This window comes from Ischnura elegans, chromosome 11, assembly GCF_921293095.1.
Source record: "Ischnura elegans chromosome 11, ioIscEleg1.1, whole genome shotgun sequence".
Lineage (NCBI taxonomy): Eukaryota > Metazoa > Arthropoda > Insecta > Odonata > Coenagrionidae > Ischnura > Ischnura elegans.
The window spans coordinates 6498734-6570822 of record NC_060256.1 but is presented as its reverse complement, the minus strand read 5'-3'; positions in this window follow the sequence as shown (position 1 = coordinate 6570822).

Sequence of the window (72089 nt, the reverse complement as noted above, 5' to 3'; positions counted from 1 at the left end):
TCCGTTTTTTGTTTTTTGAATCGACATGTCATTTAAACACTTTCAGTTCAAATGTGAGATTTTGCTACCAGACGAAGACGTGGAGCTTGCTGTTATCACAAACACGCAAGTTTTACCTTCACCAGCCCTAAAAAGAGAGGAAGGGAACTAATTTTTTGGCGTAAGTACGAAGTTTAACTTTCCATTGATTTTGATGAGTCGTTCAATTGATCCGAAATTTTCGTTAACTCTAAAATCTGTATTTAACTAACTTTAGCCATGACAACGATTTGCATTGGTCTTAATCAATGTACGGTTTTGTTTTATAAATGCCGTGTCTGTTTTTTGTTTTTTGAATCGACATGTCATTTAAACAATTTCAGTTCAAATGTGAGATTTTGCTACCAGACGAAGACGTGGAGATCGCTGTTATCACAAACACGCAAGTTTTACCTTCACCAGCCCTAAAACGACCGGAATGGACCTGGATTCTATGCCTTTTGAAAAACAGTATGCCTATACTCAGAATTTTTTGGCGTAAGTACGAAGTTTAACTTTCCATTGATATTGATGAGTCGTTCAATTGATCCGAAATTTTAGTTAACTCCAAAATCTGTATTTAACTTACTTTAGCCATGACAACGATTTGCATTGGTCTTAATCAATGTACCAGTTTTTTTTTATAAATGCAGTGTCGTGTTTTGTTTTTTGAATGGACATGTCATTTAAACAATTTCAGTTCAAATTGGATATTTTGTTACCAGACGAAGACGTTGTGATCGCTGTTATCACAAACACGCAAGTTTTACCTTAACCAGCCCTAAAAGGACCGGAGTGGACCTGGATGCTATGCCTTTCGAAAAACAGTATGCCTATACTCAGAATTTTTTGGGGTAAGTACGAAGTTTAACTTTCCATTGATATTGATGAGTCGTTCAATTGATCCGAAATTTTCGTTAACTCAAAAATCTGTATTTAACTAACTTTAGCCATGACAACGATTTGCATTGGTCTTAATCAATGTACGGTTTTGTTTTATAAATACCGTGTCTGTTTTTTGTTTTTTGAATCGACATGTCATTTAAACAATTTCAGTTCAAATGTGAGATTTTGCTACCACACGAAGACGTTGAGATCGCTGTTATCACAAACACGCAAGTTTTACCTTCACCAGCCCTAAAACGACCGGAATGGACCTAGATTCTATGCCTTTTGAAAAACAGAAGTCCTATACTCAGACAATTGCACCGTAAGTACGAAGTTTAACTTTCTATTCATATTGATTAGTCGTTCAATTGATCCGAAATTTTAGTTAACTCCAAAATCTGTATTTAACTATTTTTAGCCATGACAAAGATTCGCATTGGTCTTTATCAATGTACCAGTTTTGTTTTATACATGCCGTGTCCGTTTTTTGTTTTTTGAATCGACATGTCATTTAAACAATTTCAGTTCAAATGTGAGATTTTGCTACCACACGAAGACGTTGAGATCGCTGTTATCACAAACACGCTAGTTTTACCTTCACCAGCCCTAAAAGGACCGGAGTGGACCTAGATTCTATGCCTTTTCAAAAACAGTATGACTATATTCAGACAATTATACCGTAAGTACGAAGTTTATTTTTCATTTCATATTGATTAATCGTTCAATTGATCCGAAATTTTCGTTAACTCCAAAATCTGTATTTATCTAACTTTAGCCATGACAAAGATTTGCATTGGTCTTAATCAATGTACCAGTTTTGTTTAATACATGCCGTGTCCGTTTTTTGTTTTTTGAATCGACATGTCATTTAAACACTTTCAGTTCAAATGTGAGATATTGCTACCAGACGAAGACGTGGAGCTTGCTGTTATCACAAACACGCAAGTTTTACCTTCACCAGCCCTAAAAGGAGAGGAACGGAACTAATTTTTTGGCGTAAGTACGAAGTTTAACTTTCCATTGATTTTGATGAGTCGTTCAATTGATCCGAAATTTTCGTTAACTCCAAAATATGTATTTAACTAACTTTAGCCATGACAAATATTTGCATTGGTCTTAATCAATGTACCAGTTTTGTCTTATAAATGCCTTGTCCGTTTTATTTTGAATCGACATGTCATTTAAACAATTTCAGTTCAAATGTGAGATTTTGCTACCAGACGAAGACGTGGAGATCGCTGGTATCACAAACACGCAAGTTTTACCTTCACCAGCCCTAAAAGGACCGGAGTGGACCTGGATTCTATGCCTTTTGAAAAACAGTATGCCTATATTTACACAATTGTACCGTAAGTACGAAGTTTATCTTTGAATTCATATTGATTAGTCGTTCAACTGATCCGAAATATTCGTTTACTCCAAAATCTGTATTTAACTAACTTTAGCCATGTCATGGATTCACATTGGTTTTAATCAATGCAACAGTTTTGTTTTATACATGCCGTGTCCGTTATTTTATTTTTGAATCGACATGTCATTTAAAAAATTTCAATACAATCAGGAGATTTTGCTACCAGACGAAGACGAGGAGATCACTGCTATCACAAACACGCTAGTTTTACCTTCACCAGCCCTAAAAGGACCGGACTGGACCAGGATTCTATGATTTTTGAAAAACAGTATGCCTATACTCAGACAATTGTACCGTAAGTACGAAGTTTATCTTTCAATTCATATTGTTTAGTCGTTCAATTGATCCGAAATTTTCGTTAACTCCAAAATCTGTATTTAACTAAATTTAGCCATGACAAAGATTTGCATTGGTCTTAATCAATGTACCAGTTTTGTTTTATAAATGCCTTGTCCGTTTTTTTTTTGAATCGACATGTCATTTAAACAATTTCAGTTCAAATGTGAGATTTTGATACCAGACGAAGACGTGGAGATCGCTTTTATCACAAACACGCAAGTTTTACCTTCACCAGCCCTAAAAGGACCGGAGTGGACCTGGATTTTATGCCTTTTGAAAAACAGTATGCCTATACTCAGACGATTGTACCGTAAGTACGAAGTTTATCTTTCATTTCATATTGATTAGTCGTTTAATTGATCCGAAATTTTCGTTAACTCCAAAATCTGTATTTAACTAACTTTAGCCATGACAACGATTTGCATTGGTCTTAATCAATGTCCAGTTTTGTTTTATAAATGCCGTGTCCGTTTTTTGTTTTTTGAATCGACATGTCATTTAAACAATATCAGTTCAAATTGGAGATTTTGCAATCATACGAAGACATGGAGATCGCTTTTATCACAAACACGCTTGTCTTACCTTAACCAGCCCTAAAAGGACCCGAGTGGACCTGGATTCTATGCCTTTTGAAAAACAGTGTGCCTATACTCAGACAATTGTACCGTAAGTACGAAGTTTATCTTTCAATTCATATTGATTAGTCGTTCAATTGTTCCGAAATTTTCGTTAACTCCAAAATCTGTATTTAACTAACTTTAGCCATGACAACGATTTGCATTGGTCTTAATCAATGTACCAGTTTTATTTTACAAATGCCGTGTCTGTTTTTTGTTTTTTGAATCGACATGTCATTTAATCAATTTCATTTCAAATGGGAGATTTTGCTACCAGACGAAGACGAGGAGATCGCTCTTATCACAAACACGCTTGTTTTACCTTAACCAGCCCTAAAAGGACCGGAGTGGACCTGGATTCTATGCCTTCTGAAAAACAGTATGCCTATACTCAGACAATTGTACCGGAAGTACAAAGGTTATCTTTCGATTCATATTGATTAGTCGTTTAATTAATCCGAAATTTTCGTTAACTCCAAAATCTCTATTTAACTAACTTTAGCCATGACAACGATTTGCATTGGTCTTAATCAATGTACCAGTTTTGTTTTATAAATGCCGTGTCCGTTTTTTTTTTTTTTGAATCGACATGTCATTTAAATATTTTCAGTTCAAATGGGAGATTTTGCAAACAGACGAAGACGTTGGGATTGCTGTTATCACAAACACGCATGTTTTACCTTCACCAGCCCTAAAAAGACCGGAGTTGACCTGGATTCTATGATTTTTGAGTAACAGTATGCCTATACACAGACAAATACCGTAAGTACGAAGTTTATCTTTCAATTCCTATTGATAAGTCGTTCAATTGATCCGAAATTTTCGTTAACTCCAAAATCTGTATTTAACTAATTTAAGCCATGACAACGATTTGCCTTGGTTTTAATCAATGTACCAGTTTTGTTTTATAAATGCCGTGTCCGTTTTTTGTTTTTTGAATAGACATGTCATTTAAACAATTTCAGTTCAAATGGGAGATTTTGCAATCATACGAAGACGTGGAGATTGCTGTTATCACAAACACGCAAGTTTAACCTTCACCAGCCCTAAAAGGACCGAAGTGGACCTGGATTCTATGCCTATTGAGGAACAAAATGCCTATACTTAGACAATCACCGTATGTACGAAGTTTATCTTTCAAATCATATTGATTAGTCGTTCAATTGATCCGAAATTTTCGTTAACTCCAAAATCTGTATTTAATTACTTTAGCCATGACAACGATTTGCATTGGTCTTAATCAATATACGGTTTTGTTTTATAAATTCCGTGTCTGTTTTTTGTTTTTTGAATCGACATGTCATTTAAACAATTTCAGTTCAAATGTGAGATTTTGCTACCAGACGAAGACGTGGAGATCGCCGTTATCACAAACACGCAAGTTTTACCTTCACCAGCCCTAAAACGACCGGACTGGACCCTGATTCTATGCCTTTTGAAAAACAGTATGCCTATACTCAGACAATTGCACCGTAAGTACGAAGTTTATCTTTCTATTCATATTGATTAGTCGTTCAATTGATCCGAAATTTTTGTTAACTCCAAAATCTGTATTTAACTTACTTTAGCCATGACAACGATTTGCATTGGTCTTAATCAATGTACCAGTTATTTTTTATAAATGCCGTGTCGTGTTTAGTTTTTTGAATGGACATGTCATTTAAACAATTTCAGTTCAAATGGGAGATTTTGTTACCAGACGAAGACGTGGAGATTTATGTTATCACAAACACGCAAGTTTTACCTTCACCAGCCCTAAAAGGACCGGAGTGTACCAGGATTCTATGCCATTTGAAAAACAAGTTGCCTATACTCAGAATTTTTTGGCGGAAGTACGAAGTTTAACTTTCCATTGATATTAATGAGTCGTTCAATTGATCCGAAATATTCGTTAACTCCAAAATCTGTATTTAACTAACTTTAGCCATGACAAAAATTTGCATTGGTCTTAATCAATGTACCGGTTTTGTTTTATAAATGATTTGTCCGTTTTTTTTTAATCGACATGTCATTTAAACAATCTCAGTTCAAATGTGGGATTTTGCTACCAGACGAAGACGTGGAGATCGCTGTTATCACAAGCACGCAAGTTTTACCTTAACCAGCCCTAAAAGATCCGGGGTGGACCTAGATGCTATGCCTTTTGAAAAACAGTATGCCAATACTCAGACAATTGCACCGTAAATACGAAGTTTATCTTTCTATTCATATTGATTAGTAGTTCAATTGATCCGAAATTTTAGTTAACCCCAAAATCTGTATTTATCATACTTTAGCCATGACAACGATTTGCATTGGTCTTAATCAATGAACCATAGTTTTTTTATGCATGCCGTGTCCGTTTTTTGTTTTTTGAATCGACATGTCATCTAAACAATTTCAGTTCAAATGTTAGATTTTGCTACCAGACGAAGACGTGGAGATCGCTGTTATCACAAACACGCAAATTTTACCTTCACCAGCCCTTAAAGGACCGGAGTGGACCTGGATGCTATGCCTTTTGAAAAACATTATGCCTATACTCAGACAATTGTACCGTAAGTACGAAGTTTATCTTTCAATTCATATTGATTAGTCGTTCAATTGAGCCGAAATATTCGTTAACTCCAAAATCTGTATTTAACTATTTTTAGCCATGACAAAGATTCGCATTGGTCTTTCTCAATGTACCAGTTTTGTTTTATACATGCCGTGTCCGTTTTTTGTTTTTTGAATCGACATGTCATTTAAACAATTTCAGTTCGAATGGGAGATTTTGCCACCAGACAAAGACGAGGAGATCACTGTTATCACAAACACGCTAGTTTTACCTTCACCAGCCCTAAAAGGACCGGAGTGGACCTGGATTCTATGCCTTTTCAAAAACAGTATGCCTATATTCAGACAATTGTACCGTAAGAACGAAGTTTATTTTTCATTTCATATTGATTAGTAGTTCAATTGATCCGAGATTTTCGTTAACTCCAAAATCTGTATTTAACTAACTTTAGACATGACAAAGATTTGCATTGGTCTTAATCAATGTACCAGTTTTGTTAAACACATGCCGTGTCCGTTTTTTGTTTTTTGAATCGACATGTCATTTAAACAATTTCAGTTCAAATGCGAGACATTGCTACCAGACGAAGACGTGGAGATTGCTGTTATCACAAACACCCAAGTTTAACCTTCACCAGCCCTAAAAGGACCGGAGTGGACCTGGATTCTATGCCTTTTGAGGAACAGTATGCCTATACTCAGACAATTACCGTATGTACGAAGTTTATCTTTCAATTCATATTGATTAGTCGTTCAATTGATCCGAGATTTTCGTTAACTCCAAAATCTGTATTTAACTAACTTTAGACATGACAACGATTTGCATTGGTCTTAATCAATGTACCAGTTTTGTTTTATAAATGCCGTGTCCGTTTTTTTTTTTTTTGAATCCACATGTCATTTAAACAATTTCAGTTCAAATGTGTAATTTTGCTACCAGACGAAGACGTGGAGCTTGCTGTTATCACAAACACGCAAGTTTTACCTTCACCAGCCCTAAAAGGAGAGGAACGGAACTAATTTTTTGGCGTAAGTACGAAGTTTAACTTTCCATTCATTTTGATGAGTCGTTCAATTGATCCGAAATTTTCGTTAACTCCAAAATCTGTATTTAACTAACTTTAGCCATGACAAATATTTGCATTGGTCTTAATCAATGTACCAGTTTTGTCTTATAAATGCCTTGTCCGTTTTATATTGAATGAACATGTCATTTAAACAATTTCAGTTCAAATGTGAGATTTTGCTACCAGACGAAGACGTGGAGATCGCTGTTATCACAAACACGCAAGTTTTACCTTCACCAGCCCTAAAAGGACCGGAGTGGACCTGGATTCTATGCCTTTTGAAAAACAGTATGCCTATATTCAGACAATTGTACCGTAAGTACGAAGTTTATCTTTCAATTCATATTGATTAGTCGTTCAATTGATCCGAAATTTTCGTTAACTCCAAAATCTGTATTTAACTAACTTTAGCCATGTCATGGATTCACATTGGTCTTAATCAATGCACCAGTTTTGTTTTATACATGCCGTGTCCGTTTTTTGTTTTTTGAATCGACATGTCATTTAAATAATTTCAATACAATTAGGAGATTTTGCTACCAGACGAAGACGAGGAGATCACTGCTATCACAAACACGCTAGTTTTACCTTCACCAGCCCTAAAAGGACCGGACTGGACCTGGATTCTATGCCTTTTGAAAAACAGTATGCCTATACTCAGACAATTGTACCGTAAGTACGAAGTTTATCTTTCAATTCATATTGTTTAGTCGTTCAATTGATCCGAAATTTTCGTTAACTCCAAAATCTGTATTTAACTATTTTTAGCCATGACAAAGATTTGCATTGGTCTTAATCAATGTACCAGTTTTGTTTTATAAATGCCTTGTGCGTTTCTTTTTTGAATCGACATGTCATTTTAATAATTTCAGTTCAAATGTGAGATTTTGATACCAGACGAAGACGTGGAGATCGCTTTTATCACAAACACGCAAGTTTTACCTTCACCAGCCCTAAAAGGACCGGAGTGGACCTGGATTTTATGCCTTTTGAAAAACAGTATGCCTATACTCAGACAATTGTACCGTAAGTACGAAGTTTATCTTTCATTTCATATTGATTAGTCGTTTAATTGATCCGAAATTTTCGTTAACTCCAAAATCTGTATTTAACTAACTTTAGCCATGACAACGATTTGCATTGGTCTTAATCAATGTCCAGTTTTGTTTTATAAATGCCGTGTCCGTTTTTTGTTTTTTGAATCGACATGTCATTTAAACAATATCAGTTCAAATTGGAGATTTTGCAATCATACGAAGACATGGAGATCGCTTTTATCACAAACACGCTTGTTTTACCTTAACCAGCCCTAAAAGGACCCGAGTGGACCTGGATTCTATGCCTTTTGAAAAACAGTGTGCCTATATTCAGACAATTGTACCGTAAGTACGAAGTTTATCTTTCAATTCATATTGATTAGTCGTTCAATTGTTCCGAAATTTTCGTTAACTCCAAAATCTGTATTTAACTAACTTTAGCCATGACAACGATTTGCATTGGTCTTAATCAATGTACCAGTTTTATTTTACAAATGCCGTGTCTGTTTTTTGTTTTTTGAATCGACATGTCATTTAATCAATTTCAGTTCAAATGGGAGATTTTGCTACCAGACGAAGACGAGGAGATCGCTCTTATCACAAACACGCTTGTTTTACCTTAACCAGCCCTAAAAGGACCGGAGTGGACCTGGATTCTATGCCTTCTGAAAAACAGTATGCCTATACTCAGACAATTGTACCGGAAGTACGAAGGTTATCTTTCGATTCATATTGATTAGTCGTTTAATTAATCCGAAATTTTCGTTAACTCCAAAATCTGTATTTAACTAACTTTAGCCATGACAACGATTTGCATTGGTCTTAATCAATGTACCAGTTTTGTTTTATAAATGCCGTGTCCGTTTTTTGTTTTTTGAATCGACATGTCATTTAAATATTTTCAGTTCAAATGGGAGATTTTGCAAACAGACGAAGACGTTGGGATTGCTGTTATCACAAACACGCATGTTTTACCTTCACCAGCCCTAAAAAGACCGGAGTTGACCTGGATTCTATGATTTTTGAGTAACAGTATGCCTATACACAGACAAATACCGTAAGTACGAAGTTTATCTTTCAATTCCTATTGATAAGTCGTTCAATTGATCCGAAATTTTCGTTAACTCCAAAATCTGTATTTAACTAATTTAAGCCATGACAACGATTTGCCTTGGTTTTAATCAATGTACCAGTTTTGTTTTATAAATGCCGTGTCCGTTTTTTGTTTTTTGAATAGACATGTCATTTAAACAATTTCAGTTCAAATGGGAGATTTTGCAATCATACGAAGACGTGGAGATTGCTGTTATCACAAACACGCAAGTTTAACCTTCACCAGCCCTAAAAGGACCGGAGTGGACCTGGATTCTATGCCTATTGAGGAACAAAATGCCTATACTTAGACAATCACCGTATGTACGAAGTTTATCTTTCAAATCATATTGATAAGTCGTTCAATTGATCCGAAATTTTCGTTAACTCCAAAATCTGTATTTAACTAACTTTAGCCATGACAACGATTTGCATTGGTCTTAATCAATATACGGTTTTGTTTTATAAATTCCGTGTCTGTTTTTTGTTTTTTGAATCGACATGTCATTTAAACAATTTCAGTTCAAATGTGAGATTTTGCTACCAGACGAAGACGTGGAGATCGCTGTTATCACAAACACGCAAGTTTTACCTTCACCAGCCCTAAAAGGACCGGAGTGGACCTGGATTCTATGCCTTTTGAAAAACAGTATGCCTATATTCAGACAATTGTACCGTAAGTACGAAGTTTATCTTTCAATTCATATTGATTAGTCGTTCAATTGATCCGAAATTTTCGTTAACTCCAAAATCTGTATTTAACTAACTTTAGCCATGTCATGGATTCACATTGGTCTTAATCAATGCACCAGTTTTGTTTTATACATGCCGTGTCCGTTTTTTGTTTTTTGAATCGACATGTCATTTAAATAATTTCAATACAATTAGGAGATTTTGCTACCAGACGAAGACGAGGAGATCACTGCTATCACAAACACGCTAGTTTTACCTTCACCAGCCCTAAAAGGACCGGACTGGACCTGGATTCTATGCCTTTTGAAAAACAGTATGCCTATACTCAGACAATTGTACCGTAAGTACGAAGTTTATCTTTCAATTCATATTGTTTAGTCGTTCAATTGATCCGAAATTTTCGTTAACTCCAAAATCTGTATTTAACTATTTTTAGCCATGAAAAAGATTTGCATTGGTCTTAATCAATGTACCAGTTTTGTTTTATAAATGCCTTGTGCGTTTCTTTTTTGAATCGACATGTCATTTTAATAATTTCAGTTCAAATGTGAGATTTTGATACCAGACGAAGACGTGGAGATCGCTTTTATCACAAACACGCAAGTTTTACCTTCACCAGCCCTAAAAGGACCGGAGTGGACCTGGATTTTATGCCTTTTGAAAAACAGTATGCCTATACTCAGACAATTGTACCGTAAGTACGAAGTTTATCTTTCATTTCATATTGATTAGTCGTTTAATTGATCCGAAATTTTCGTTAACTCCAAAATCTGTATTTAACTAACTTTAGCCATGACAACGATTTGCATTGGTCTTAATCAATGTCCAGTTTTGTTTTATAAATGCCGTGTCCGTTTTTTGTTTTTTGAATCGACATGTCATTTAAACAATATCAGTTCAAATTGGAGATTTTGCAATCATACGAAGACATGGAGATCGCTTTTATCACAAACACGCTTGTTTTACCTTAACCAGCCCTAAAAGGACCCGAGTGGACCTGGATTCTATGCCTTTTGAAAAACAGTGTGCCTATATTCAGACAATTGTACCGTAAGTACGAAGTTTATCTTTCAATTCATATTGATTAGTCGTTCAATTGTTCCGAAATTTTCGTTAACTCCAAAATCTGTATTTAACTAACTTTAGCCATGACAAATATTTGCATTGGTCTTAATCAATGTACCAGTTTTGTCTTATAAATGCCTTGTCCGTTTTATATTGAATGAACATGTCATTTAAACAATTTCAGTTCAAATGTGAGATTTTGCTACCAGACGAAGACGTGGAGATCGCTGTTATCACAAACACGCAAGTTTTACCTTCACCAGCCCTAAAAGGACCGGAGTGGACCTGGATTCTATGCCTTTTGAAAAACAGTATGCCTATATTCAGACAATTGTACCGTAAGTACGAAGTTTATCTTTCAATTCATATTGATTAGTCGTTCAATTGATCCGAAATTTTCGTTAACTCCAAAATCTGTATTTAACTAACTTTAGCCATGTCATGGATTCACATTGGTCTTAATCAATGCACCAGTTTTGTTTTATACATGCCGTGTCCGTTTTTGTTTTTTGAATCGACATGTCATTTAAATAATTTCAATACAATTAGGAGATTTTGCTACCAGACGAAGACGAGGAGATCACTGCTATCACAAACACGCTAGTTTTACCTTCACCAGCCCTAAAAGGACCGGACTGGACCTGGATTCTATGCCTTTTGAAAAACAGTATGCCTATACTCAGACAATTGTACCGTAATTACGAAGTTTATCTTTCAATTCATATTGTTTAGTCGTTCAATTGATCCGAAATTTTCGTTAACTCCAAAATCTGTATTTAACTAAATTTAGCCATGACAAAGATTTGCATTGGTCTTAATCAATGTACCAGTTTTGTTTTATAAATGCCTTGTGCGTTTCTTTTTTGAATCGACATGTCATTTTAATAATTTCAGTTCAAATGTGAGATTTTGATACCAGACGAAGACGTGGAGATCGCTTTTATCACAAACACGCAAGTTTTACCTTCACCAGCCCTAAAAGGACCGGAGTGGACCTGGATTTTATGCCTTTTGAAAAACAGTATGCCTATACTCAGACAATTGTACCGTAAGTACGAAGTTTATCTTTCATTTCATATTGATTAGTCGTTTAATTGATCCGAAATTTTCGTTAACTCCAAAATCTGTATTTAACTAACTTTAGCCATGACAACGATTTGCATTGGTCTTAATCAATGTCCAGTTTTGTTTTATAAATGCCGTGTCCGTTTTTTGTTTTTTGAATCGACATGTCATTTAAACAATATCAGTTCAAATTGGAGATTTTGCAATCATACGAAGACATGGAGATCGCTTTTATCACAAACACGCCTTGTTTTACCTTAACCAGCCCTAAAAGGACCCGAGTGGACCTGGATTCTATGCCTTTTGAAAAACAGTGTGCCTATATTCAGACAATTGTACCGTAAGTACGAAGTTTATCTTTCAATTCATATTGATTAGTCGTTCAATTGTTCCGAAATTTTCGTTAACTCCAAAATCTGTATTTAACTAACTTTAGCCATGACAACGATTTGCATTGGTCTTAATCAATGTACCAGTTTTATTTTACAAATGCCGTGTCTGTTTTTTGTTTTTTGAATCGACATGTCATTTAATCAATTTCAGTTCAAATGGGAGATTTTGCTACCAGACGAAGACGAGGAGATCGCTCTTATCACAAACACGCTTGTTTTACCTTAACCAGCCCTAAAAGGACCGGAGTGGACCTGGATTCTATGCCTTCTGAAAAACAGTATGCCTATACTCAGACAATTGTACCGGAAGTACGAAGGTTATCTTTCGATTCATATTGATTAGTCGTTTAATTAATCCGAAATTTTCGTTAACTCCAAAATCTGTATTTAACTAACTTTAGCCATGACAACGATTTGCATTGGTCTTAATCAATGTACCAGTTTTGTTTTATAAATGCCGTGTCCCGTTTTTTGTTTTTTGAATCGACATGTCATTTAAATATTTTCAGTTCAAATGGGAGATTTTGCAAACAGACGAAGACGTTGGGATTGCTGTTATCACAAACACGCATGTTTTACTTCACCAGCCCTAAAAAGACCGGAGTTGACCTGGATTCTATGATTTTTGAGTAACAGTATGCCTATACACAGACAAATACCGTAAGTACGAAGTTTATCTTTCAATTCCTATTGATAAGTCGTTCAATTGATCCGAAATTTTCGTTAACTCCAAAATCTGTATTTAACTAATTTAAGCCATGACAACGATTTGCCTTGGTTTTAATCAATGTACCAGTTTTGTTTTATAAATGCCGTGTCCGTTTTTTGTTTTTTGAATAGACATGTCATTTAAACAATTTCAGTTCAAATGGGAGATTTTGCAATCATACGAAGACGTGGAGATTGCTGTTATCACAAACACGCAAGTTTAACCTTCACCAGCCCTAAAAGGACCGGAGTGGACCTGGATTCTATGCCTATTGAGGAACAAAATGCCTATACTTAGACAATCACCGTATGTACGAAGTTTATCTTTCAAATCATATTGATTAGTCGTTCAATTGATCCGAAATTTTCGTTAACTCCAAAATCTGTATTTAACTAACTTTAGCCATGACAACGATTTGCATTGGTCTTAATCAATATACGGTTTTGTTTTATAAATTCCGTGTCTGTTTTTTGTTTTTTGAATCGACATGTCATTTAAACAATTTCAGTTCAAATGTGAGATTTTGCTACCAGACGAAGACGTGGAGATCGCCGTTATCACAAACACGCAAGTTTTACCTTCACCAGCCCTAAAACGACCGGACTGGACCCTGATTCTATGCCTTTTGAAAAACAGTATGCCTATACTCAGACAATTGCACCGTAAGTACGAAGTTTATCTTTCTATTCATATTGATTAGTCGTTCAATTGATCCGAAATTTTTGTTAACTCCAAAATCTGTATTTAACTTACTTTAGCCATGACAACGATTTGCATTGGTCTTAATCAATGTACCAGTTATTTTTTATAAATGCCGTGTCGTGTTTTGTTTTTTGAATGGACATGTCATTTAAACAATTTCAGTTCAAATGGGAGATTTTGTTACCAGACGAAGACGTGGAGATTTATGTTATCACAAACACGCAAGTTTTACCTTCACCAGCCCTAAAAGGACCGGAGTGTACCAGGATTCTATGCCATTTGAAAAACAAGTTGCCTATACTCAGAATTTTTTGGCGGAAGTACGAAGTTTAACTTTCCATTGATATTAATGAGTCGTTCAATTGATCCGAAATATTCGTTAACTCCAAAATCTGTATTTAACTAACTTTAGCCATGACAAAAATTTGCATTGGTCTTAATCAATGTACCGGTTTTGTTTTATAAATGATTTGTCCGTTTTTTTTTAATCGACATGTCATTTAAACAATCTCAGTTCAAATGTGGGATTTTGCTACCAGACGAAGACGTGGAGATCGCTGTTATCACAAGCACGCAAGTTTTACCTTAACCAGCCCTAAAAGAACCGGGGTGGACCTAGATGCTATGCCTTTTGAAAAACAGTATGCCAATACTCCAGACAATTGCACCGTAAATACGAAGTTTATCTTTCTATTCATATTGATTAGTAGTTCAATTGATCCGAAATTTTAGTTAACCCCAAAATCTGTATTTATCATACTTTAGCCATGACAACGATTTGCATTGGTCTTAATCAATGAACCATAGTTTTTTTATGCATGCCGTGTCCGTTTTTTGTTTTTTGAATCGACATGTCATCTAAACTATTTCAGTTCAAATGTTAGATTTTGCTACCAGACGAAGACGTGGAGATCGCTGTTATCACAAACACGCAAATTTTACCTTCACCAGCCCTTAAAGGACCGGAGTGGACCTGGATGCTATGCCTTTTGAAAAACATTATGCCTATACTCAGACAATTGTACCGTAAGTACGAAGTTTATCTTTCAATTCATATTGATTAGTCGTTCAATTGAGCCGAAATATTCGTTAACTCCAAAATCTGTATTTAACTATTTTTAGCCATGACAAAGATTCGCATTGGTCTTTCTCAATGTACCAGTTTTGTTTTATACATGCCGTGTCCGTTTTTTGTTTTTTGAATCGACATGTCATTTAAACAATTTCAGTTCGAATGGGAGATTTTGCCACCAGACAAAGACGAGGAGATCACTGTTATCACAAACACGCTAGTTTTACCTTCACCAGCCCTAAAAGGACCGGAGTGGACCTGGATTCTATGCCTTTTCAAAAACAGTATGCCTATATTCAGACAATTGTACCGTAAGAACGAAGTTTATTTTTCATTTCATATTGATTAGTAGTTCAATTGATCCGAGATTTTCGTTAACTCCAAAATCTGTATTTAACTAACTTTAGACATGACAAAGATTTGCATTGGTCTTAATCAATGTACCAGTTTTGTTAAACACATGCCGTGTCCGTTTTTTGTTTTTTGAATCGACATGTCATTTAAACAATTTCAGTTCAAATGCGAGACATTGCTACCAGACGAAGACGTGGAGATTGCTGTTATCACAAACACCCAAGTTTAACCTTCACCAGCCCTAAAAGGACCGGAGTGGACCTGGATTCTATGCCTTTTGAGGAACAGTATGCCTATACTCAGACAATTACCGTATGTACGAAGTTTATCTTTCAATTCATATTGATTAGTCGTTCAATTGATCCGAGATTTTCGTTAACTCCAAAATCTGTATTTAACTAACTTTAGACATGACAACGATTTGCATTGGTCTTAATCAATGTACCAGTTTTGTTTTATAAATGCCGTGTCCGTTTTTTTTTTTTTTTGAATCCACATGTCATTTAAACAATTTCAGTTCAAATGTGTAATTTTGCTACCAGACGAAGACGTGGAGCTTGCTGTTATCACAAACACGCAAGTTTTACCTTCACCAGCCCTAAAAGGAGAGGAACGGAACTAATTTTTTGGCGTAAGTACGAAGTTTAACTTTCCATTCATTTTGATGAGTCGTTCAATTGATCCGAAATTTTCGTTAACTCCAAAATCTGTATTTAACTAACTTTAGCCATGACAAATATTTGCATTGGTCTTAATCAATGTACCAGTTTTGTCTTATAAATGCCTTGTCCGTTTTATATTGAATGAACATGTCATTTAAACAATTTCAGTTCAAATGTGAGATTTTGCTACCAGACGAAGACGTGGAGATCGCTGTTATCACAAACTCGCAAGTTTTACCTTCACCAGCCCTAAAAGGACCGGAGTGGACCTGGATTCTATGCCTTTTGAAAAACAGTATGCCTATATTCAGACAATTGTACCGTAAGTACGAAGTTTATCTTTCAATTCATATTGATTAGTCGTTCAATTGATCCGAAATTTTCGTTAACTCCAAAATCTGTATTTAACTAACTTTAGCCATGTCATGGATTCACATTGGTCTTAATCAATGCACCAGTTTTGTTTTATACATGCCGTGTCCGTTTTTTGTTTTTTGAATCGACATGTCATTTAAATAATTTCAATACAATTAGGAGATTTTGCTACCAGACGAAGACGAGGAGATCACTGCTATCACAAACACGCTAGTTTTACCTTCACCAGCCCTAAAAGGACCGGACTGGACCTGGATTCTATGCCTTTTGAAAAACAGTATGCCTATACTCAGACAATTGTACCGTAAGTACGAAGTTTATCTTTCAATTCATATTGTTTAGTCGTTCAATTGATCCGAAATTTTCGTTAACTCCAAAATCTGTATTTAACTAAATTTAGCCATGACAAAGATTTGCATTGGTCTTAATCAATGTACCAGTTTTGTGTTATAAATGCCTTGTGCGTTTCTTTTTTGAATCGACATGTCATTTAAATAATTTCAGTTCAAATGTGAGATTTTGATACCAGACGAAGACGTGGAGATCGCTTTTATCACAAACACGCAAGTTTTACCTTCACCAGCCCTAAAAGGACCGGAGTGGACTTGGATTCTATGCCTTTTGAGGAACAGTATGCCTATACTCAGACAATTGTACCGTAAGTACGAAGTTTATCTTTCATTTCATATTGATTAGTCGTTTAATTGATCCGAAATTTTCGTTAACTCCAAAATCTGTATTTAACTAACTTTTGCCATGACAACGATTTGCACTGGTCTTAATCAATGTACCAGTTTTGTTTTATAAATGCCGTGTCCGTTTTTTGGTTTTTGAATCGACATGTCATTTAATCAATTTCAGTTCAAATGGGAGATTTTGCAATCATACGAAGACGTGGAGATCGCTGTTATCACAAACACGCTTGTTTTACCTTAACCAGCCCTAAAAGGACCCGAGTGGACCTGGATTCTATGCCTTTTGAAAAACAGTGTGCCTATACTCAGACAATTGTACCGTGAGTACGAAGTTTATCTTTCAATTCATATTGATTAATCGTTCAATTGTTCCGAAATTTTCGTTAACTCCAAAATCTGTATTTAACTAACTTTAGCCATGACAACGATTTGCATTGGTCTTAATCACTGTACCAGTTTTATTTTACAAATGCTGTGTATGTTTTTTGGTTTTTGAATCGACATGTCATTTAATCAATTTCAGTTGAAATGGGAGATTTTGATACCAGACGAAGACGAGGAGATCGCACTTATCACAAACACACTTGTTTTACCTTAACCAGTCCTCAAAGGACCGGAGTGGACCTGGATTTTATGCCTTCTGAAAAACAGTATGCCTATACTCAGACAATTGTACCGTAAGTACGAAGGTTATCTTTCGATTCATATTGATTATTCGTTTAATTAATCCGAAATTTTCGTTAACTCCAAAATCTGTATTTAACTAACTTTAGCCATGACAACGATTTGCATTGGTCTTAATCAATGTACCAGTTTTGTTTTATAAATGCCGTGTCCGTTTTTTGTTTTTTGAATCGACATGTCATTTAAACAATTTCAGTTCAAATGGAAGATTTTGCAATCAGACGAAGACGTGGGGATCGCTGTTATCACAAACACGCATGTTTTACCTTCACCAGCCCTAAAAGGACCGGAGTTGCCCTGGATTCTATGATTTTTAAGGAACAGTATGCCTATACACAGACAATTACCGTAAGTACGAAGTTTATCTTTCAATTCCTATTGATAAGTCGTTCAATTGATCCGAAATTTTCGTTAACTCCAAAATCTGTATTTAACTAATTTAAGCCATGACAACGATTTGCATTGGTCTTAATCAATGTACCAGTTTTGTTTTATAAATGCCTTGTCCGTTTTTTTTTTGAATCGACATGTCATTTAAACAATTTCAGTTCAAATGTGATAGTTTGCTAGCAGACGAAGACGTGGAGATCGCTGTTATCACAAACACGCAAGTTTTACCTTCACCAGCCTTAAAAAGACCAGAGTGGACCTGGATTCTATGCCTTTTGAGGAACAGTATGCCTATACTCAGACAATTGCACCGTAAGTACGAACTTATCTTTCAATTCATATTGATTAGTTGTTCAATTGATACGAAATTTGCGTTAACTCCAAAATCTGTATTTAACTAACTTCAGCCATGACAACGATTTGCATTGGTCTTAATCAATGTACCAGTTTTGTTTTATAAATGCCGTCCCGTTTTTTTTTTTGAACCGACATGTCATTTAAACAATTTCAGTTCAAATGTGAGATTCTGCTACCAGACGAAGACGTGGAGATCGCTGTTATCACAAACACGCTAGTTTTACCTTCACCAGCCCTAAAAGGACCGGAGTGGACCTGGATTCTATGCCTTTTGTAAAACAGTTTGCCTATTCCTAGACAATTGTACCGTAAGTACGAAGTTTATCTTTCAATTCATATTGATTAGTCGTTCAATTGTTCCGAAATTTTCGTTAACTCCAAAATCCGTATTTAACTAACTTTAGCCATGACAAAGATTTGCATTGGTCTTAATCAATATACCAGTTTTGTTATATGCATGCCGTGTCCGTTTTTTGTTTTTTGCATCGACATGTCATTTAAACAATATCAGTTCAAATTGGAGATTTTGCAATCATACGAAGACGTGGAGATCGCTGTTATCACAAACACGCTTGTTTTACCTTCACCAGCCCTAAAAGGACCGGAGTGGACCTGGATTCTATGCCTTTTGTAAAACAGTATGCATATACTCAGACAATTGTACCGTAAGTACGAAGTTTATCTTTCAATTCATATTGTTTAGTCGTTCAATTGATCCGAAATTTTCGTTAACTCCAAAATCTGTATTTAACTAAATTTAGCCATGACAAAGATTTGCATAGGTCTTAATCAATGTACCAGTTTTGTTTTATAAATGCCTTGTTCGTTTTTTTTGAATCGACATGTCATTTAAACATTTTCAGTTCAAAAGTGGGATTTTGCAACCAGACGAAGACGTGGAGATCGCTGTTATCACAAACACGCTAGTTTTACCTTCACCAGCCCTAAAAGGACCGGAGTGGACCTGGATTCTATGCCTTTTGAAAAACAGTATGCCTATATTCAGACTATTGTACCGTAAGTACGAAGTTTATCTTTCAATTCATATTGTTTAGTCGATCAATATATCCGAAATTTTCGTTAACTCCAAAATCTGTATTTAACTAACTTTAGCCATGACAACGATTTGCATTGGTCTTAATCAATGTACCAGTTTTTTTTTATAAATGCCGTGTCCTTTTTTTGTTTTTTGAATCGACATGACATTTAAACAATTTCAGTTCACATGGGAGATTTTGCTACCAGACAAAGACGAGGAGATCGCTGTTATCACAAACACGCTTGTTTTACCTTCACCAGCCCTAAAAGGACCGGAGTGGACCTAGATTCTATGCCTTTTGAAAAACAGTATGCCTATATTCAGACAATTGTACCGTTAGTACGAAGTTTATCTTTCAATTCATATTGATTAGTCGTTCAATTGTTCCGAAATTTTCGTTAACTCCTAAATCTTTATTTAACTAACTTGAGCCATGACAAAGATTTGCATTGGTCTTGATCAATGTACCAGTTTTGTTTTATACATGCCGTGTCCGTTTTTTGTTTTTTGAATCGACATGTCATTTAAACAATATCAGTTCAAATTGGAGATTTTGCAATCATACGAAGACATGGAGATCGCTGTTATCAAAAATACGCTTGTTTTACCATAACCAACCCTAAAAGGACCCGAGGAGACCTGGATTTTATGTCTTTTGAAAAACAGTGTGCCTATACTCAGACAATTGTACCGTAAGTACGAAGTTTATATTTCAATTCATATTGTTTAGTCGTTCAATTGATCCGAAATTTTCGTTAACTCCAAAATCTGTATTTTACTAAATTTAGCCATGACAAAGATTTGAATTGGTCTTAATCAATGTACCAGTTTTGTTTTATAAATGCCTTGTCCGTTTTTTTTGAATCGACATGTCATTTAAACATTTTCAGTTCAAATGTGAGATTTTGCTACCAGACGAAGACGTGGAGATCGCTGTTATCACAAACACGCAAGTCTTACCTTCACCAGCCCTAAAAGGACCGGAGTGGACCTGGATTGTATGCCTTTTGAAAAACAGTATGCCTATACTCAGACAATTGTACCGTAAGTACGAAGTTTATCTTTCAATACATATTGATTAGTCGTTTATTTGATCCGAAATTTTCGTTAACTCCAAAATCTGTATTTAACTAACTTTAGCCATGACAACGAATTGCATTGGTCTTAATCAAAGTACCAGTTTTGTTTTATAAATGCCGTGTCCGTTTTTTGGTTTTTCAATCGATATGTAATTTAAACAATTTCAGTTTAAATGGGAGATTTTGCTAGCAGACGAAGACGTGGAGATCGCATTTATCACAAACACGAAGTTTTACCTTCACCAGCCTTAAAAAGACCAGAGTGGACCTGGATTCTATACCTTTTGAGGAACAGTATGCCTATACTCAGACAATTGCACCGTAAGTACGAACTTTATCTTTCAATTCATATTCTTTAGTCGTTCAATTGATACGAAATTTTCGTTAACTCCAAAATCTGTATTTAACTAACTTCAGCCATGACTACGATTTGCATTGGTCTTAATCAATGTACCAGTTTTGTTTTATAAATGCCGTCCCGTTTTTTTTTTGTATCGACATGTCATTTAAACAATTTCAGTTCAAATGTGAGATTTTGCTACCAGACGAAGACGTGGAGATCGCTGTTATCACAAACACGCTAGTTTTACCTTCACCAGCCCTAAAAGGACCGGAGTGGACCTGGATTCTATGCCTTCTGAAAAACAGTATGCCTATACTCAGACAATTGTACCGGAAGTACGAAGGTTATCTTTCGATTCATATTGATTAGTCGTTTAACTAATCCGAAATTTTCGTTAACTCCAAAATCTGTATTTAACTAACTTTAGCCATGACAAAGATTTGCATTGGTCTTAATCAATGTACCAGTTTTGTTTTATACATGCCGTGTCCGTTTTTTGTTTTTTGATTCGACATGTCATTTAAATAATATCAGTTCAAATTGGAGATTTTGCAATCATACGAAGACGTGGAGATCGCTGTTATCACAAATACGCTTGTTTTACCATAACCAGCCCTAAAAGGACCCGAGGAGACCTGGATTTTGTCTTTTGAAAAACAGTGTGCCTATGCTCAGACAATTGTACCGTAAGTACGAAGTTTATATTTCAATTCATATTGTTTAGTCGTTCAATTGATCCGAAATTTTCGTTAACTCCAAAATCTGTATTTTACTAAATTTAGCCATGACAAAGATTTGCATTGGTCTTAATCAATGTACCAGTTTTGTTTTATAAATGCCTTGTCCGTTTTTTTTTGAATCGACATGTCATTTAATCAATTTCAGTTCAAATGGGAGATTTTGCAATCATACGAAGACGTGGAGATCGCTGTTATCACAAACACGCTTGTTTTACCTTAACCAGCCCTAAAAGGACCCGAGTGGACCTGGATTCTATGCCTTTTGAAAAACAGTGTGCCTATACTCAGACAATTGTACCGTGAGTACGAAGTTTATCTTTCAATTCATATTGATTAATCGTTCAATTGTTCCGAAATTTTCGTTAACTCCAAAATCTGTATTTAACTAACTTTAGCCATGACAACGATTTGCATTGGTCTTAATCACTGTACCAGTTTTATTTTACAAATGCCGTGTATGTTTTTTGGTTTTTGAATCGACATTTCATTTAATCAATTTCAGTTGAAATGGGAGATTTTGATACCAGACGAAGACGAGGAGATCGCTCTTATCACAAACACACTTGTTTTACCTTAACCAGTCCTCAAAGGACCGGAGTGGACCTGGATTTTATGCCTTCTGAAAAACAGTATGCCTATACTCAGACAATTGTACCGTAAGTACGAAGGTTATCTTTCGATTCATATTGATTATTCGTTTAATTAATCCGAAATTTTCGTTAACTCCAAAATCTGTATTTAACTAACTTTAGCCATGACAACGATTTGCATTGGTCTTAATCAATGTACCAGTTTTGTTTTATAAATGCCGTGTCCGTTTTTTGTTTTTTGAATCGACATGTCATTTAAACAATTTCAGTTCAAATGGAAGATTTTGCAATCAGACGAAGACGTGGGGATCGCTGTTATCACAAACAGGCATGTTTTACCTTCACCAGCCCTAAAAGGACCGGAGTTGCCCTGGATTCTATGATTTTTAAGGAACAGTATGCCTATACACAGACAATTACCGTAAGTACGAAGTTTATCTTTCAATTCCTATTGATAAGTCGTTCAATTGATCCGAAATTTTCGTTAACTCCAAAATCTGTATTTAACTAATTTAAGCCATGACAACGATTTGCATTGGTCTTAATCAATGTACCAGTTTTGTTTTATAAATGCCGTGTCCGTTTTTTGTTTTTTGAATCGACATGTCATTTAAACAATTTCAGTTCAAATGGAAGATTTTGCAATCAGACGAAGACGTGGGGATCGCTGTTATCACAAACACGCATGTTTTACCTTCACCAGCCCTAAAAGGACCGGAGTTGCCCTGGATTCTATGATTTTTAAGGAACAGTATGCCTATACACAGACAATTACCGTAAGTACGAAGTTTATCTTTCAATTCCTATTGATAAGTCGTTCAATTGATCCGAAATTTTCGTTAACTCCAAAATCTGTATTTAACTAATTTAAGCCATGACAACGATTTGCATTGGTCTTAATCAATGTACCAGTTTTGTTTTATAAATGCCGTGTCCGTTTTTTGTTTTTTGAATCGACATGTCATTTAAACAATTTCAGTTCAAATGTGATAGTTTGCTAGCAGACGAAGACGTGGAGATCGCTGTTATCACAAACACGCAAGTTTTACCTTCACCAGCCTTAAAAAGACCAGAGTGGACCTGGATTCTATGCCTTTTGAGGAACAGTATGCCTATACTCAGACAATTGCACCGTAAGTACGAACTTATCTTTCAATTCATATTGATTAGTTGTTCAATTGATACGAAATTTGCGTTAACTCCAAAATCTGTATTTAACTAACTTCAGCCATGACAACGATTTGCATTGGTCTTAATCAATGTACCAGTTTTGTTTTATAAATGCCGTCCCGTTTTTTTTTTGAACCGACATGTCATTTAAACAATTTCAGTTCAAATGTGAGATTCTGCTACCAGACGAAGACGTGGAGATCGCTGTTATCACAAACACGCTAGTTTTACCTTCACCAGCCCTAAAAGGACCGGAGTGGACCTGGATTCTATGCCTTTTGTAAAACAGTTTGCCTATTCCTAGACAATTGTACCGTAAGTACGAAGTTTATCTTTCAATTCATATTGATTAGTCGTTCAATTGTTCCGAAATTTTCGTTAACTCCAAAATCCGTATTTAACTAACTTTAGCCATGACAAAGATTTGCATTGGTCTTAATCAATATACCAGTTTTGTTATAAACATGCCGTGTCCGTTTTTTGTTTTTTGCATCGACATGTCATTTAAACAATATCAGTTCAAATTGGAGATTTTGCAATCATACGAAGACGTGGAGATCGCTGTTATCACAAACACGATTGTTTTACCTTCACCAGCCCTAAAAGGACCGGAGTGGACCTGGATTCTATGCCTTTTGTAAAACAGTATGCCTATACTCAGACAATTGTACCGTAAGTACGAAGTTTATCTTTCAATTCATATTGTTTAGTCGTTCAATTGATCCGAAATTTTCGTTAACTCCAAAATCTGTATTTAACTAAATTTAGCCATGACAAAGATTTGCATTGGTCTTAATCAATGTACCAGTTTTGTTTTATAAATGCCGTCCCGTTTTTTTTTGTATCGACATGTCATTTAAACAATTTCAGTTCAAATGTGAGATTTTGCTACCAGACGAAGACGTGGAGATCGCTGTTATCACAAACACGCTAGTTTTACCTTCACCAGCCCTAAAAGGACCGGAGTGGACCTGGATTCTATGCCTTCTGAAAAACAGTATGCCTATACTCAGACAATTGTACCGGAAGTACGAAGGTTATCTTTCGATTCATATTGATTAGTCGTTTAACTAATCCGAAATTTTCGTTAACTCCAAAATCTGTATTTAACTAACTTTAGCCATGACAAAGATTTGCATTGGTCTTAATCAATGTACCAGTTTTGTTTTATACATGCCGTGTCCGTTTTTTGTTTTTTGATTCGACATGTCATTTAAATAATATCAGTTCAAATTGGAGATTTTGCAATCATTCGAAGACGTGGAGATCGCTGTTTTCACAAATACGCTTGTTTTACCATAACCAGCCCTAAAAGGACCCGAGGAGACCTGGATTTTGTCTTTTGAAAAACAGTGTGCCTATACTCAGACAATTGTACCGTAAAAACGAAGTTTATATTTCAATTCATATTGTTTAGTCGTTCAATTGATCCGAAATTTTCGTTAACTCCAAAATCTGTATTTTACTAAATTTAGCCATGACAAAGATTTGCATTGGTCTTAATCAATGTACCAGTTTTGTTTTATAAATGCCTTGTCCGTTTTTTTTGAATCGACATGTCATTTAATCAATTTCAGTTCAAATGGGAGATTTTGCAATCATACGAAGACGTGGAGATCGCTGTTATCACAAACACGCTTGTTTTACCTTAACCAGCCCTAAAAGGACCCGAGTGGACCTGGATTCTATGCCTTTTGAAAAACAGTGTGCCTATACTCAGACAATTGTACCGTGAGTACGAAGTTTATCTTTCAATTCATATTGATTAATCGTTCAATTGTTCCGAAATTTTCGTTAACTCCAAAATCTGTATTTAACTAACTTTAGCCATGACAACGATTTGCATTGGTCTTAATCACTGTACCAGTTTTATTTTACAAATGCCGTGTATGTTTTTTGGTTTTTGAATCGACATGTCATTTAATCAATTTCAGTTGAAATGGGAGATTTTGATACCAGACGAAGACGAGGAGATCGCTCTTATCACAAACACACTTGTTTTACCTTAACCAGTCCTCAAAGGACCGGAGTGGACCTGGATTTTATGCCTTCTGAAAAACAGTATGCCTATACTCAGACAATTGTACCGTAAGTACGAAGGTTATCTTTCGATTCATATTGATTATTCGTTTAATTAATCCGAAATTTTCGTTAACTCCAAAATCTGTATTTAACTAACTTTAGCCATGACAACGATTTGCATTGGTCTTAATCAATGTACCAGTTTTGTTTTATAAATGCCGTGTCCGTTTTTTGTTTTTTGAATCGACATGTCATTTAAACAATTTCAGTTCAAATGGAAGATTTTGCAATCAGACGAAGACGTGGGGATCGCTGTTATCACAAACACGCATGTTTTACCTTCACCAGCCCTAAAAGGACCGGAGTTGCCCTGGATTCTATGATTTTTAAGGAACAGTATGCCTATACACAGACAATTACCGTAAGTACGAAGTTTATCTTTCAATTCCTATTGATAAGTCGTTCAATTGATCCGAAATTTTCGTTAACTCCAAAATCTGTATTTAACTAATTTAAGCCATGACAACGATTTGCATTGGTCTTAATCAATGTACCAGTTTTGTTTTATAAATGCCGTGTCCGTTTTTTGTTTTTTGAATCGACATGTCATTTAAACAATTTCAGTTCAAATGGAAGATTTTGCAATCAGACGAAGACGTGGGGATCGCTGTTATCACAAACACGCATGTTTTACCTTCACCAGCCCTAAAAGGACCGGAGTTGCCCTGGATTCTATGATTTTTAAGGAACAGTATGCCTATACACAGACAATTACCGTAAGTACGAAGTTTATCTTTCAATTCCTATTGATAAGTCGTTCAATTGATCCGAAATTTTCGTTAACTCCAAAATCTGTATTTAACTAATTTAAGCCATGACAACGATTTGCATTGGTCTTAATCAATGTACCAGTTTTGTTTTATAAATGCCGTGTCCGTTTTTTGTTTTTTGAATCGACATGTCATTTAAACAATTTCAGTTCAAATGTGATAGTTTGCTAGCAGACGAAGACGTGGAGATCGCTGTTATCACAAACACGCAAGTTTTACCTTCACCAGCCTTAAAAAGACCAGAGTGGACCTGGATTCTATGCCTTTTGAGGAACAGTATGCCTATACTCAGACAATTGCACCGTAAGTACGAACTTATCTTTCAATTCATATTGATTAGTTGTTCAATTGATACGAAATTTGCGTTAACTCCAAAATCTGTATTTAACTAACTTCAGCCATGACAACGATTTGCATTGGTCTTAATCAATGTACCAGTTTTGTTTTATAAATGCCGTCCCGTTTTTTTTTTTGAACCGACATGTCATTTAAACAATTTCAGTTCAAATGTGAGATTCTGCTACCAGACGAAGACGTGGAGATCGCTGTTATCACATACACGCTAGTTTTACCTTCACCAGCCCTAAAAGGACCGGAGTGGACCTGGATTCTATGCCTTTTGTAAAACAGTTTGCCTATTCCTAGACAATTGTACCGTAAGTACGAAGTTTATCTTTCAATTCATATTGATTAGTCGTTCAATTGTTCCGAAATTTTCGTTAACTCCAAAATCCGTATTTAACTAACTTTAGCCATGACAAAGATTTGCATTGGTCTTAATCAATATACCAGTTTTGTTATATACATGCCGTGTCCGTTTTTTGTTTTTTGCATCGACATGTCATTTAAACAATATCAGTTCAAATTGGAGATTTTGCAATCATACGAAGACGTGGAGATCGCTGTTATCACAAACACGCTTGTTTTACCTTCACCAGCCCTAAAAGGACCGGAGTGGACCTGGATTCTATGCCTTTTGTAAAACAGTATGCCTATACTCAGACAATTGTACCGTAAGTACGAAGTTTATCTTTCAATTCATATTGTTTAGTCGTTCAATTGATCCGAAATTTTCGTTAACTCCAAAATCTGTATTTAACTAAATTTAGCCATGACAAAGATTTGCATTGGTCTTAATCAATGTACCAGTTTTGTTTTATAAATGCCTTGTTCGTTTTTTTTTAATCGACATGTCATTTAAACATTTTCAGTTCAAATGTGGGATTTTGCAACCAGACGAAGACGTGGAGATCGCTGTTATCACAAACACGCTAGTTTTACCTTCACCAGCCCTAAAAGGACCGGAGTGGACCTGGATTCTATGCCTTTTGAAAAACAGTATGCCTATATTCAGACTATTGTACCGTAAGTACGAAGTTTATCTTTCAATTCATATTGTTTAGTCGATCAATATATCCGAAATTTTCGTTAACTCCAAAATCTGTATTTAACTAACTTTAGCCATGACAACGATTTGCATTGGTCTTAATCAATGTACCAGTTTTTTTTTATAAATGCCGTGTCCGTTTTTTGTTTTTTGAATCGACATGACATTTAAACAATTTCAGTTCAAATGGGAGATTTTGCTACCAGACAAAGACGAGGAGATCGCTGTTATCACAAACACGCTTGTTTTACCTTCACCAGCCCTAAAAGGACCGGAGTGGACCTAGATTCTATGCCTTTTGAAAAACAGTATGCCTATATTCAGACAATTGTACCGTAAGTACGAAGTTTATCTTTCAATTCATATTGATTAGTCGTTCAATTGTTCCGAAATTTTCGTTAACTCCTAAATCTTTATTTAACTAACTTGAGCCATGACAAAGATTTGCATTGGTCTTGATCAATGTACCAGTTTTGTTTTATACATGCCGTGTCCGTTTTTTGTTTTTTGAATCGACATGTCATTTAAACAATATCAGTTCAAATTGGAGATTTTGCAATCATACGAAGACATGGAGATCGCTGTTATCAAAAATACGCTTGTTTTACCATAACCAACCCTAAAAGGACCCGAAGAGACATGGATTTTATGTCTTATGAAAAACAGTGTGCCTATACTCAGACAATTGTACCGTAAGTACGAAGTTTATATTTCAATTCATATTGTTTAGTCGTTCAATTGATCCGAAATTTTCGTTAACTCCAAAATCTGTATTTTACTAAATTTAGCCATGACAAAGATTTGAATTGGTCTTAATCAATGTACCAGTTTTGTTTTATAAATGCCTTGTCCGTTTTTTTTGAATCGACATGTCATTTAAACATTTTCAGTTCAAATGTGAGATTTTGCTACCAGACGAAGACGTGGAGATCGCTGTTATCACAAACACGCAAGTCTTACCTTCACCAGCCCTAAAAGGACCGGAGTGGACCTGGATTGTATGCCTTTTGAAAAACAGTATGCCTATACTCAGACAATTGTACCGTAAGTACGAAGTTTATCTTTCAATACATATTGATTAGTCGTTTATTTGATCCGAAATTTTCGTTAACTCCAAAATCTGTATTTAACTAACTTTAGCCATGACAACGAATTGCATTGGTCTTAATCAAAGTACCAGTTTTGTTTTATAAATGCCGTGTCCGTTTTTTGGTTTTTCAATCGATATGTCATTTAAACAATTTCAGTTCAAATGGGAGATTTTGCTAGCAGACGAAGACGTGGAGATCGCATTTATCACAAACACGAAGTTTTACCTTCACCAGCCTTAAAAAGACCAGAGTGGACCTGGATTCTATACCTTTTGAGGAACAGTATGCCTATACTCAGACAATTGCACCGTAAGTACGAACTTTATCTTTCAATTCATATTCATTAGTCGTTCAATTGATACGAAATTTTCGTTAACTCCAAAATCTGTATTTAACTAACTTCAGCCATGACTACGATTTGCATTGGTCTTAATCAATGTACCAGTTTTGTTTTATAAATGCCGTCCCGTTTTTTTTTTGTATCGACATGTCATTTAAACAATTTCAGTTCAAATGTGAGATTTTGCTACCAGACGAAGACGTGGAGATCGCTGTTATCACAAACACGCTAGTTTTACCTTCACCAGCCCTAAAAGGACCGGAGTGGACCTGGATTCTATGCCTTCTGAAAAACAGTATGCCTATACTCAGACAATTGTACCGGAAGTACGAAGGTTATCTTTCGATTCATATTGATTAGTCGTTTAACTAATCCGAAATTTTCGTTAACTCCAAAATCTGTATTTAACTAACTTTAGCCATGACAAAGATTTGCATTGGTCTTAATCAATGTACCAGTTTTGTTTTATACATGCCGTGTCCGTTTTTTGTTTTTTGATTGGACATGTCATTTAAATAATATCAGTTCAAATTGGAGATTTTGCAATCATACGAAGACGTGGAGATCGCTGTTATCACAAATACGCTTGTTTTACCATAACCAGCCCTAAAAGGACCCGAGGAGACCTGGATTTTGTCTTTTGAAAAACAGTGTGCCTATACTCAGACAATTGTACCGTAAGTACGAAGTTTATATTTCAATTCATATTGTTTAGTCGATCAATTGATCCGAAATTTTCGTTAACTCCAAAATCTGTATTTTACTAAATTTAGCCATGACAAAGATTTGCATTGGTCTTAATCAATGTACCAGTTTTGTTTTATAAATGCCTTGTCCGCTTTTTTTTGAATCGACATGTCATTTAAACATTTTCAGTTCAAATGTGAGATTTTGCTACCAGACGAAGACGTGGAGATCGCTGTTATCACAAACACGCAAGTTTTACCTTCACCAGCCCTAAAAGGACCGGAGTGGACCTGGATATTATGCCTTTTGAAAAACAGTATGCCTATACTCAGACAATTGTACCGTAAGTACGAAGTTTATCTTTCAATACATATTGATTAGTCGTTTAATTGATCCGAAATTTTCGTTAACTCCTAAATCTTTATTTAACTAACTTTAGCCATGACAAAGATTTGCATTGGTCTTAATCAATGTACCAGTTTTGTTTTATAGATGCCGTTTCCGTTTTTTGTTTTTTGAATCGACATGTCATTTAAACAATATCAGTTCAATTTGGAGATTTTGCAATCATACGAAGACGTGGGGATCGCTGTTATCACAAACACGCATGTTTTACCTTCACCAGCCCTAAAAGGACCGGAGTGGACCTGATTTCTATGCCTTTTGAAAAACAGTGTGCCTATACTCAGACAATTGTACCGTAAGTACGAAGTTTACCTTTCAATTCATATTGATAAGTCGTTCAATTGATACGAAATTTTCGTAAACTCCAAAATCTGTATGTAACTAACTTTAGCCATGACAAAGATTCGCATTGGTCTTAATCAATGTACCAGTTTTGTTTTCTTCATGCCGTGTCCGTTTTTTGTTTTTTGAATCGACATTTCATTTAAACAATTTCAGTTCAAATGGGAGATTTTGCTACCAGACGAAGACGTGGAGACCGCTGTTATCACAAACACGTAAGTTTTACCTTCACCAGCCCTAAAAGAACCGGAGTGGACCTGGATTCTATGCCTTTGGAAAAAAGTATGCCTATATTCAGACAATTGTACCGTAAGTACGAAGTTTATCTTTCAATTCATATTGATTAGTCGTTCAATTGATCCGAAATTTTCGTTAACTCCAAAATCTGTATTTTACTAAATTTAGCCATGACAACGAATTGCATTGGTCTTAATCAATGTACCAGTTTTTTTTTATAAATGCCATGTCCGTTTTTTGTTTTTTGAATCGATATGTCATTTAAATAATTTCAGTTCAAATGGGAGATTTTGCTAGCAGACGAAGACGTGGAGATCGCATTTATCACAAACACGCAAGTTTTACCTTCACCAGCCTTAAAAAGACCAGAGTGGACCTGGATTCTATGCCTTTTGAGGAACAGTATGCCTATACTCAGACAATTGCACCGTAAGTACGAACTTTATCTTTCAATTCATATTGATTAGTCGTTCAATTGATACGAAATTTTTGTTAACTCCAAAATCTGTATTTAACTAACTTCAGCCATGACAACGATTTGCATTGGTCTTAATCAATGTACCAGTTTTGTTTTATAAATGCCGTCCCGTTTTTTTTTTGTATCGACATGTCATTTAAACAATTTCAGTTCAAATGTGAGATTCTGCTACCAGACGAAGACGTTGAGATCGCTGTTATCACAAACACGCTAGTTTTACCTTCACCAGCCCTAAAAGGATCGGAGTGGACCTGGATTCTATGCCTTTTGTAAAACAGTATGCCTATTCCTAGACAGTTGTACCGTAAGTACGAAGTTTATCTTTCAATTCATATTGATTATTCGTTCAATTGTTCCGAAATTTTCGTTAACTCCAAAATCTGTATTTAACTAACTTTAGCCATGACAAAGATTTGCATTGGTCTTAATCAATGTACCAGTTTTGTTATATACATGCCGTGTCCGTTTTTTGTTTTTTGAATCGACATGTCATTCAAACAATATCAGTTCAAATTGGAGATTTTGCAATCATACGAAGACGTGGAGATCGCTGTTATCACAAACACGCTTGTTTTACCTTCACCAGCCCTAATAGGACCGGAGTGGACCTGGATTCTATGCCTTTTGTAAAACAGTATGCCTATACTCAGACAATTGTACCGTAAGTACGAAGTTTATCTTTCAATTCATATTGTTTAGTCGTTCAATTGATCCGAAATTTTCGTTAACTCCAAAATCTGTATTTAACTAAATTTAGCCATGACAAAGATTTGCATTGGTCTTAATCAATGTACCAGTTTCGTTTTATAAATGCCTTGTCCGTTTTTTTTGAATCGACATGTCATTTAAACATTTTCAGTTCAAATGTGAGATTTTGCTACCAGACGAAGATGAGGAGATCGCTGTTATCACAAACACGCAAGTTTTACCTTCACCAGCCCTAAAAGGACCGGAGTGGACCTGGATTTTATGCCTTTTGAAAAACAGTATGCCTATACTCAGACAATTGTACCGTAAGTACGAAGTTTATCTTTCAATTCACATTGATTAGTCGTTTAATTGATCCGAAATTTTCGTTAACTCCAAAATCTGTATTTAAATAACTTTAGCCATGACAACGATTTGCATTGGTCTTAATCAATGTACCAGTTTTTTTTAAAAATGCCGAGTCCGTTTTTTGTTTTTTGAATCGACATGACATTTAATCAATTTCAGTTCAAATGGGAGATTTTGCTACCAGACAAAGACGAGGAGATCGCTGTTATCACAAACACGCTTGTTTTACCTTCACCAGCCCTAAAAGGACCGGAGTGGACCTGGATTTTATGCCTTTTGAAAAACAGTATGCCTATACTCAGACAATTGTACCGTAAGTACGAAGTTTATCTTTCAATTCATATTGATTAGTCGTTCAATTGTTCCGAAATTTTCGTTAACTCCTAAATCTTTATTTAACTAACTTTAGCCATGACAAAGATTTGCATTGGTCTTAATCAATGTACCAGTTTTGTTTTATACATGCCGTGTCCGTTTTTTGTTTTTTGAATCGACATGTCATTTAAACAATATATGTTCAAATTGGAGATTTTGCAATCATACGAAGACGTGGAGATCGCTGCTATCACAAATACGCTTGTTTTACCATAACCAGCCCTAAAAGGACCCGAAGAAACCTGGATTTTATGTCTTTTGAAAAACAGTGTGCCTATACTCAGACAATTGTACCGTAAGTACGAAGTTTATATTTCAATTCATATTGTTTAGTCGTTCAATTGATCCGAAATTTTCGTTAACTCCAAAATCTGTATTTTACTAAATTTAGCCATGACAAAGATTTGCATTGGTCTTAATCAATGTACCAGTTTTGTTTTATAAATGCCTTGTCCGTTTTTTTTGAATCGACATGTCATTTAAACATTTTCAGTTCAAATGTGAGATTTTGCTACCAGACGAAGACGTGGAGATCGCTGTTATCACAAACACGCAAGTTTTACCTTCACCAGCCCTAAAAGGACCCGAGTGGACCTGGATATTATGCCTTTTGAAAAACAGTATGCCTATACTCAGACAATTGTACCGTAAGTACGAAGTTTATCTTTCAATACATATTGATTAGTCGTTTAATTGATCCGAAATTTTCGTTAACTCCTAAATCTTTATTTAACTAACTTTAGCCATGACAAAGATTTGTATTGGTCTTAATCAATGTACCAGTTTTGTTTTATACATGCCGTTTCCGTATTTTGTTTTTTGAATCGAAATGTCATTTAAACGATATCAGTTCAATTTGGAGATTTTGCAATCATACGAAGACGTGGGGATCGTTGTTATCACAAACACGCATGTTTTACCTTCACCAGCCCTAAAAGGACCGGAGTGGACCTGGATTCTATGCCTTTTGAAAAACAGTGTGCCTATACTCAGACTATTGTACCGTAAGTACGAAGTTTACCTTTCAATTCATATTGATAAGTCGTTCAATTGATACGAAATTTTCGTAAACTCCAAAATCTGTATGTAATTTACTTTAGCCATGACAAAGATACGCATTGGTCTTAATCAATGTACCAGTTTTGTTTTTTACATGCCGTGTCCGTTTTTTGTTTTTTGAATCGACATTTCATTTAAACAATTTCAGTTCAAATGTGAGATTTTGCAACCAGACGAAGACGTGGAGATCGCTGTTATCACAAACACGCTAGTTTTACCTTCACCAGCCCTAAAAGGACCGGAGTGGACATGGATTCTATGCCTTTTGAAAAACAGTATGCCTATACTCAGACTATTGTACCGTAAGTACGAAGTTTATCTTTCAATTCATATTGTTAAGTCGATCAAATGATCCGAAATTTTCGTTAACTCCAAAATCTGTATTTAACTAAATTTAGCCATGACAAAGAAATTCATTGGTCTTAATCAATGTACCAGTTTTGTTTTATAAATGCCTTGTCCGTTTTTTCTTTAATCGACATGTCATTTAAACAATTTCAGTTCAAATGTGAGATTTTGCTACCAGACGAAGACGTGGAGATCGCTGTTATCACAAACACGCAAGTTTTACCCTCACCAGCCCTAAAAAAACAGGAGTGGACCTGGATTTTATGCCTTTTGAAAAACAGTATGCCTATACTGAGAAAATTGTACCGTAAGTACGAAGTTTATCTTTCAATTTATATTGATTAGTCGTTTAATTGATCCGAAATTTTCGTTAACTGCAAAATCTGTATTTAACTAACTTTAATAATGACAACGATTTGCATTGGTCTTAATCAATGTACCAGTTTTTTTATAAATGCCGTGTCCGTTTTTTGTTTTTTGAATCGACATGTCATTTAAACAATTTCAGTTCGAATGGGAGATTTTGCTACCAGACAAAGACGAGGAGATCGCTGTTATCACAAACACGCTTGTTTTACCTTCACCAGCCCTAAAAGGACCAAAGTGGAACTGGATTCTATGCCTTTTGAAAAACAGTATGCCTATACTCAGACAATTGTACCGTAAGTACGAATTTTATCTTTCAATTCATATTGATTAGTCGTTCAATTGTTCCGAAATTTTCGTTAACTCCAAAATCTGTATTTAACAAACTTTAATAATGACAACGATTTGCATTGGTCGTTATAAATGTACCAGTTTTGTTGTATAAATTCCGTGTCCGTTTTTTGTTTTTTGAATCGACATGTCATTTAAACAATTTCAGTTATAATGGGAGATTTTGCTACCAGACAAAAAGCCGAGGAGATCGCTGTTATCACAAACACGCAAGTTTTACCTTCACCAGCCCTAAAAGGACCGGAGTGGACCTTGATTTTATGCCTTTTGAAAAACAGTATGCCTATACTCAGACAATTGTACCGTAAGTACGAAGTTTATCTTTCAATTCATATTGATTAGTCGTTCAATTGATACGAAATTTTAGTTAACTCCAAAATCTGTATTTAACTAACTATAGCCATCACAACGATTTGCATTGGTCTTAATCAATGTACCAGTTTTGTTTTATACATGCCGTGTCCGTTTTTGTTTTTTGAATCGACATTTCATTTAAACAATTTCAGTTCAAATGTGAGATTTTGCAACCAGACGAAGACGTGGAGATCGCTGTTATCACAAACACGCTAGAGTTACCTTCACCAGCCCTAAAAGGACCGGAGTGGACCTGGATTCTATGCCTTTTGAAAAACAGTATGCCTATATTCAGACTATTGTACCGTAAGTACGAAGTTTATCTTTCAATTCATATTGTTTAGTCGATCAATATATCCGAAATTTTCGTTAACTCCAAAATCTGTATTTAACTAACTTTAGCCATGACAACGATTTGCATTGGTCTTAATCAATGTACCAGTTTTTTTTATAAATGCCGTGTCCGTTTTTTGTTTTTTGAATCGACATGACATTTAAACAATTTCAGTTCAAATGGGAGATTTTGCTACCAGACAAAGAAGAGGAGATCGCTGTTATCACAAACACGCTTGTTTTACCTTCACCAGCCCTAAAAGGACCCGAGGAGACCTGGATTTTATGTCTTTTGAAAAACAGTGTGCCTATACTCAGACAATTGTACCGTAAGTACGAAGTTTATATTTCAATTCATATTGTTTAGTCGTTCAATTGATCCGAAATTTTCGTTAACTCCAAAATCTGTATTTTACTAAATTTAGCCATGACAACGAATTGCATTGGTCTTAATCAATGTACCAGTTTTGTTTTATAAATGCCGTGTCCGTTTTTTGTTTTTTGAATCGATATGTCATTTAAACAATTTCAGTTCTAATGTGAGATTTTGCTAGCAGACGAAGACGTGGAGATCGCTGTTATCACAAACACGCAAGTTTTACCTTCACCAGCCCTAAAAGGACCGGAGAGGACCTGGATATTATGCCTTTTGAAAAACAGTATGGCTATACTCAGACAATTGTACCGTAAGTACGTAGTTTATCTTTCAATTCATATTAATTAGTCGTTCAATTGATACGAAATTTTCGTTAACTCCAAAATCTGTATTTAACTAACTATAGCCATGACAACGATTTGCATTGGTCTTAATCAATGTACCAGTTTTGTTTTATACATGCCGTGTCCGTTTTTTGTTTTTTGAATCGACATTTCATTTAAACAATTTCAGTTCAAATGTGAGATTTTGCAACCAGACGAAGACGTGGAGATCGCTGTTATCACAAACACGCTAGTTTTACCTTTACCAGCCCTAAAAGGACCGGAGTGGACCTGGATTCTATGCCTTTTGAAAAACAGAATGCCTATACTCAGACTATTGTACCGTAAGTACGAAGTTTATCTTTCAATTCATATTGTTTAGTCGATCAAATGATCCGAAATTTTCGTTAACTCCAAAATCTGTATTTAACTAAATTTAGCCATGACAAAGAAATTCATTGGTCTTAATCAATGTACCAGTTTTGTTTTATAAATGCCTTGTCCGTTTTTTCTTTAATCGACATGTCATTTAAACAATTTCAGTTCAAATGTGAGATTTTGCTACCAGACGAAGACGTGGAGATCGCTGTTATCACAAACACGCTAGTTTTACCTTCACCAGCCCTAAAAGGACCGGAGTAGACCTGGATTCTATGCCTTTTGAAAAACAGTATGCCTATACTCAGACTATTGTACCGTAAGTACGAAGTTTATCTTTCAATTCATATTGTTTAGTCGATCAAATGATCCGAAATTTTCGTTAACTCCAAAATCTGTATTTAACTAACTTTAATAATGACAACGATTTGCATTGGTCTTAATCAATGTACCAGTTTTTTTATAAATGCCTTGTCCGTTTTTTCTTTGATCGACATGTCATTTAAACAATTTCAGTTCAAATGTGAGATTTTGCTACCAGACGAAGACGTGGAGATCGCTGTTATTACAAACACGCAAGTTTTACCCTCACCAGCCCTAAAAGGACCGGAGTGGACCTGGATTTTATGCCTTTTGAAAAACAGTATGCCTATACTCAGAAAATTGTACCGTAAGTACGAAATTTATCTTTCAATTCGTATTGACTAGTCGTATAATTGATCCGAAATTTTCGTTAACTGCAAAATCTGTATTTAACTAACTTTAATAATGACAACGATTTGCATTGGTCTTAATCAATGTACCAGTTTTTTTATAAATGCCGTGTCCGTTTTTTGTTTTTTGAATCGACATGTCATTTAAACAATTTCAGTTCAAATGGGAGATTTTGCTACCAGACAAAGACGAGGAGATCGCTGTTATCACAAACACGCTTGTTTTACCTTCACCAGCCCTAAAAGGACCAAAGTGGAACTGGATTCTATGCCTTTTGAAAAACAGTATGCCTATACTCAGACAATTGTACCGTAAGTACGAAGTTTATCTTTCAATTCATATTGATTAGTCGTTCAATTGTTCCGAAATTTTCGTTAACTCCAAAATCTGTATTTAACTAACTTTAATAATGACAACGATTTGCATTGGTCTTAATCAATGTACCAGTTTTGTTTTATAAATGCCGTGTCCGTTTTTTGTTTTTTGAATCGACATGTCATTTAAACAATTTCAGTTCAAATGTGAGATTTTGCAACCAGACGAAGACGTGGAGATCGCTGTTATCACAAACTAGCTAGTTTTACCTTCACCAGCCCTAAAAGGACCGGAGTGGACCTGGATTCTATGCCTTTTGAAAAACAGTATGCCTATATTCAGACAATTGTACCGTAAGTACGAAGTTTATCTTTCAATTCATATTGATTAGTCGTTCAATTGATCCGAAATTTTCGTTAACTCCAAAATCTGTATTTTACTAAATTTAGCCATGACAAAGATTTGCATTGGTCTTAATCAATGTACCAGTTTTGTTTTATAAATGCCTTGTCCATTTTTTTTGAATCGACATGTCATTTAAACATTTTCAGTTCAAATGTGAGATTTTGCTACCAGACGAAGACGTGGAGATCGCTGTTATCACAAACACGCAAGTTTTACCTTCACCAGCCCTAAAAGGACCGGAGTGGACCTGGATTTTATGCCTTTCGAAAAACAGTATGCCTATACTCAGACAATTGTACCGTAAGTACGAAGTTTATCTTTCAATTCATATTGTTTAGTCGATCAATATATCCGAAATTTTCGTTAACTCCAAAATCTGTATTTAAGTAACTTTAGCCATGACAACGATTTGCATTGGTCTTAATCAATGTACCAGTTTTTTTTATAAAAGCCGTGTCCGTTTTTTGTTTTTTGAATCGACATGACATTTAAACAATTTCAGTTCAAATGGGAGATTTTGCTACCAGACAAAGAAGAGGAGATCGCTGTTATCACAAACACGCTTGTTTTACCTTCACCAGCCCTAAAAGGACCGGAGTGGACCTGGATTCTATGCCTTTTGAAAAAAAGTATGCCTATATTCAGACAATTGTACCGTAAGTACGAAGTTTATCTTTCAATTCATATTGATTAGTCGTTCAATTGATCCGAAATTTTCGTTAACTCCAAAATCTGTATTTTACTAAATTTAGCCATGACAACGAATTGCATTGGTCTTAATCAATGTACCAGTTTTGTTTTATAAATGCCTTGTCCGTTTTTTCTTTAATCGACATGTCATTTAAACAATTTCAGTTCAAATGTGAGATTTTGCTACCAGACGAAGACGTGGAGATCGCTGTTATCACAAACACGCAAGTTTTACCTTCACCAGCCCTAAAAGGACCGGAGTGGACCTTGATTTTATGCCTTTGGAAAACAGTATGCCTATACTCAGACAATTGTACCGTAAGTACGAAGTTTATCTTTCAATTCATATTGATTAGTCGTTCAATTGATACTAAATTTTCGTTAACTCCAAAATCGGTATTTAACTAACTATAGCCATGACAACGATTTGCATTGGTCTTAATCAATGTACCAGTTTTGTTTTATACATGCCGTGTCCGTTTTTTGTTTTTTGAATCGACATTTCATTTAAACAATTTCAGTTCAAATGTGAGATTTTGCAACCAGACGAAGACGTGGAGATCGCTGTTATCACAAACACGCTAGTTTTACCTTCACCAGCCCTAAAAGGACCGGAGTAGACCTGGATTCTATGCCTTTTGAAAAACAGTATGCCTATACTCAGACTATTGTACCGTAAGTACGAAGTTTATCTTTCAATTCATATTGTTTAGTCGATCAAATGATCCGAAATTTTCGTTAACTCCAAAATCTGTATTTAACTAAATATAGCCATGACAAAGAAATTCATTGGTCTTAATCAATGTACCAGTTTTGTTTTATAAATGCCTTGTCCGTTTTTTCTTTAATCGACATGTCATTTAAACAATTTCAGTTCAAATGTGAGATTTTGCTACCAGACGAAGACGTGGAGATCGCTGTTATCACAAGCACGCAAGTTTTACCCTCACCAGCCCTAAAAGGACCGGAGTGGACCTGGATTTTATGCCTTTTGAAAAACAGTATGCCTATACTCAGAAAATTGTACCGTAAGTACGAAATTTATCTTTCAATTCGTATTGACTAGTCGTATAATTGATCCGAAATTTTCGTTAACTGCAAAATCTGTATATAACTAACTTTAATAATGACAACGATTTGCATTGGTCTTAATCAATTTACCAGTTTTTTTATAAATGCCGTGTCCGTTTTTTGTTTTTTGAATCGACATGTCATTTAAACAATTTCAGTTCAAATGGGAGATTTTGCTACCAGACAAAGACGAGGAGATCGCTGTTATCACAAACACGCTTGTTTTACCTTCACCAGCCCTAAAAGGACCAAAGTGGAACTGGATTCTATGCCTTTTGAAAAACAGTATGCCTATACTCAGACAATTGTACCGTAAGTACGAAGTTTATCTTTCAATTCATATTGATTAGTCGTTCAATTGTTCCGAAATTTTCGTTAACTCCAAAATCTGTATTTAACTAACTTTAATAATGACAACGATTTGCATTGGTCTTAATCAATGTACCAGTTTTGTTTTATAAATGCCGTGTCCGTTTTTTGTTTTTTGAATCGACATGTCATTTAAACAATTTCAGTTCAAATGTGAGATTTTGCAGCCAGACGAAGACGTGGAGATCGCTGTTATCACAAACTAGCTAGTTTTACCTTCACCAGCCCTAAAAGGACCGGAGTGGACCTGGATTCTATGCCTTTTGAAAAACAGTATGCCTATATTCAGACTATTGTACCGTAAGTACGAAGTTTATCTTTCAATTCATATTGTTTAGTCGATCAATATATCCGAAATTTTCGTTAACTCCAAAATCTGTATTTAAGTAACTTTAGCCATGACAACGATTTGCATTGGTCTTAATCAATGTACCAGTTTTTTTTTATAAATGCCGTGTCCGTTTTTTGTTTTTTGAATCGACATGACATTTAAACAATTTCAGTTCAAATGGGAGATTTTGCTACCAGACAAAGAAGAGGAGATCGCTGTTATCACAAACACGCTTGTTTTACCTTCACCAGCCCTAAAAGGACCGGAGTGGACCTGGATTCTATGCCTTTTGAAAAAAAGTATGCCTATATTCAGACAATTGTACCGTAAGTACGAAGTTTATCTTTCAATTCATATTGATTAGTCGTTCAATTGATCCGAAATTTTCGTTAATTCCAAAATCTGTATTTTACTAAATTTAGCCATGACAAAGATTTGCATTGGTCTTAATCAATGTACCAGTTTTGTTTTATAAATGCCTTGTCCGTTTTTTTTGAATCGACATGTCATTTAAACATTTTCAGTTCAAATGTGAGATTTTGCTACCAGACGAAGACGTGGAGATCGCTGTTATCACAAACACGCAAGTTTTACCTTCACCAGCCCTAAAAGGACCGGAGTGGACCTGGATTTTATGCCTTTTGAAAAACAGTATGCCTATACTCAGACAATTGTACCGTAAGTACGAAGTTTATCTTTCAATTCATATTGTTTAGTCGATCAATATATCCGAAATTTTCGTTAACTCCAAAATCTGTATTTAAGTAACTTTAGCCATGACAACGATTTGCATTGGTCTTAATCAATGTACCAGTTTTTTTTATAAATTGCCGTGTCCGTTTTTTGTTTTTTGAATCGACATGACATTTAAACAATTTCAGTTCAAATGGGAGATTTTGCTACCAGACAAAGAAGAGGAGATCGCTGTTATCACAAACACGCTTGTTTTACCTTCACCAGCCCTAAAAGGACCCGAGGAGACCTGGATTTTATGTCTTTTGAAAAACAGTGTGCCTATACTCAGACAATTGTACCGTAAGTACGAAGTTTATATTTCAATTCATATTGTTTAGTCGTTCAATTGATCCGAAATTTTCGTTAACTCCAAAATCTGTATTTTACTAAATTTAGCCATGACAACGAATTGCATTGGTCTTAATCAATGTACCAGTTTTGTTTTATAAATGCCGTGTCCGTTTTTTGTTTTTTGAATCGATATGTCATTTAAACAATTTCAGTTCAAATGGGAGATTTTGCTAGCAGACGAAGACGTGGAGATCGCTGTTATCACAAACACGCAAGTTTTACCTTCACCAGCCCTAAAAGGACCGGAGTGGACCTGGATATTATGCCTTTTGAAAAACAGTATGGCTATACTCAGACAATTGTACCGTAAGTACGTAGTTTATCTTTCAATTCATATTGATTAGTCGTTCAATTGATACGAAATTTTCGTTAACTCCAAAATCTGTATTTAACTAACTATAGCCATGACAACGTTTTTCATTGGTCTTAATCAATGTACCAGTTTTGTTTTATACATGCCGTGTCCGTTTTTTGTTTTTTGAATCGACATTTCATTCTAACAATTTCAGTTCAAATGTGAGATTTTGCAACCAGACGAAGACGTGGAGATCGCTGTTATCACAAACACGCTAGTTTTACCTTCACCAGCCCTAAAAGGACCGGAGTGGACCTGGATTCTATGCCTTTTGAAAAACAGAATGCCTATACTCAGACTATTGTACCGTAAGTACGAAGTTTATCTTTCAATTCATATTGTTTAGTCGATCAAATGATCCGAAATTTTCGTTAACTCCAAAATCTGTATTTAACTAAATTTAGCCATGACAAAGAAATTCATTTGTCTTAATCAATGTACCAGTTTTGTTTTATAAATGCCTTGTCCGTTTTTTCTTTAATCGACATGTCATTTAAACAATTTCAGTTCAAATGTGAGATTTTGCTACCAGACGAAGACGTGGAGATCGCTGTTATCACAAACACGCAAGTTTTACCTTCACCAGCCCTAAAAGGACCGGAGTGGACCTTGATTTTATGCCTTTGGAAAACAGTATGCCTATACTCAGACAATTGTACCGTAAGTACGAAGTTTATCTTTCAATTCATATTGATTAGTCGTTCAATTGATACGAAATTTTCGTTAACTCCAAAATCGGTATTTAACTAACTATAGCCATGACAAGGATTTGCATTGGTCTTAATCAATGTACCAGTTTTGTTTTATACATGCCGTGTCCGTTTTTTGTTTTTTGAATCGACATTTCATTTAAACAATTTCAGTTCAAATGTGAGATTTTGCAACCAGACGAAGACGTGGAGATCGCTGTTATCACAAACACGCTAGTTTTACCTTCACCAGCCCTAAAAGGACCGGAGTAGACCTGGATTCTATGCCTTTTGAAAAACAGTATGCCTATACTCAGACTATTGTACCGTAAGTACGAAGTTTATCTTTCAATTCATATTGTTTAGTCGATCAAATGATCCGAAATTTTCGTTAACTCCAAAATCTGTATTTAACTAACTTTAATAATGACAACGATTTGCATTGGTCTTAATCAATGTACCAGTTTTTTTATAAATGCCTTGTCCGTTTTTTCTTTAATCGACATGTCATTTAAACAATTTCAGTTCAAATGTGAGATTTTGCTACCAGACGAAGACGTGGAGATCGCTGTTATTACAAACACGCAAGTTTTACCCTCACCAGCCCTAAAAGGACCGGAGTGGACCTGGATTTTATGCCTTTTGAAAAACAGTATGCCTATACTCAGAAAATTGTACCGTAAGTACGAAATTTATCTTTCAATTCGTATTGACTAGTCGTATAATTGATCCGAAATTTTCGTTAACTGCAAAATCTGTATTTAACTAACTTTAATAATGACAACGATTTGCATTGGTCTTAATCAATGTACCAGTTTTTTTATAAATGCCGTGTCCGTTTTTTGTTTTTTGAATCGACATGTCATTTAAACAATTTCAGTTCAAATGGGAGATTTTGCTTCCAGACAAAGACGAGGAGATCGCTGTTATCACAAACACGCTTGTTTTACCTTCACCAGCCCTAAAAGGACCAAAGTGGAACTGGATTCTATGCCTTTTGAAAAACAGTATGCCTATACTCAGACAATTGTACCGTAAGTACGAAGTTTATCTTTCAATTCATATTGATTAGTCGTTCAATTGTTCCGAAATTTTCGTTAACTCCAAAATCTGTATTTAACTAACTTTAATAATGACAACGATTTGCATTGGTCTTAATCAATGTACCAGTTTTGTTTTATAAATGCCGTGTCCGTTTTTTGTTTTTTGAATCGACATGTCATTTAAACAATTTCAGTTCAAATGTGAGATTTTGCAACCAGACGAAGACGTGGAGATCGCTGTTATCACAAACTAGCTAGTTTTACCTTCACCAGCCCTAAAAGGACCGGAGTGGACCTGGATTCTATGCCTTTTGAAAAACAGTATGCCTATATTCAGACTATTGTACCGTAAGTACGAAGTTTATCTTTCAATTCATATTGTTTAGTCGATCAATATATCCGAAATTTTCGTTAACTCCAAAATCTGTATTTAAGTAACTTTAGCCATGACAACGATTTGCATTGGTCTTAATCAATGTACCAGTTTTTTTTATAAATGCCGTGTCCGTTTTTTGTTTTTTGAATCGACATGACATTTAAACAATTTCAGTTCAAATGGGAGATTTTGCTACCAGAAAAAGAAGAGGAGATCGCTGTTATCACAAACACGCTTGTTTTACCTTCACCAGCCCTAAAAGGACCGGAGTGGACCTGGATTCTATGCCTTTTGAAAAAAAGTATGCCTATATTCAGACAATTGTACCGTAAGTACGAAGTTTATCTTTCAATTCATATTGATTAGTCGTTCAATTGATCCGAAATTTTCGTTAACTCCAAAATCTGTATTTTACTAAATTTAGCCATGACAAAGATTTGCATTGGTCTTAATCAATGTACCAGTTTTGTTTTATAAATGCCTTGTCCGTTTTTTTTGTATCGACATGTCATTTAAACATTTTCAGTTCAAATGTGAGATTTTGCTACCAGACGAAGACGTGGAGATCGCTGTTATCACAATCACGCAAGTTTTACCTTCACCAGCCCTAAAAGGACCGGAGTGGACCTGGATTTTATGCCTTTTGAAAAACAGTATGCCTATACTCAGACAATTGTACCGTAAGTACGAAGTTTATCTTTCAATTCATATTGTTTAGTCGATCAATATATCCGAAATTTTCGTTAACTCCAAAATCTGTATTTAAGTAACTTTAGCCATGACAACGATTTGCATTGGTCTTAATCAATGTACCAGTTTTTTTTATAAATGCCGTGTCCGTTTTTTGTTTTTTGAATCGACATGACATTTAAACAATTTCAGTTCAAATGGGAGATTTTGCTACCAGACAAAGAAGAGGAGATCGCTGTTATCACAAACACGCTTGTTTTACCTTCACCAGCCCTAAAAGGACCGGAGTGGACCTGGATTCTATGCCTTTTGAAAAAAAGTATGCCTATATTCAGACAATTGTACCGTAAGTACGAAGTTTATCTTTCAATTCATATTGATTAGTCGTTCAATTGATCCGAAATTTTCGTTAACTCCAAAATCTGTATTTTACTAAATTTAGCCATGACAACGAATTGCATTGGTCTTAATCAATGTACCAGTTTTGTTTTATAAATTCCTTGTCCGTTTTTTCTTTAATCGACATGTCATTTAAACAATTTCAGTTCAAATGTGAGATTTTGCTACCAGACGAAGACGTGGAGATCGCTGTTATCACAAACACGCAAGTTTTACCTTCACCAGCCCTAAAAGGACCGGAGTGGACCTTGATTTTATGCCTTTGGAAAACAGTATGCCTATACTCAGACAATTGTACCGTAAGTACGAAGTTTATCTTTCAATTCATATTGATTAGTCGTTCAATTGATACGAAATTTTCGTTAACTCCAAAATCGGTATTTAACTAACTATAGCCATGACAACGATTTGCATTGGTCTTAATCAATGTACCAGTTTTGTTTTATACATGCCGTGTCCGTTTTTTGTTTTTTGAATCGACATTTCATTTAAACAATTTCAGTTCAAATGTGAGATTTTGCAACCAGACGAAGACGTGGAGATCGCTGTTATCACAAACACGCTAGTTTTACCTTCACCAGCCCTAAAAGGACCGGAGTAGACCTGGATTCTATGCCTTTTGAAAAACAGTATGCCTATACTCAGACTATTGTACCGTAAGTGTGAAGTTTATCTTTCAATTCATATTGTTTAGTCGATCAAATGATCCGAAATTTTCGTTAACTCCAAAATCTGTATTTAACTAAATATAGCCATGACAAAGAAATTCATTGGTCTTAATCAATGTACCAGTTTTGTTTTATAAATGCCTTGTCCGTTTTTTCTTTAATCGACATGTCATTTAAACAATTTCAGTTCAAATGTGAGATTTTGCTACCAGACGAAGACGTGGAGATCGCTGTTATCACAAACTAGCTAGTTTTACCTTCACCAGCCCTAAATGGACCAGAGTGGACCTGGATTCTATGCCTTTTGAAAAACAGTATGCCTATATTCAGACTATTGTACCGTAAGTACGAAGTTTATCTTTCAATTCATATTGTTTAGTCGATCAATATGTCCGAAATTTTCGTTAACTCCAAAATCTGTATTTAAGTAACTTTAGCCATGACAACGATTTGCATTGGTCTTAATCAATGTACCAGTTTTTTTTATAAATGCCGTGTCCGTTTTTTGTTTTTTGAATCGACATGACATTTAAACAATTTCAGTTCAAATGGGAGATTTTGCTACCAGACAAAGAAGAGGAGATCGCTGTTATCACAAACACGCTTGTTTTACCTTCACCAGCCCTAAAAGGACCGGAGTGGACCTGGATTCTATGCCTTTTGAAAAAAAGTATGCCTATATTCAGACAATTGTACCGTAAGTACGAAGTTTATCTTTCAATTCATATTGATTAGTCGTTCAATTGATCCGAAATTTTCGTTAACTCCAAAATCTGTATTTTACTAAATTTAGCCATGACAAAGATTTGCATTGGTCTTAATCAATGTACCAGTTTTGTTTTATAAATGCCTTGTCCGTTTTTTTTGAATCGACATGTCATTTAAACATTTTCAGTTCAAATGTGAGATTTTGCTACCAGACGAAGACGTGGAGATCGCTGTTATCACAAACACGCAAGTTTTACCCTCACCAGCCCTAAAAGGACCGGAGTGGACCTGGATTTTATGCCTTTTGAAAAACAGTATGCCTATACTCAGAAAATTGTACCGTAAGTACGAAATTTATCTTTCAATTCGTATTGACTAGTCGTATAATTGATCCGAAATTTTCGTTAACTGCAAAATCTGTATTTAACTAACTTTAATAATGACAACGATTTGCATTGGTCTTAATCAATTTACCAGTTTTTTTATAAATGCCGTGTCCGTTTTTTGTTTTTTGAATCGACATGTCATTTAAACAATTTCAGTTCAAATGGGAGATTTTGCTACCAGACAAAGACGAGGAGATCGCTGTTATCACAAACACGCTTGTTTTACCTTCACCAGCCCTAAAAGGACCAAAGTGGAACTGGATTCTATGCCTTTTGAAAAACAGTATGCCTATACTCAGACAATTGTACCGTAAGTACGAAGTTTACCTTTCAATTCATATTGATTAGTCGTTCAATTGTTCCGAAATTTTCGTTAACTCCAAAATCTGTATTTAACTAACTTTAATAATGACAACGATTTGCATTGGTCTTAATCAATGTACCAGTTTTGTTTTATAAATGCCGTGTCCGTTTTTTGTTTTTTGAATCGACATGTCATTTAAACAATTTCAGTTCAAATGTGAGATTTTGCAGCCAGACGAAGACGTGGAGATCGCTGTTATCACAAACTAGCTAGTTTTACCTTCACCAGCCCTAAAAGGACCGGAGTGGACCTGGATTCTATGCCTTTTGAAAAACAGTATGCCTATATTCAGACTATTGTACCGTAAGTACGAAGTTTATCTTTCAATTCATATTGTTTAGTCGATCAATATATCCGAAATTTTCGTTAACTCCAAAATCTGTATTTAAGTAACTTTAGCCATGACAACGATTTGCATTGGTCGTAATCAATGTACCAGTTTTTTTTATAAATGCCGTGTCCGTTTTTTGTTTTTTGAATCGACATGACATTTAAACAATTTCAGTTCAAATGGGAGATTTTGCTACCAGACAAAGAAGAGGAGATCGCTGTTATCACAAACACGCTTGTTTTACCTTCACCAGCCCTAAAAGGACCGGAGTGGACCTGGATTCTATGCCTTTTGAAAAAAAGTATGCCTATATTCAGACAATTGTACCGTAAGTACGAAGTTTATCTTTCAATTCATATTGATTAGTCGTTCAATTGATCCGAAATTTTCGTTAATTCCAAAATCTGTATTTTACTAAATTTAGCCATGACAAAGATTTGCATTGGTCTTAATCAATGTACCAGTTTTGTTTTATAAATGCCTTGTCCGTTTTTTTTGTATCGACATGTCATTTAAACATTTTCAGTTCAAATGTGAGATTTTGCTACCAGACGAAGACGTGGAGATCGCTGTTATCACAATCACGCAAGTTTTACCTTCACCAGCCCTAAAAGGACCGGAGTGGACCTGGATTTTATGCCTTTTGAAAAACAGTATGCCTATACTCAGACAATTGTACCGTAAGTACGAAGTTTATCTTTCAATTCATATTGTTTAGTCGATCAATATATCCGAAATTTTCGTTAACTCCAAAATCTGTATTTAAGTAACTTTAGCCATGACAACGATTTGCATTGGTCTTAATCAATGTACCAGTTTTTTTTATAAATGCCGTGTCCGTTTTTTGTTTTTTGAATCGACATGACATTTAAACAATTTCAGTTCAAATGGGAGATTTTGCTACCAGACAAAGAAGAGGAGATCGCTGTTATCACAAACACGCTTGTTTTACCTTCACCAGCCCTAAAAGGACCGGAGTGGACCTGGATTCTATGCCTTTTGAAAAAAAGTATGCCTATATTCAGACAATTGTACCGTAAGTACGAAGTTTATCTTTCAATTCATATTGATTAGTCGTTCAATTGATCCGAAATTTTCGTTAACTCCAAAATCTGTATTTTACTAAATTTAGCCATGACAACGAATTGCATTGGTCTTAATCAATGTACCAGTTTTGTTTTATAAATTCCTTGTCCGTTTTTTCTTTAATCGACATGTCATTTAAACAATTTCAGTTCAAATGTGAGATTTTGCTACCAGACGAAGACGTGGAGATCGCTGTTATCACAAACACGCAAGTTTTACCTTCACCAGCCCTAAAAGGACCGGAGTGGACCTTGATTTTATGCCTTTGGAAAACAGTATGCCTATACTCAGACAATTGTACCGTAAGTACGAAGTTTATCTTTCAATTCATATTGATTAGTCGTTCAATTGATACGAAATTTTCGTTAACTCCAAAATCGGTATTTAACTAACTATAGCCATGACAACGATTTGCATTGGTCTTAATCAATGTACCAGTTTTGTTTTATACATGCCGTGTCCGTTTTTTGTTTTTTGAATCGACATTTCATTTAAACAATTTCAGTTCAAATGTGAGATTTTGCAACCAGACGAAGACGTGGAGATCGCTGTTATCACAAACACGCTAGTTTTACCTTCACCAGCCCTAAAAGGACCGGAGTAGACCTGGATTCTATGCCTTTTGAAAAACAGTATGCCTATACTCAGACTATTGTACCGTAAGTACGAAGTTTATCTTTCAATTCATATTGTTTAGTCGATCAAATGATCCGAAATTTTCGTTAACTCCAAAATCTGTATTTAACTAAATATAGCCATGACAAAGAAATTCATTGGTCTTAATCAATGTACCAGTTTTGTTTTATAAATGCCTTGTCCGTTTTTTCTTTAATCGACATGTCATTTAAACAATTTCAGTTCAAATGTGAGATTTTGCTACCAGACGAAGACGTGGAGATCGCTGTTATCACAAACTAGCTAGTTTTACCTTCACCAGCCCTAAATGGACCAGAGTGGACCTGGATTCTATGCCTTTTGAAAAACAGTATGCCTATATTCAGACTATTGTACCGTAAGTACGAAGTTTATCTTTCAATTCATATTGTTTAGTCGATCAATATGTCCGAAATTTTCGTTAACTCCAAAATCTGTATTTAAGTAACTTTAGCCATGACAACGATTTGCATTGGTCTTAATCAATGTACCAGTTTTTTTTATAAATGCCGTGTCCGTTTTTTGTTTTTTGAATCGACATGACATTTAAACAATTTCAGTTCAAATGGGAGATTTTGCTACCAGACAAAGAAGAGGAGATCGCTGTTATCACAAACACGCTTGTTTTACCTTCACCAGCCCTAAAAGGACCGGAGTGGACCTGGATTCTATGCCTTTTGAAAAAAAGTATGCCTATATTCAGACAATTGTACCGTAAGTACGAAGTTTATCTTTCAATTCATATTGATTAGTCGTTCAATTGATCCGAAATTTTCGTTAACTCCAAAATCTGTATTTTACTAAATTTAGCCATGACAAAGATTTGCATTGGTCTTAATCAATGTACCAGTTTTGTTTTATAAATGCCTTGTCCGTTTTTTTTGAATCGACATGTCATTTAAACATTTTCAGTTCAAATGTGAGATTTTGCTACCAGACGAAGACGTGGAGATCGCTGTTATCACAAACACGCAAGTTTTACCCTCACCAGCCCTAAAAGGACCGGAGTGGACCTGGATTTTATGCCTTTTGAAAAACAGTATGCCTATACTCAGAAAATTGTACCGTAAGTACGAAATTTATCTTTCAATTCGTATTGACTAGTCGTATAATTGATCCGAAATTTTCGTTAACTGCAAAATCTGTATTTAACTAACTTTAATAATGACAACGATTTGCATTGGTCTTAATCAATTTACCAGTTTTTTTATAAATGCCGTGTCCGTTTTTTGTTTTTTGAATCGACATGTCATTTAAACAATTTCAGTTCAAATGGGAGATTTTGCTACCAGACAAAGACGAGGAGATCGCTGTTATCACAAACACGCTTGTTTTACCTTCACCAGCCCTAAAAGGACCAAAGTGGAACTGGATTCTATGCCTTTTGAAAAACAGTATGCCTATACTCAGACAATTGTACCGTAAGTACGAAGTTTATCTTTCAATTCATATTGATTAGTCGTTCAATTGTTCCGAAATTTTCGTTAACTCCAAAATCTGTATTTAACTAACTTTAATAATGACAACGATTTGCATTGGTCTTAATCAATGTACCAGTTTTGTTTTATAAATGCCGTGTCCGTTTTTTGTTTTTTGAATCGACATGTCATTTAAACAATTTCAGTTCAAATGTGAGATTTTGCAGCCAGACGAAGACGTGGAGATCGCTGTTATCACAAACTAGCTAGTTTTACCTTCACCAGCCCTAAAAGGACCGGAGTGGACCTGGATTCTATGCCTTTTGAAAAACAGTATGCCTATATTCAGACTATTGTACCGTAAGTACGAAGTTTATCTTTCAATTCATATTGTTTAGTCGATCAATATATCCGAAATTTTCGTTAACTCCAAAATCTGTATTTAAGTAACTTTAGCCATGACAACGATTTGCATTGGTCTTAATCAATGTACCAGTTTTTTTTATAAATGCCGTGTCCGTTTTTTGTTTTTTGAATCGACATGACATTTAAACAATTTCAGTTCAAATGGGAGATTTTGCTACCAGACAAAGAAGAGGAGATCGCTGTTATCACAAACACGCTTGTTTTACCTTCACCAGCCCTAAAAGGACCGGAGTGGACCTGGATTCTATGCCTTTTGAAAAAAAGTATGCCTATATTCAGACAATTGTACCGTAAGTACGAAGTTTATCTTTCAATTCATATTGATTAGTCGTTCAATTGATCCGAAATTTTCGTTAATTCCAAAATCTGTATTTTACTAAATTTAGCCATGACAAAGATTTGCATTGGTCTTAATCAATGTACCAGTTTTGTTTTATAAATGCCTTGTCCGTTTTTTTTGAATCGACATGTCATTTAAACATTTTCAGTTCAAATGTGAGATTTTGCTACCAGACGAAGACGTGGAGATCGCTGTTATCACAAACACGCAAGTTTTACCTTCACCAGCCCTAAAAGGACTTGAGTGGACCTGGATTTTATGCCTTTTGAAAAACAGTATGCCTATACTCAGACAATTGTACCGTAAGTACGAAGTTTATCTTTCAATTCATATTGTTTAGTCGATCAATATATCCGAAATTTTCGTTAACTCCAAAATCTGTATTTAAGTAACTTTAGCCATGACAACGATTTGCATTGGTCTTAATCAATGTACCAGTTTTTTTTATAAATGCCGTGTCCATTTTTTGTTTTTTGAATCGACATGACATTTAAACAATTTCAGTTCAAATGGGAGATTTTGCTACCAGACAAAGAAGAGGAGATCGCTGTTATCACAAACACGCTTGTTTTACCTTCACCAGCCCTAAAAGGACCGGAGTGGACCTGGATTCTATGCCTTTTGAAAAAAAGTATGCCTATATTCAGACAATTGTACCGTAAGTACGAAGTTTATCTTTCAATTCATATTGATTAGTCGTTCAATTGATCCGAAATTTTCGTTAATTCCAAAATCTGTATTTTACTTAATTTAGCCATGACAACGAATTGCATTGGTCTTAATCAATGTACCAGTTTTGTTTTATAAATGCCTTGTCCGTTTTTTCTTTAATCGACATGTCATTTAAACAATTTCAGTTCAAATGTGAGATTTTGCTACCAGACGAAGACGTGGAGATCGCTGTTATCACAAACACGCAAGTTTTACCCTCACCAGCCCTAAAAGGACCGGAGTGGACCTGGATTTTATGCCTTTTGAAAAACAGTATGCCTATACTCAGAAAATTGTATCGTAAGTACGAAATTTATCTTTCAATTCGTATTGACTAGTCGTATAATTGATCCGAAATTTTCGTTAACTGCAAAATCTGTATTTAACTAACTTTAATAATGACAACGATTTGCATTGGTCTTAATTAATTTTCCAGTTTTTTTATAAATGCCGTGTCCGTTGTTTGTTTTTTGAATCGACATGTCATTTAAACAATTTCAGTTCAAATGGGAGATTTTGCTACCAGACAAAGACGAGGAGATCGCTGTTATCACAAACACGCTTGTTTTACCTTCACCAGCCCTAAAAGGACCAAAGTGGAACTGGATTCTATGCCTTTTGAAAATCAGTATGCCTATACTCAGACAATTGTACCGTAAGTACGAAGTTTATCTTTCAATTCATATTGATTAGTCGTTCAATTATTCCGAAATTTTCGTTAACTCCAAAATCTGTATTTTACTAAATTTAGCCATGACAAAGATTTGCATTGGTCTTAATCAATGTACCAGTTTTGTTTTATAAATGCCTTGTCCGTTTTTTTTGAATCGACATGTCATTTAAACAATTTCAGTTCAAATGTGAGATTTTGCAACCAGACGAAGACGTGGAGATCGCTGTTATCACAAACTAGCTAGTTTTACCTTCACCAGCCCTAAAAGGACCGGAGTGGACCTGGATTCTATGCCTTTTGAAAAACAGTATGCCTATATTCAGACTATTGTACCGTAAGTACGAAGTTTATCTTTCAATTCATATTGTTTAGTCGATCAATATGTCCGAAATTTTCGTTAACTCCAAAATCTGTATTTAAGTAACTTTAGCCATGACAACGATTTGCATTGGTCTTAATCAATGTACCAGTTTTTTTTATAAATGCCGTGTCCGTTTTTTGTTTTTTGAATCGACATGACATTTAAACAATTTCAGTTCAAATGGGAGATTTTGCTACCAGACAAAGAAGAGGAGATCGCTGTTATCACAAACACGCTTGTTTTACCTTCACCAGCCCTAAAAGGACCGGAGTGGACCTGGATTCTATGCCTTTTGAAAAAAAGTATGCCTATATTCAGACAATTGTACCGTAAGTACGAAGTTTATCTTTCAATTCATATTGATTAGTCGTTCAATTGATCCGAAATTTTCGTTAACTCCAAAATCTGTATTTTACTAAATTTAGCCATGACAAAGATTTGCATTGGTCTTAATCAATGTACCAGTTTTGTTTTATAAATGCCTTGTCCGTTTTTTTTGAATCGACATGTCATTTAAACATTTTCAGTTCAAATGTGAGATTTTGCTACCAGACGAAGACGTGGAGATCGCTGTTATCACAAACACGCAAGTTTTACCCTCACCAGCCCTAAAAGGACCGGAGTGGACCTGGATTTTATGCCTTTTGAAAAACAGTATGCCTATACTCAGAAAATTGTACCGTAAGTACGAAATTTATCTTTCAATTCGTATTGACTAGTCGTATAATTGATCCGAAATTTTCGTTAACTGCAAAATCTGTATTTAACTAACTTTAATAATGACAACGATTTGCATTGGTCTTAATCAATTTACCAGTTTTTTTTATAAATGCCGTGTCCGTTTTTTGTTTTTTGAATCGACATGACATTTAAACAATTTCAGTTCAAATGGGAGATTTTGCTACCAGACAAAGAAGAGGAGATCGCTGTTATCACAAACACGCTTGTTTTACCTTCACCACCCCCAAAAGGACTGGAGTGGACCTGGATTCTATGCCTTTTGAAAAAAAGGATGCCTATATTCAGACAATTGTACCGTAAGTACGAAGTTTATCTTTCAATTCATATTGATTAGTCGATCAATATATCCGAAATTTTCGTTAACTCCAAAATCTGTATTTAACTAAATTTAGCCGTGACAAAGATTTGCATTGGTCTTAATCAATGTACCAGTTTTGTTTTATATATGCCTTGTCCGTTTTTTTTTAAATCGACATGTCATTTAAACAATTTCAGTTCAAATGTGAGATTTTTCTACCAGACGATGACGTGGAGATCGCTGTTATCACAAACACGCATGTTTTACCTTCACCAGCCCTAAAAGGAGAGGAACGGAAATGGATTGTATGCTCTTGAGGAACAGTATACCTATACTCAGATTCTTTTGGCGTAAGTGCGAAGTTTAACTTTCCATTGATATTGATGAGTCGTTCAATTGATCCGAAATTTTTTTTAACTACAAAATCTGTATTTAACTAACTTTAGCCATGAAAAAGATTTGCATTGGTCTAAATCAATGTACCAGTTTTGTTTTATAAATGCCTTGTTCGTTTTTTTTTATCGACATGTCATTTAAACAATTTCAGTTCAAATGGGAGATTTTGCTACCAGACGAAGACGAGGAGATCACTGTTATCACAAACACTCTAGTTTTACCTTCACCAGCCCTAAAAGGACCGGAGTGGACCTGGAATCTATGCCTTTTGAAAAACAGTACGGCTATACTCAGACAATTGTACCGTGAGTACGTAGTTTATCTTTCAATTCATATTGATTAGTCGTTCAATTGATACGAAATTTTCGTTAACTCCAAAATCTGTATTTAACTAACTATAGCCATGACAACGATTTGCATTGGTCTTAATCAATGTACCAGTTTTGTTTTATACATGCCGTGTCCGTTTTTTGTTTTTTGAATCGATATGTCATTTAAACAATTTCAGTTCAAATGGGAGATTTTGCTAGCAGACGAAGACGTGGAGATCACTGTTATCACAAACACGCAAGTTTTACCTTCACCAGCCTTAAAAAGACCAAAGTGGACCTGGATTCTATGCCTTTTGAGGAACAGTATGCCTATACTCAGACAATTGCACCGTAAGTACGAACTTTATCTTTCAATTCGTATTGATTAGTCGTTCAATTGATACGAAATTTTCGTTAACTCCAAAATCTGTATTTAACTAACTTCAGCCATGACAACGATTTGCATTGGTCTTAATCAATGTACCAGTTTTGTTTTATAAATGCTGTCCCGTTTTTTTTTGTATCGACATGTCATTTAAACAATTTCAGTTCAAATGTGAGATTCTGCTAACAGACGAAGACGTGGAGATCGCTGTTATCACAAACACGCTAGTTATACCTTCACCACTCCTAAAAGGACCGGAGTGGACCTGGATTCTATGCCTTTTGTAAAACAGTATGCCTATTCCTAGACAATTGTACCGTAAGTACGAAGTTTATCTTTCAATTCATATTGATTAGTCGTTCAATTGTTCCGAAATTTTCGTTAACTCCTAAATCTGTATTTAACTAACTTTAGCCATGACAAAGATTTGCATTGGTCTTAATCAATGTACCAGTTTTGTTATATACATGCCGTGTCCGTTTTTTGTTTTTTGTATCGACATGTCATTTAAACAATTTCAGTTCAAATGGGAGATTTTGCTACCAGACAAAGACGAGGAGATCGCTGTGATCACAAACACGCTTGTTTTACCTTCACCAGCCCTAAAAGGACCGGAGTGGACCTGGATTCTATGCCTTTTGAAAAACAGTATGCCTATACTCAGACAATTGTACCGTAAGTACGAAGTTTATCTTTCAATTCATATTTATTAGTCGTTCAATTGTTCCGAAATTTTCGTTAACTCCAAAATCTGTATTTAACTAACTTTAATAATGACAACGATTTGCATTGGTCTTAATCAATGTACCAGTTTTGTTTTATAAATGCCGTGTCCGTTTTTTGTTTTTTGAATCGACATGTCATTTAAACAATTTCAGTTCAAATGTGAGATTTTGCTACCAGACGATGACGTGGAGATCGCTGTTATCGCAAACACGCAAGTTTTACCTTCACCAGCCCTAAAAGGAGAGGAACGGAAATGGATTGTATGCTCTTGAGGAACAGTATACCTATACTCAGATTTTTTTGGCGTAAGTGCGAAGTTTAACTTTCCATTGATATTGATGAGTCGTTCAATTGATCCGAAATTTTTTTTAACTACAAAATCTGTATTTAACTAACTTTAGCCATGAAAAAGATTTGCATTGGTCTAAAGCAATGTACCAGTTTTGTTTTTTAATGCCTTGTTCGTTTTTTTTTTATCGACATGTCATTTAAACAATTTCAGTTCAAATGGGAGATTTTGCTACCAGACAAAGACGAGGAGATCGCTGTTATCACAAACACGCAAGTTTTACCTTCAACAGCCCTAAAAAGACCGGAGTGGACCTTGATTTTATATCTTTGGAAAACAATATGCCTATATTCAGACAATTGTACCGTAGGTACGAAGTTTATCTTTCAATTCATATTGATTAGTCGTTCAATTGATACGAAATTTTCGTTAACTCCAAAATCTGTATTTAACTAACTATAGCCATCACAACAATTTGCATTGGTCTTAATCAATGTACCAGTTTTGTTTTATACATTCCGTGTCCGTTTTTTGTTTTTTGAATCGACATTTCATTTAAACAATTTCAGTTCAAATGTGAGATTTTGCAACCAGACGAAGACGTGGAGATCGCTGTTATTACAAACACGCTAGTTTTACCTTCACCAGCCCTAAAAGGACCGGAGTGGACCTGGATTCTATGCCTTTTGAAAAACAGTATGCCTATACTCAGACTATTGTACCGTAAGTACGAAGTTTATCTTTCAATTCATATTGTTTAGTCGATCAAATGATCCGAAATTTTCGTTAACTCCAAAATCTGTATTTTACTAAATTTAGCCATGACAAAGATTTGCATTGGTCTTAATCAATGTACCAGTTTTGTTTTATAAATGCCTTGTCCGTTTTTTTTGAATCGACATGTCATTTAAACATTTTCAGTTCAAATGTGAGATTTTGCTACCAGACGAAGACGTGGAGATCGCTGTTATCACAAACACGCAAGTTTTACCTTCACCAGCCCTAAAAGGACCGGAGTGGACCTGGATTTTATGCCTTTTGAAAAACAGTATGCCTATACTCAGACAATTGTACCGTAAGTACGAAGTTTATCTTTTAATTCATATTGTTTAGTCGATCAATATATCCGAAATTTTCGTTAACTCCAAAATCTGTATTTAAGTAACTTTAGCCATGACAACGATTTGCATTGGTCTTAATCAATGTACCAGTTTTTTTTATAAATGCCGTGTCCGTTTTTTGTTTTTTGAATCGACATGACATTTAAACAATTTCAGTTCAAATGGGAGATTTTGCTACCAGACAAAGAAGAGGAGATCGCTGTTATCACAAACACGCTTGTTTTACCTTCACCACCCCCAAAAGGACTGGAGTGGACCTGGATTCTATGCCTTTTGAAAAAAAGTATGCCTATATTCAGACAATTGTACCGTAAGTACGAAGTTTATCTTTCAATTCATATTGATTAGTCGATCAATATATCCGAAATTTTCGTTAACTCCAAAATCTGTATTTAACTAAATTTAGCCGTGACAAAGATTTGCATTGGTCTTAATCAATGTACCAGTTTTGTTTTATATATGCCTTGTCCGTTTTTTTTTAAATCGACATGTCATTTAAACAATTTCAGTTCAAATGTGAGATTTTTCTACCAGACGATGACGTGGAGATCGCTGTTATCACAAACACGCATGTTTTACCTTCACCAGCCCTAAAAGGAGAGGAACGGAAATGGATTGTATGCTCTTGAGGAACAGTATACCTATACTCAGATTCTTTTGGCGTAAGTGCGAAGTTTAACTTTCCATTGATATTGATGAGTCGTTCAATTGATCCGAAATTTTTTTTAACTACAAAATCTGTATTTAACTAACTTTAGCCATGAAAAAGATTTGCATTGGTCTAAATCAATGTACCAGTTTTGTTTTATAAATGCCTTGTTCGTTTTTTTTTATCGACATGTCATTTAAACAATTTCAGTTCAAATGGGAGATTTTGCTACCAGACGAAGACGAGGAGATCACTGTTATCACAAACACTCTAGTTTTACCTTCACCAGCCCTAAAAGGACCGGAGTGGACCTGGATTCTATGCCTTTTGAAAAACAGTATGGCTATACTCAGACAATTGTACCGTGAGTACGTAGTTTATCTTTCAATTCATATTGATTAGTCGTTCAATTGATACGAAATTTTCGTTAACTCCAAAATCTGTATTTAACTAACTATAGCCATGACAACGATTTGCATTGGTCTTAATCAATGTACCAGTTTTGTTTTATACATGCCGTGTCCGTTTTTTGTTTTTTGAATCGATATGTCATTTAAACAATTTCAGTTCAAATGGGAGATTTTGCTAGCAGACGAAGACGTGGAGATCACTGTTATCACAAACACGCAAGTTTTACCTTCACCAGCCTTAAAAAGACCAGAGTGGACCTGGATTCTATGCCTTTTGAGGAACAGTATGCCTATACTCAGACAATTGCACCGTAAGTACGAACTTTATCTTTCAATTCGTATTGATTAGTCGTTCAATTGATACGAAATTTTCGTTAACTCCAAAATCTGTATTTAACTAACTTCAGCCATGACAACGATTTGCATTGGTCTTAATCAATGTACCAGTTTTGTTTTATAAATGCTGTCCCGTTTTTTTTTGTATCGACATGTCATTTAAACAATTTCAGTTCAAATGTGAGATTCTGCTAACAGACGAAGACGTGGAGATCGCTGTTATCACAAACACGCTAGTTATACCTTCACCACTCCTAAAAGGACCGGAGTGGACCTGGATTCTATGCCTTTTGTAAAACAGTATGCCTATTCCTAGACAATTGTACCGTAAGTACGAAGTTTATCTTTCAATTCATATTGATTAGTCGTTCAATTGTTCCGAAATTTTCGTTAACTCCTAAATCTGTATTTAACTAACTTTAGCCATGACAAAGATTTGCATTGGTCTTAATCAATGTACCAGTTTTGTTATATACATGCCGTGTCCGTTTTTTGTTTTTTGTATCGACATGTCATTTAAACAATTTCAGTTCAAATGGGAGATTTTGCTACCAGACAAAGACGAGGAGATCGCTGTGATCACAAACACGCTTGTTTTACCTTCACCAGCCCTAAAAGGACCGGAGTGGACCTGGATTCTATGCCTTTTGAAAAACAGTATGCCTATACTCAGACAATTGTACCGTAAGTACGAAGTTTATCTTTCAATTCATATTTATTAGTCGTTCAATTGTTCCGAAATTTTCGTTAACTCCAAAATCTGTATTTAACTAACTTTAATAATGACAACGATTTGCATTGGTCTTAATCAATGTACCAGTTTTGTTTTATAAATGCCGTGTCCGTTTTTTGTTTTTTGAATCGACATGTCATTTAAACAATTTCAGTTCAAATGTGAGATTTTGCTACCAGACGATGACGTGGAGATCGCTGTTATCGCAAACACGCAAGTTTTACCTTCACCAGCCCTAAAAGGAGAGGAACGGAAATGGATTGTATGCTCTTGAGGAACAGTATACCTATACTCAGATTTTTTTGGCGTAAGTGCGAAGTTTAACTTTCCATTGATATTGATGAGTCGTTCAATTGATCCGAAATTTTTTTTAACTACAAAATCTGTATTTAACTAACTTTAGCCATGAAAAAGATTTGCATTGGTCTAAAGCAATGTACCAGTTTTGTTTTTTAATGCCTTGTTCGTTTTTTTTTTATCGACATGTCATTTAAACAATTTCAGTTCAAATGGGAGACTTTGCTACCAGACAAAGACGAGGAGATCGCTGTTATCACAAACACGCAAGTTTTACCTTCAACAGCCCTAAAAAGACCGGAGTGGACCTTGATTTTATATCTTTGGAAAACAATATGCCTATATTCAGACAATTGTACCGTAGGTACGAAGTTTATCTTTCAATTCATATTGATTAGTCGTTCAATTGATACGAAATTTTCGTTAACTCCAAAATCTGTATTTAACTAACTATAGCCATCACAACAATTTGCATTGGTCTTAATCAATGTACCAGTTTTGTTTTATACATTCCGTGTCCGTTTTTTGTTTTTTGAATCGACATTTCATTTAAACAATTTCAGTTCAAATGTGAGATTTTGCAACCAGACGAAGACGTGGAGATCGCTGTTATTACAAACACGCTAGTTTTACCTTCACCAGCCCTAAAAGGACCGGAGTGGACCTGGATTCTATGCCTTTTGAAAAACAGTATGCCTATACTCAGACTATTGTACCGTAAGTACGAAGTTTATCTTTCAATTCATATTGTTTAGTCGATCAAATGATCCGAAATTTTCGTTAACTCCAAAATCTGTATTTAACTTAATTTAGCCGTGACAAAGATTTGCATTGGTCTTAATCAATGTACCAGTTTTGTTTTATAAATGCCTTGTCCGTTTTTTTTTTAATCGACATGTCATTTAAACAATTTCAGTTCAAATGGGAGATTTTGCTACCAGACAAAGACGAGGAGATCGCTGTTATCACAAACACGCTTGTTTTACCTTCACCAGCCCTAAAAGGACCGGAGTGGACCTGGATTCTATGCCTTTTGAAAAACAGTATGCCTATACTCAGACAATTGTACCGTAAGTACGAAGTTTATCTTTCAATTCATATTTATTAGTCGTTCAATTGTTCCGAAATTTTCGTTAACTCCAAAATCTGTATTTAACTAACTTTAATAATGACAACGATTTGCATTGGTCTTAATCAATGTACCAGTTTTGTTTTACAAATGCCTTGTCCGTTTTTTTTTTAATCGACATGTCATTTAAACAATTTCAGTTCAAATGTGAGATTTTGCTACCAGACGATGACGTGGAGATCGCTGTTATCGCAAACACGCAAGTTTTACCTTCACCAGCCCTAAAAGGAGAGGAACGGAAATGGATTGTATGCTCTTGAGGAACAGTATACCTATACTCAGATTTTTTTGGCGTAAGTGCGAAGTTTAACTTTCCATTGATATTGATGAGTCATTCAATTGATCCGAAATTTTTTTTAACTACAAAATCTGTATTTAACTAATTTTAGCCATGAAAAAGATTTGCAATGGTCTAAAGCAATGTACCAGTTTTGTTTTATAAATGCCTTGTTCGTTTTTTTTTTATCGACATGTCATTTAAACAATTTCAGTTCAAATGGGAGATTTTGCTACCAGACAAAGACGAGGAGATCGCTGTTATCACAAACACGCAAGTTTTACCTTCACCAGCCCTAAAAGGACCGGAGTGGACCTTGATTTTATGCCTTTGGAAAACAATATGCCTATATTCAGACAATTGTACCGTAAGTACGAAGTTTATCTTTCAATTCATATTGATTAGTCGTTCAATTGATACGAAATTTTCGTTAACTCCAAAATCTGTATTTAACTAACTATAGCCATCACAACAATTTGCATTGGTCTTAATCAATGTACCAGTTTTGTTTTATACATGCCGTGTCCGTTTTTTGTTTTTTGAATCGACATTTCATTAAAACAATTTCAGTTCAAATGTGAGATTTTGACACCAGACGAAGACGTGGAGATCGCTGTTATCACAAACACGCTAGTTTTACCTTCACCAGCCCTAAAAGGACCGGAGTGGACCTGGATTCTATGCCTTTTGAAAAACAGTATGCCTATACTCAGACTTTTGTACCGTAAGTACGAAGTTTATCTTTCAATTCATATTGTTTGGTCGATCAATATATCCGAAATTTTCGTTAACTCTAAAATCTGTATCTAACTAAATTAAGCCGTGACAAAGATTTGCATTGGTCTTAATCAATGTACCAGTTTTGTTTTACAAATGCCTTGTCCGTTTTTTTTTAATCGACATGTCATTTAAACAATTTCAGTTCAAATGTGAGATTTTGCTACCAGACGAAGACGTGGAGATCGCTGTTATCACAAACACGCAAGTTTTACCTTCACCAGCCCTAAAAGGACCAGAGTGGACCTGGATTTTATGCCTTTTGAAAAACAGTATGCCTATACTCAGAAAATTGTACCGTAAGTACGAAGTTTATCTTTCAATTCATATTGATTAGTCGTTTAATTGATCCGAAATTTTCGTTAACTCCAAAATCTGTATTTAACTAACTTTAGCCATGTCATGGATTCACATTGGTCTTAATCAATGTACCAGTTTTTTTTATACATGCCGTGTCCGTTTTTTGTTTTTTGAATCGACATGTCATTTAAACAATTTCAGTTCAAATGGGAGATTTTGCTACCAGACAAAGACGAGGAGATCGCTGTTATCACAAACACGCTTGTTTTACCTTCACCAGCCCTAAAAGGACCGGAGTGGACCTGGATTCTATGCCTTTTGAAAAACAGTATGCCTATACTCAGACAATTGTACCGTAAGTACGAAGTTTATCTTTCAATTCATATTGATTAGTCGTTCAATTGTTCCGAAATTTTCGTTAACTCCAAAATCTGTATTTAACTAACTCTAATAATGACAACGATTTGCATTGGTCTTAATCAATGTACCAGTTTTGTTTTATAAATGCCGTGTCCGTTTTTTGTTTTTTGAATCGACATGTCATTTAAACAATTTCAGTTCAAATGTGAGATTTTGCTACCAGACGATGACGTGGAGTACGCTGTTATCACAAACACGCAAGTTTTACCTTCACCAGCCCTAAAAGGAGAGGAACGGAAATGGATTGTATGCTCTTGAGGAACAGTATACCTATACTCAGATTTTTTTGGCGCAAGTGCGAAGTTTAACTTTCCATTGATATTGATGAGTCGTTCAATTGATCCGAAATTTTTTTTAACTGCGAAATCTGTATTTAACTAACTTTAGCCATGAAAAAGATTTGCATTGGTCTAAATCAATGTACCAGTTTTGTTTTATAAATGCTTTGTTCGTTTTTTTTATCGACATGTCATTTAAACAATTTCAGTTCAAATGGGAGATTTTGCTACCAGACGAAGACGAGGAGATCGCTGTTATCACAAACATTCTAGTTTTACCTTCACCAGCCCTAATAGGACCGGAGTGGACCTGGATTCTATGCCTTTTGAAAAACAGTATGCCTGTAGTCAGACTATTGTACCGTAAGTACGAAGTTTATCTTTCAATTCATATTGTTTAGTCGTTCAATTGATCCGAAATTTTCGTTAACTCCAAAATCTGTATTTAACTAAATTTAGCCATGACAAAGATTTGCATTGGTGTAAATCAATGTACCAGTTTTGTTTTATAAATGCCTTGTTCGTTTTTTTTTGAATCGACATGTCATTTAAACAATTTCAGTTCAAATGTGAGATTTTGCTACCAGACGAAGACGTGGAGATCGCTGTTATCACAAACACGCAAGTGTTACCTTCACCAGCCCTAACAGGACCGGAGTGGACCTGGATTCTATGCCTTTTGAAAAACAGTATGCCTATACTCAGACAATTGTACCGTAAGTACGAAGTTTATCTTTCAATTCATATTGATTAGTCGTTCAATTGATACGAAATTTTCGTTAACTCCAAAATCTGTATTTAACTTACTCTAGCCATGACAACGATTTGCATTGGTCTTAATCAATGTACCAGTTTTGTTTTATAAATGCCGTCCCGTTTTTTTTTTGAATCGACATGTCATTTAAACAATTTCAGTCAAATGTGAGATTTTGCAATCATACGAAGACGTGGAGATCGCTGTTATCACAAACACGCAAGTTTTACCTTCACAAGCCCTAAAAGGACCGGAGTGGACCTGGATTCTATGCCTTTTGAAAAACAGTGTGCCTTTACTCAGACATTTGTACCGTAAGTACGAAGTTTACCTTTCAATTCATATTGATAAGTCGTTCAATTGATACGAAATTTTCGTAAACTCCAAAATCTGTATTTAACTAACTTTAGCCATGACAAAGATTCGTATTGGTCTTAATCAATGTACCAGTTTTGTTTTCTACATGCCGTGTCCGTTTTTTGTTTTTTGAATCAACATTTCATTTAAACAATTTCAGTTCAAATGTGAGATTTTGCAACCAGACGAAGACGTGGAGATCGCTGTTATTACAAACACGCTAGTTTTACCTTCACCAGCCCTAAAAGGACCGGAGTGGACCTGGATTCTATGCCTTTTGAAAAACAGTATGCCTATACTCAGACTATTGTACCGTAAGTACGAAGTTTATCTTTCAATTCATATTGTTTAGTCGATCAAATGATCCGAAATTTTCGTTAACTCCAAAATCTGTATTTTACTAAATTTAGCCATGACAAAGATTTGCATTGGTCTTAATCAATGTACCAGTTTTGTTTTATAAATGCCTTGTCCGTTTTTTTTGAATCGACATGTCATTTAAACATTTTCAGTTCAAATGTGAGATTTTGCTACCAGACGAAGACGTGGAGATCGCTGTTATCACAAACACGCAAGTTTTACCTTCACCAGCCCTAAAAGGACCGGAGTGGACCTGGATTTTATGCCTTTTGAAAAACAGTATGCCTATACTCAGACAATTGTACCGTAAGTACGAAGTTTATCTTTTAATTCATATTGTTTAGTCGATCAATATATCCGAAATTTTCGTTAACTCCAAAATCTGTATTTAAGTAACTTTAGCCATGACAACGATTTGCATTGGTCTTAATCAATGTACCAGTTTTTTTTATAAATGCCGTGTCCGTTTTTTGTTTTTTGAATCGACATGACATTTAAACAATTTCAGTTCAAATGGGAGATTTTGCTACCAGACAAAGAAGAGGAGATCGCTGTTATCACAAACACGCTTGTTTTACCTTCACCACCCCCAAAAGGACTGGAGTGGACCTGGATTCTATGCCTTTTGAAAAAAAGTATGCCTATATTCAGACAATTGTACCGTAAGTACGAAGTTTATCTTTCAATTCATATTGATTAGTCGATCAATATATCCGAAATTTTCGTTAACTCCAAAATCTGTATTTAACTAAATTTAGCCGTGACAAAGATTTGCATTGGTCTTAATCAATGTACCAGTTTTGTTTTATATATGCCTTGTCCGTTTTTTTTTAAATCGACATGTCATTTAAACAATTTCAGTTCAAATGTGAGATTTTTCTACCAGACGATGACGTGGAGATCGCTGTTATCACAAACACGCATGTTTTACCTTCACCAGCCCTAAAAGGAGAGGAACGGAAATGGATTGTATGCTCTTGAGGAACAGTATACCTATACTCAGATTCTTTTGGCGTAAGTGCGAAGTTTAACTTTCCATTGATATTGATGAGTCGTTCAATTGATCCGAAATTTTTTTTAACTACAAAATCTGTATTTAACTAACTTTAGCCATGAAAAAGATTTGCATTGGTCTAAATCAATGTACCAGTTTTGTTTTATAAATGCCTTGTTCGTTTTTTTTTATCGACATGTCATTTAAACAATTTCAGTTCAAATGGGAGATTTTGCTACCAGACGAAGACGAGGAGATCACTGTTATCACAAACACTCTAGTTTTACCTTCACCAGCCCTAAAAGGACCGGAGTGGACCTGGATTCTATGCCTTTTGAAAAACAGTATGGCTATACTCAGACAATTGTACCGTGAGTACGTAGTTTATCTTTCAATTCATATTGATTAGTCGTTCAATTGATACGAAATTTTCGTTAACTCCAAAATCTGTATTTAACTAACTATAGCCATGACAACGATTTGCATTGGTCTTAATCAATGTACCAGTTTTGTTTTATACATGCCGTGTCCGTTTTTTGTTTTTTGAATCGATATGTCATTTAAACAATTTCAGTTCAAATGGGAGATTTTGCTAGCAGACGAAGACGTGGAGATCACTGTTATCACAAACACGCAAGTTTTACCTTCACCAGCCTTAAAAAGACCAGAGTGGACCTGGATTCTATGCCTTTTGAGGAACAGTATGCCTATACTCAGACAATTGCACCGTAAGTACGAACTTTATCTTTCAATTCGTATTGATTAGTCGTTCAATTGATACGAAATTTTCGTTAACTCCAAAATCTGTATTTAACTAACTTCAGCCATGACAACGATTTGCATTGGTCTTAATCAATGTACCAGTTTTGTTTTATAAATGCTGTCCCGTTTTTTTTTGTATCGACATGTCATTTAAACAATTTCAGTTCAAATGTGAGATTCTGCTAACAGACGAAGACGTGGAGATCGCTGTTATCACAAACACGCTAGTTATACCTTCACCACTCCTAAAAGGACCGGAGTGGACCTGGATTCTATGCCTTTTGTAAAACAGTATGCCTATTCCTAGACAATTGTACCGTAAGTACGAAGTTTATCTTTCAATTCATATTGATTAGTCGTTCAATTGTTCCGAAATTTTCGTTAACTCCTAAATCTGTATTTAACTAACTTTAGCCATGACAAAGATTTGCATTGGTCTTAATCAATGTACCAGTTTTGTTATATACATGCCGTGTCCGTTTTTTGTTTTTTGTATCGACATGTCATTTAAACAATTTCAGTTCAAATGGGAGATTTTGCTACCAGACAAAGACGAGGAGATCGCTGTGATCACAAACACGCTTGTTTTACCTTCACCAGCCCTAAAAGGACCGGAGTGGACCTGGATTCTATGCCTTTTGAAAAACAGTATGCCTATACTCAGACAATTGTACCGTAAGTACGAAGTTTATCTTTCAATTCATATTTATTAGTCGTTCAATTGTTCCGAAATTTTCGTTAACTCCAAAATCTGTATTTAACTAACTTTAATAATGACAACGATTTGCATTGGTCTTAATCAATGTACCAGTTTTGTTTTATAAATGCCGTGTCCGTTTTTTGTTTTTTGAATCGACATGTCATTTAAACAATTTCAGTTCAAATGTGAGATTTTGCTACCAGACGATGACGTGGAGATCGCTGTTATCGCAAACACGCAAGTTTTACCTTCACCAGCCCTAAAAGGAGAGGAACGGAAATGGATTGTATGCTCTTGAGGAACAGTATACCTATACTCAGATTTTTTTGGCGTAAGTGCGAAGTTTAACTTTCCATTGATATTGATGAGTCGTTCAATTGATCCGAAATTTTTTTTAACTACAAAATCTGTATTTAACTAACTTTAGCCATGAAAAAGATTTGCATTGGTCTAAAGCAATGTACCAGTTTTGTTTTTTAATGCCTTGTTCGTTTTTTTTTTATCGACATGTCATTTAAACAATTTCAGTTCAAATGGGAGACTTTGCTACCAGACAAAGACGAGGAGATCGCTGTTATCACAAACACGCAAGTTTTACCTTCAACAGCCCTAAAAAGACCGGAGTGGACCTTGATTTTATATCTTTGGAAAACAATATGCCTATATTCAGACAATTGTACCGTAGGTACGAAGTTTATCTTTCAATTCATATTGATTAGTCGTTCAATTGATACGAAATTTTCGTTAACTCCAAAATCTGTATTTAACTAACTATAGCCATCACAACAATTTGCATTGGTCTTAATCAATGTACCAGTTTTGTTTTATACATTCCGTGTCCGTTTTTTGTTTTTTGAATCGACATTTCATTTAAACAATTTCAGTTCAAATGTGAGATTTTGCAACCAGACGAAGACGTGGAGATCGCTGTTATTACAAACACGCTAGTTTTACCTTCACCAGCCCTAAAAGGACCGGAGTGGACCTGGATTCTATGCCTTTTGAAAAACAGTATGCCTATACTCAGACTATTGTACCGTAAGTACGAAGTTTATCTTTCAATTCATATTGTTTAGTCGATCAAATGATCCGAAATTTTCGTTAACTCCAAAATCTGTATTTAACTTAATTTAGCCGTGACAAAGATTTGCATTGGTCTTAATCAATGTACCAGTTTTGTTTTATAAATGCCTTGTCCGTTTTTTTTTTAATCGACATGTCATTTAAACAATTTCAGTTCAAATGGGAGATTTTGCTACCAGACAAAGACGAGGAGATCGCTGTTATCACAAACACGCTTGTTTTACCTTCACCAGCCCTAAAAGGACCGGAGTGGACCTGGATTCTATGCCTTTTGAAAAACAGTATGCCTATACTCAGACAATTGTACCGTAAGTACGAAGTTTATCTTTCAATTCATATTTATTAGTCGTTCAATTGTTCCGAAATTTTCGTTAACTCCAAAATCTGTATTTAACTAACTTTAATAATGACAACGATTTGCATTGGTCTTAATCAATGTACCAGTTTTGTTTTACAAATGCCTTGTCCGTTTTTTTTTTAATCGACATGTCATTTAAACAATTTCAGTTCAAATGTGAGATTTTGCTACCAGACGATGACGTGGAGATCGCTGTTATCGCAAACACGCAAGTTTTACCTTCACCAGCCCTAAAAGGAGAGGAACGGAAATGGATTGTATGCTCTTGAGGAACAGTATACCTATACTCAGATTTTTTTGGCGTAAGTGCGAAGTTTAACTTTCCATTGATATTGATGAGTCATTCAATTGATCCGAAATTTTTTTTAACTACAAAATCTGTATTTAACTAATTTTAGCCATGAAAAAGATTTGCAATGGTCTAAAGCAATGTACCAGTTTTGTTTTATAAATGCCTTGTTCGTTTTTTTTTTATCGACATGTCATTTAAACAATTTCAGTTCAAATGGGAGATTTTGCTACCAGACAAAGACGAGGAGATCGCTGTTATCACAAACACGCAAGTTTTACCTTCACCAGCCCTAAAAGGACCGGAGTGGACCTTGATTTTATGCCTTTGGAAAACAATATGCCTATATTCAGACAATTGTACCGTAAGTACGAAGTTTATCTTTCAATTCATATTGATTAGTCGTTCAATTGATACGAAATTTTCGTTAACTCCAAAATCTGTATTTAACTAACTATAGCCATCACAACAATTTGCATTGGTCTTAATCAATGTACCAGTTTTGTTTTATACATGCCGTGTCCGTTTTTTGTTTTTTGAATCGACATTTCATTAAAACAATTTCAGTTCAAATGTGAGATTTTGACACCAGACGAAGACGTGGAGATCGCTGTTATCACAAACACGCTAGTTTTACCTTCACCAGCCCTAAAAGGACCGGAGTGGACCTGGATTCTATGCCTTTTGAAAAACAGTATGCCTATACTCAGACTTTTGTACCGTAAGTACGAAGTTTATCTTTCAATTCATATTGTTTGGTCGATCAATATATCCGAAATTTTCGTTAACTCTAAAATCTGTATCTAACTAAATTAAGCCGTGACAAAGATTTGCATTGGTCTTAATCAATGTACCAGTTTTGTTTTACAAATGCCTTGTCCGTTTTTTTTTAATCGACATGTCATTTAAACAATTTCAGTTCAAATGTGAGATTTTGCTACCAGACGAAGACGTGGAGATCGCTGTTATCACAAACACGCAAGTTTTACCTTCACCAGCCCTAAAAGGACCAGAGTGGACCTGGATTTTATGCCTTTTGAAAAACAGTATGCCTATACTCAGAAAATTGTACCGTAAGTACGAAGTTTATCTTTCAATTCATATTGATTAGTCGTTTAATTGATCCGAAATTTTCGTTAACTCCAAAATCTGTATTTAACTAACTTTAGCCATGTCATGGATTCACATTGGTCTTAATCAATGTACCAGTTTTTTTTATACATGCCGTGTCCGTTTTTTGTTTTTTGAATCGACATGTCATTTAAACAATTTCAGTTCAAATGGGAGATTTTGCTACCAGACAAAGACGAGGAGATCGCTGTTATCACAAACACGCTTGTTTTACCTTCACCAGCCCTAAAAGGACCGGAGTGGACCTGGATTCTATGCCTTTTGAAAAACAGTATGCCTATACTCAGACAATTGTACCGTAAGTACGAAGTTTATCTTTCAATTCATATTGATTAGTCGTTCAATTGTTCCGAAATTTTCGTTAACTCCAAAATCTGTATTTAACTAACTCTAATAATGACAACGATTTGCATTGGTCTTAATCAATGTACCAGTTTTGTTTTATAAATGCCGTGTCCGTTTTTTGTTTTTTGAATCGACATGTCATTTAAACAATTTCAGTTCAAATGTGAGATTTTGCTACCAGACGATGACGTGGAGTACGCTGTTATCACAAACACGCAAGTTTTACCTTCACCAGCCCTAAAAGGAGAGGAACGGAAATGGATTGTATGCTCTTGAGGAACAGTATACCTATACTCAGATTTTTTTGGCGCAAGTGCGAAGTTTAACTTTCCATTGATATTGATGAGTCGTTCAATTGATCCGAAATTTTTTTTAACTGCGAAATCTGTATTTAACTAACTTTAGCCATGAAAAAGATTTGCATTGGTCTAAATCAATGTACCAGTTTTGTTTTATAAATGCTTTGTTCGTTTTTTTTATCGACATGTCATTTAAACAATTTCAGTTCAAATGGGAGATTTTGCTACCAGACGAAGACGAGGAGATCGCTGTTATCACAAACATTCTAGTTTTACCTTCACCAGCCCTAATAGGACCGGAGTGGACCTGGATTCTATGCCTTTTGAAAAACAGTATGCCTGTAGTCAGACTATTGTACCGTAAGTACGAAGTTTATCTTTCAATTCATATTGTTTAGTCGTTCAATTGATCCGAAATTTTCGTTAACTCCAAAATCTGTATTTAACTAAATTTAGCCATGACAAAGATTTGCATTGGTGTAAATCAATGTACCAGTTTTGTTTTATAAATGCCTTGTTCGTTTTTTTTTGAATCGACATGTCATTTAAACAATTTCAGTTCAAATGTGAGATTTTGCTACCAGACGAAGACGTGGAGATCGCTGTTATCACAAACACGCAAGTGTTACCTTCACCAGCCCTAACAGGACCGGAGTGGACCTGGATTCTATGCCTTTTGAAAAACAGTATGCCTATACTCAGACAATTGTACCGTAAGTACGAAGTTTATCTTTCAATTCATATTGATTAGTCGTTCAATTGATACGAAATTTTCGTTAACTCCAAAATCTGTATTTAACTTACTCTAGCCATGACAACGATTTGCATTGGTCTTAATCAATGTACCAGTTTTGTTTTATAAATGCCGTCCCGTTTTTTTTTTGAATCGACATGTCATTTAAACAATTTCAGTCAAATGTGAGATTTTGCAATCATACGAAGACGTGGAGATCGCTGTTATCACAAACACGCAAGTTTTACCTTCACAAGCCCTAAAAGGACCGGAGTGGACCTGGATTCTATGCCTTTTGAAAAACAGTGTGCCTTTACTCAGACATTTGTACCGTAAGTACGAAGTTTACCTTTCAATTCATATTGATAAGTCGTTCAATTGATACGAAATTTTCGTAAACTCCAAAATCTGTATTTAACTAACTTTAGCCATGACAAAGATTCGTATTGGTCTTAATCAATGTACCAGTTTTGTTTTCTACATGCCGTGTCCGTTTTTTGTTTTTTGAATCAACATTTCATTTAAACAATTTCAGTTCAAATGGGAGATTTTGCTACCAGACGAAGACGAGGAGATCACTGTTATCACAAACACGCTAGTTTTACCTTCACCAGCCCTAAAAGGACCGGAGTGGACCTAGATTCTATGCCTTTTGAAAAACAGTATGCCTATACTCAGACTATTATACCGTAAGTGCGAAGTTTATCTTTCAATTCATATTGTTTAGTCGTTCAATTGATCCGAAATTTTCGTTAACTCCAAAATCTGTATTTAACTAAATGTAGCCATGACAAAGATTTGCATTGGTGTTAATCAATGTACCAGTTTTGTTTTATAAATGCTTGTCCGTTTTTTTTGAATCGACATGTCATTTAAACAATTTCAGTTCAAATGTGAGATTTTGCTACCAGACGAAGACGTGGAGATCGCTGTTATCACAGACACGCAAGTTTTACCTTCACCAGCCCTAAAAGGACCGGAGTGGACCTGGATTTTATGCCTTTTGAAAAACAGTATGCCTATACTCAGACAATTGTACCGTAAGTACGAAGTTTATCTTTCAATTCATAT